Source organism: Corylus avellana, chromosome 6 (genome assembly GCF_965113065.1).
Source record: "Corylus avellana chromosome 6, dhCorAvel1.hap1.2, whole genome shotgun sequence".
Classification (NCBI taxonomy): domain Eukaryota; kingdom Viridiplantae; phylum Streptophyta; class Magnoliopsida; order Fagales; family Betulaceae; genus Corylus; species Corylus avellana.
Genome location: NC_142495.1, coordinates 18092298 through 18164386, shown reverse-complemented (window position 1 = coordinate 18164386; position 72089 = coordinate 18092298). Strand labels below are relative to the sequence as shown.

At 37.9% G+C, this 72089-nt stretch overlaps 1 protein-coding gene and 2 pseudogenes across 1 annotated transcript; 2 read left to right on the top strand and 1 right to left on the bottom strand.

Moving 5' to 3' along the window:
• Window positions 1-10721: 10721 nt before the first annotated feature.
• LOC148584966 (uncharacterized) lies at window positions 10722-17014 on the bottom strand (annotated as a pseudogene).
• A 9552-nt stretch (window positions 17015-26566) lies between these two features.
• On the top strand, window positions 26567-28787 carry LOC148584965 (uncharacterized; annotated as a pseudogene).
• Window positions 28788-38067: 9280 nt separating this feature from the next.
• Window positions 38068-52426, top strand: LOC132187804 (proline-rich receptor-like protein kinase PERK15). Its single transcript, XM_088517928.1, is given in 9 exon segments — window positions 38068-38673; window positions 46670-47200; window positions 48811-48897; window positions 48997-49067; window positions 50405-50481; window positions 50651-50798; window positions 51321-51482; window positions 51742-52000; window positions 52003-52426. Coding segments are annotated over 9 exon segments (1749 nt in total). The 5' UTR covers window positions 38068-38297; the 3' UTR covers window positions 52041-52426.
• The last annotated feature ends 19663 nt before the right edge of the window (window positions 52427-72089 follow it).

Genomic DNA, 72089 nt, shown 5'->3' with positions numbered 1-72089 from the left:
ACCGTCACCATTAATTGGTGTCGGTTTCAAAACTGTCACCTTATAGTGTAATTAGTGTCTGTTACTTAAAACGACACTATACAAGCCGTTACTAAACCTCTATTTTTTTGTAATTATGGTCAGACTTATAACATTTGTTGTCATACCATGGTAAATTACTACTTATGGGCCTAAAAGATTAAAATGATGAAAAATAATAAATTTTAATTATGTAGTTAATTTTTTTTTTTAAAAAAAAAAAAAAAAAAAAAAAGAAAAAGAAAGAATCTCAATCATTTGGCACAACATGCAAGACTTTGGTAGCCAGACTTCCTTGATGTTTGGAGTTTTGGCATGATATACAAAGTTAGAAGTTTCATAGCAGAAACCCAAGAGATACGTCAACTTCGTGGTGAGAATCTCACTCGTTGATGATCCAGTCCTGAATTTAGACGTACCCTTTGGGCAAGACTTCAATCAATGGCAGCTAGTATTCTCAAAACAGCCATCTCTGAGAGATTGCTTTGGTCCATTAACGTATCGTGCACTTGGAGGCAGAGACCCAATCAAAGCTGGGGCCCTTCACATTCTTCTTCGTCGTCGTCATCTATTAATATCTTTAATTTCTTTCACTCCTCAGCTTTAAATTTCTCACACAAACAATTAGAACCCACACCATCGATGGACAGGTTGGGTCCGATCCCAAGCAGCATTCCTTCGTGTTAGGGGTGAACACCAATTTCAGATGCTCAGCGGAATTAATCTACCCCTCTTTGTGCAAATTAAATAGTAACACAATAGCAAAATAATAATCAAGCAAACCCACAAGCAAGACATCAAGATTTTTACGTGGAAAACCCTCCAATGCGAAGGTAAAAACCACGGGACCTAATCAAGTCAAATCTTCCACTATCAACAATAATGAGTTTACAATTTGTCTTCCCTAGAGAAATATCTAGAGGTTATCACTACATCAAGAATACATGCATTCTTGGATTAAACATAAATTCATCACCCTAAAGTGGATTCCAATAAGAATAAAGAAAGATCTCACCAAGTAGGTATTAGCAACCAAACGATTGGAAAGGAATTCCAACGATCGACACCAGTCAATACGTAGCACTCGTCGTCAGGAGCAACACTCTAAAATTGCATCAAGATCAAACCACAAACGACCTTCCAATCTCTGACGGATGTGAAAAAAGGCCTAACCCTTTTTTTCTCTTCTTTTTCTTTTTCTTTCTCTCCCTGCGCCGCACTGCTTCTTTTTCTTCTCCTTGTTTTTTTTCTTCTTCTTTTCCATCTCTTATAAACACACGTATAGTGTGTTAGAGTGAGTTCTACTACAAACAAAACTCTTTGTTTTTGTTGTAGTCCATGTGGTCCCCACATAAGAGGGACCACCCAACACTTCGAGTATTAAGGATATCCCGACGCCAATATTTGAGAATAATCCTTCACCATCGCTGAACAAGGCGATGCTGGCGGGGCGGATTGTAGGGATAACGATGGGGATACTAGCAGTGTTCATTGTCATTACGAGCCTCTGCAAAATCTATTGGACGAGGAAGCAGATGAGCCGACATGATAATGTTCACTCTGTTGGTCCTCCACCAGCTCCTAAAAGTGAGCTTCTTATTTTATTTGTTTACTTCATTTTTAGTTTATATTTATTTCTTCTTCTTCTTTTTTTTTTTTATTAAACTGCATATATCTTTTAGTTTAAATTGATTCATGGGTAGAGAGGGAAATCAAAGATCGAAGCTAAGGAAGGAAGACACGTACTGATCCGGAACCATAACAAAGCATTTTAAATATTATTTTTTTTAAAAAAATTTCTTTATTCTTTCTCTAAACATTTATATTTTTCAATACTCGTCTTTTCTATTTTGAGTATTTATCTTTTTTCTTAACCGTCATATTTTATGAATATTTGTCTCTTCTTAATAGTCATTTATTTTTTATTTTTTTTTCCAAATTTTCTCTCACAAAAGACAATATATACCTTTATATTACATCAATCACTTTTTATTACTATTCGATGAAAAAACTCACTACAAAATCATTTGCCAAACGAAACCGTTTAATCAACAAAGTTGTGCATGGTTATCATCCTCAAAGGATTAGGTTTCCAGCTGACAAACTATATATAGTAGAGGTGCCAGAGAGAAGTTGCAAGAGGGTGGTGACATCTATAAAATTACCAATTGAACAATTATTTATTTGCTTGATTTAAGTATGAGTTATGCGTATGGGAACCCAACAAAGGCATGATTAGATTGAATTGTATGTATTGGCTTTTGATTTGCAATATGAATCTGACTATATATGATGGAAGATTTGGTTATTGCAAAGATCGATCACTGCCATATGTCTCTATGCCATGAAGGAATTGTATGTTGAAATCCTTTACATGCTGCATAAGGATTTGCATTCAGCTGTTCATTTTCTTTTCCCCGTTTTCATCATTGTATGTTTTGGTGGGACAATGGATCTCTCATTGAAGACATTATATTGTTATTTCAATTTTCTAGCCTGCGCTCACTTTGATTTCTTGCCAATCTTGGTTTCTCCAGAAGACTCACTAGAAGATTGAGTTGTCATGTCAAATCAAATCTGATAGCAATTCACGTAGAAGTCAAAGGAAAACACAACCCAAGATAATTAGGAGGAGTCTGAAGAGAAATGCGATCAGTTCAACCAACATATGGATTAGTGTCAATAAAGGATAGCGCCAGTGTAGCTATCATTAGCCATGTCTCTTTTATTGTTATCATTTGCTTAATTGTTTTGCTGCTTTCACATTTATCTTATTGTTACTGGTTGTTAGTATAACAAGATGCGTCAAGTAGAAGGTAGATTCATTGAGAATTGTGTTGGAATTGGTATCCAAAACTTCAATTGGTTGGATAATGTTTTGATTATATTTTGGATAATGTTGTTTATTCTCTGATTTTATTATTGAAGGGGAATATACATTTTATATTCTTACATGGTATATAGGGGTGTAAGCGAACGAAGCCGCTCGCGAGGGAACTTGAGATCAACTCCTATAAGCTCGACTTGATTATTAAATGAGCCATTCGTAAATACAAATCTTTGCTCAAATATTAAACAATGCAAGCTCGGCTCGGCTCGACTCGGTTAGACTCGTGAGCACACTCACATATATATATATATATATATATATATATATATATATAAATTTAGTAACAAATAATTAATTATAGGGAAAATTACAGTTTACCCTCCCAAAGTTGTCAGCGATTTGCAATTCCGCCTCCAAAGTTTCAATTTTTGCAATCCACCCCCCTAAAGTTTCAATTTTTTTCAATTCAGGCATTCCGTCAGTCAAAGCCGCTTTGACTGACGGAACAGTGATCACGTGCAAGTCACGTGATCACTGTTGGTTGTTTTTTTCCCAAAATGCCCCCATCCCTACCTCCTCTTCTCCGCCTACCTTGTCTTCTCCATGCCAAACCGATCGATCTGCTATTGGTCAACAAGAAATGAGAATGAGTGAGAAGGGTCTTGCAGGAAGAGGCAAAGCAAGTCTTGGGAAGAAGGCGTTTTTGTTTCTATGTTCCCCTGTTCATTTGAACGAATGATTCTTGGATTCTCCGGCAAAGGTCATTCTCCGGCAATGACAGAGAAAATTGATCCCTCTCCGGCAACGACAGAGAAGATTAATTTATCGGAATTGATGGTTGATTTATGTTAATAGATGTTAGAATCATATGTTTGATCATTCACATTGTACTGGGTTGTGATAAATTTGAGAATTTTTTTGAATTACGGTTGTTTATGCATGAAATGTAAGGACTTCGGTTCTTGGATAGTTGGATTTAATTGTTTCAATTGTTTCAATTTGGTAGTTCCATTGTCGTTTCCAAGGTGTTTCGGGATTGAATCTGGCCAAAATCCCAACAGTTTTGTGAGATTTGGGCCATTTGGCCAAGGAAAGATCAATCTTCTTCCTTTTGGAGGCAATGGCGAGGGAGAGGGGCAACAACAGTGTGGAGGCAACCCATGACATAAATTATTAAGAAACCAGATGGGTATGCTTCAAATCTTAAGAAAAACAATACCTGATGGAAAAGCAGGCAGATTCCGAAAATATTGGACGAATTTGTGAAGGAAATGATACACTAACAAAATTTGAAGACAGTAGCAACGAAACTGGCGCAAAGATTGAGAGAATCTACCGTTGAATCTCTAAAGAGTTTGCAGCGCACCAGAACATGGATGGAGAAGCATGGGAGATTTGTAATGGAAGAGATTCGGAGGTGGTTGACAGCAGAACGTGGAAAATAATATTCGGGGGGCATTTTCGGTACTAAAACGCCTTAAGTGATCACGTGCGTCGCACGTGATCACTGTTCCGCCAGTCAAAGCGGTTTTGACTGACGGAATGGCTGAATTGAAAAAAATTGAAACTTTAAGGGGGTGGATTGCAAAAATTGAAACTTTGGAGGCGGAATTGCAAATCGCTGACAACTTTAGGGAGGTAAACTGTAATTTTCCCTTAATTATAAGGATAAGTTATAGTTAAAATAAATAGAATGGCTTAAATAACAATTGGGAAAGAAAGAAATAAAGTTAGGGTAATAATGCGATTTAGAAAGTTAGAGGATTTAAAAAAAAAAAAAAATTATCCACAGCCACGTGTGCGATTGTGGATCACGTTGGGTCAAAACCCTAAGGGCCGTGCCTTTTGTTCTCAAATCTCAAATTTCCATTATTTATTTCTCATCCGTTACGCCTCCATTTTCTCTTCAACTCGGAATAGTGGAACCCACCTTCCATTCATTCTCTGTGACGTCCCACATCGCCTGAGTATAGAGATGAGGATGTGCTTAAATATATACTACACCCTTAATGACAACAACGCGTTTTAAAGCCGTGATGGTCATGATCCCATCAGAACTCCGCAGTTAAGCGTGCTTTTGCTGGAGTAGTACTAGGATGGGTGACCTCCTAGGAAGTCTAGTTTGGGGGAGACAAAAGCGGACAATATTGTGTGTCATTGAGGTGGGGCATTACAAATGGTATCAAAGTCATTGCCCAGCTTGAGATGGGGGGAGCGTGCACAAGCCCATGAAGATCACTAGCGGGCACTAGCTGGGATGGACGCCAAGAATGGGCTAATCCCATGAGGGTCGCCCGCGGGGACGCTAGGTCCTAAGAGGGGGTGATTGTGACGTCTCATATCGCCTGGGTATAGAGATGAGGATGTGCTTAAATGTATACTACACCCTTACTGACAACAACGCGTTTTAAAGCCGTGATGGTCATGATCCCATCAGAACTCTACAGTTAAGCGTGCTTTTGCTGGAGTAGTACCAGGATAGGTGACCTCCTAGGAAGTCTAGTTTGGGGGAGCCAAAAGCGGACAATATTGTGTCATTGAGGTGGGGTATTACATGCTCGTCGACACACACATGGAGCAGAGAGAGATCAAGATGCAGAGGAGAGAGAACTACCGAGAGAGAAGTAAACCCAATGAGTGGCACACACGAGCATTCATTGACCAATCCTTGAACCAGTGGGCAATATCCCAGAATGTACGCCTTAACCCGTTTATCCAACGTGTAATAGTACCCGAACGTTGGCTGACACACTGAAATGCAGTTTTAACCCATTCTCCACCTTTTCAGAGCAAGGCACGCCCCAAGCTCCTATATAAACCATGCCTTCGACCCTTAGCCTTCCCTAACCTCAGAAAAACCCTAACCCTAGTGTGAAAAGTGACTTGGAAAGAGAGAAGGAAGAAAGCTTAGTGCTTTTGCCATCTTCTAAGGTAATCTCGTTACCCATTCCCTATGCCTTTTTCTGTTGTTGATAGTATTACAAGTTTTAAAGATGTTTTGCCAAGCCCTTGCACCTATTTCCTTACAAGAACCAAGAATGTTTTGGAAGAGTTTTTAACCCTTCTCTTATTACTTTGAGTTGCATGATAGCATGATATGTTACTTTGCATATGTCTACCTAGTAGCCTAGGGTGAGATATATCAACCCTTAGCTTCAAGTAGAAGTCTCAAACTATAGTTTGGAGCTTTTAGCTGAGAGCCTGGACGTTCAATCAAGAAGCAAGTCATCCACCCTTTAGCTCCAAATGTGCAATATTAGGGTTCAACGACCCCTTTTTGTTAGATAGGACTTAGTACCATCCTCATAGGAGTTCACTAGTATTGCGCATAATGATGTGCCGTGATTCGTTATAGCAGGAATTTGTGATGTCGGAGAACTCGAGTGAGTGTGCAAGGTAAGTAAACACTTACGAACGCTTTTTCTTAAAAACATGAGATATGTCAGCTAACTGAGCACATGTATGATATGAGCATGCCTTTATTTTGTATAACTTGGTAACTGCCTTAATAACAGGTTGATATGATATGGTACATCGGTACGTGTGGTATAATATCCATGGGCTTACTATATAGACATTATTCTATGGTCAAAATGTATGGATGTGTTATATGAGCCTTGGATTCAATGGTTATTTCATGACCGGCACAGCCTTAACGAGCGGGTCACTATAGGACGTACATCATTAGTAGCGTGGGCCACCCGAGGTCGGACTCGGTCTAGCTACTAGTTTTTTGGACGATAGCATACAATGGTTGGGGCACCGGCATTTTATTACAGGTTCCTCGGGACAGCGCCAACCCTGTTGAGAATGGGTAATATCTCGGGTAGACCATATATGATAGTTATGATCTATAAAACATTAGTTTTTGCATTAAAACACCTAGGTGATTGCCGCTAGAAGTACACTCGTTTCTCTCAACAAATGAATGTTTTATGGTGTATTAACAAATACAACACCTCTTTCAACTGCTTACCAACATTGCACGTTTATTTATGCTCAATGATAACTGGCTCATGTCATGCCCAACTGTGAAGTTTACTTACTAAGTCGATAGACTTACCCAGTTATTACTCTTGTAAGAAACCTGTTTGTAGAACCAAACAGTGGCACGGTTGCCACTACAGACTTTGCTTAAGAAGGATCTCCACATTGTTTTCAGGATTGCTTGAGTTATTATTAGTTGCTCTGTGTCGTTGTCTTGAGGATTATACTTGTTCCTTTGAATACTAATAGATTCCTCAGATTATTTCACCTTCCTATGCAACAACTCTGAATTGACTTAGAAGGAGGGTTCCCCATTTAGTCACAAGTTGGCTAAGTTGGGGTAATTTCCAGTAACCCTACCAGACTAGCTAAGGCCAGATTTGGGAGCGTTAAAATTTAACCGCCATTACAAATAAGAATGCTCACTACTTATGGACGGACGTTTGTGAGGAAAGGTTCCAAGAACTAAAGAAGCGCTTGCATTGATAAGTTCTTCACTTGTACAGATAAGGGATACACCTTCTTCAAGAAGGAATGCAACTCATTTGTCAGGAACAAAGTTATAAAAAATATTCCCCTTATTTTAAATTTAATGGGAATTATTATTCTGAAGTTTGGGCTTGAGTGTCTTAGTAGGATTTACTAAAACTTATATATGTATAAGGTGAGATTAAGCCTTACAAGATAATCATATAATTAAATCAATTACTCAAGAAAATGAGGTAGAGAACAAAGTGACAGTATATGGACTTTGGTTCAACTATAGAATGATTTCTATGGAGGGGCAATATTTAATAAATAAAGTACGTCACGCAGTTTATTCATTTAAATTGAAAATAAAAATTAGAGTGCAATCAAAATTATTTAGTAGAATTAATTGTGATTAATAGTGTCGTTTTACATGTAATGGGAGATAGGATCACATGCCTATTGGAGCAAATTGTATTTTATTTTTTCCAGTAGGTCCCTCTTTGAGCTGATGTCAATTGACTATTGGTTTTGTGCCTCCGTTATGTATTTATATATTTGATTTTTTTTTATTATTATTTTAAAGCATGGGCCAAAAGATTTATTATCTAAGTGGCTTATTATTTGGAGATGAATGGGTCTATGAATTAAAAGAGCTTTGGGCTCTTAAATTTAATTCTTAAAGGCTTAAAAGGATCAAAAGAGCATTAGGCCAATGGGATAAAACCCAAGCCCAAGGCCTTGGGCAGAAAGTAGGGTTAGGAGAAGCTAACCCTAACTAGCACATGGGGAGAGAATTGGCAACAGTCACAAGTGAATTTATTTCCTTCTGGCGCATACTCCTAGTTTATAAGGGGTCAAAATCCTAGTACTAATGGGACTCTAGAATGCTCCTTTCCAACCTCTCCAAGTAATTACAAATCTATAAATAGAGGTTCATAGATAAGAAAAACAAACAATTGCAATTCTACAAGTTGAGAATTCATAAATATACTAGAGAAAAATATTTTCTCTCAAGCTTTTGCTTCTAGTTATTCTCATTGAGACCACACCCACAGTCATATTCAATCATCAAATTAAAAATCTAATGGAGGAATTAATTCCTCAAGAACTTCAAGTTCTTCAAGAACACGAAGAACGCAAATAACATGAGAAACAAGAAATCACGTTTGAATTCTTATTCAATATGGAGGAAGTTTTGCAAGCAGAATTATATAGCCTTACACCCCATGCCTAGGAGTGGCTGAATTATCAAGTAAGTAACACAGGTTTTAATTTTAATCTAGACATGTTTATCTTGAAGTTAAAAGTTTATGGGATTCGCTTCTTTCCGCTGCACGTTCCGTTGGAGGCATAGGATCCCAACAGGACGATGGCTCACTCACTCATTTTGATTAAGTGTATGTACCAGGGAGCATAGGGCTAATAAAGGAGATTATCGACAAGGCTCACCGATCTGTCTATACGGTCCACCCAAGAACTACGAAGATGTACAAGGATCTGAAGAGATCATATTTGTTGAAAAATTTGAAGTGAGACATTGCGAGGTACGTCGAGTGTAATACCCCAAAATTATACCCTAAAATAAAGGTGATCTTAATATCAAGGATAAGGAGGATATGCAATTTTATTAAGATTTATACGGAGTTAGGTAAATAGACTTAATGTGAAAGATGATGGAAATTGCTAGTTAGAAATTTAGTGGATTATTGAAAGAAAAGTCACATTGTTTTGGATGCCGAAACTTCAATGACTGACCTTAAAAAAAAAAAATTCTAAGACCTTGTATTATGATGAGAAAGGAAGATTTTAAAAGATGTTTCATGTTTTTTGGACACTTGTAGAAGGAGTTATGACTTTTAGAAGATGCAAGTGTCAAAACAGGAATTTCAGTCAAACAAAGGCACAGATATTTGAGGAACTCTTGAGGGACGAAAATGTTATGGGTTGCTATTTTTTTTGATATGTTGTGAGTCTTTGAATGAGGAAAATTTCAAGCCAAATTTCGTGTCATTTGGAGTTAAATTGAAAGATTTATGATTTTTCCGAGTTTAATAGGTCAAGCTTCAAGTAGTTAAAGTACTGGCGATTTGAGAAATTAATTGGATGGGTTAATGATGTTCATAGGCCACGATTTTTTGGCATGTGGTAGTCAAAAGGTTTAGATTCATTTAAAGAATCACATTATTGTGAAGCATCATTATCATTTTGACAAATTCATTACAACTATAGGCTTTCATTTGCAAGAGCTCGATAGTGGGTTTGGTGAAAAGACGATTGAACTTTTGACACTTAGCTCAGCTTTTTTTCCAAATGATGCTTATAAAGCCTTAAAATTGACGATATATGTAGTCTTACAGAGAAGTATTATCCTATTGATTTTTTTGAGCAAAAGAAAATTAAATGATATCAGTCACTACAAAAAATAGATTTTTTTTTTTTTTGATACGGTGTTTGTGACGTGTTAGGTAGCCTGGCACGTCACTAAACTTTATTGACGTGTGTCAGGCGTTAAAATTATGGGTGTCAAAAACGAGAATTTTTTGATGTGTCACTGTTTGACACGTTAATAATTTGTAACGTGTCAAAAAGTAGCACGTCAAAACATTTTTTTGCCATCTTGGTGCTACCATGTCAAAAAAATTATTGACGTGGCAACATTGCCACGTTAAAAAAATTATTGACATGACAATATTGCCACGTCAAAAAAATTCTTGACGTGGTAGTACTGACACGTCAAAAAAAATTCTGACGTGCCACAACTTCCACGTCAGTAATAGTCAGAAATTTTTTGACGTGTCAAACGTTATGACACATCACTAAATTGTGATGTGTCATAACTTGACACGTCAAAAAAATTGGTAATTTTTAAATTTTAATTTTTCGCCTCCCCTATATATTTTTTGAATTTTTTCGGGGTTCTGCCCAAATTTCAGATTTAACCTGATATACAATTTACATATTTACAACAAAAGAACTATCCATCGATTCATGGAAACAGGGACGGAGGAAGGGGGGGACTGGCAGGGGCCAGGGCCCCCCCAAATGACAATTTTTTTTTTTTTTTTAAGGTAAAAATAATTTTTTTATGGTTAAATTTTTTTTTTTTTGCTAATGGGCCCCTGCCCATTAAATTTTTTCAACCATGGCCCCTGCCCATTCCCAAGGTTGGCTCCGTTCCTACATGGAAATAACATAATTCATATCCATCAACGTCAATCACAAACATACAAGTTCGATGTACATCTAATAAACTATCATCAAAACCATCTTCAAGACACAATAAAACTATCTCTTTGATAACAAATAAAGACATATATATAACTATATATCTAACTACATCAAGAAAACTATCACAAATACAATTACATCAACATAAAAACTTATGTTCACCAAGTGCGAATGACCAACCATTTGCTCAATCCAAGTCATCATTGATATCAGTAGCATCCTCTCTATAGCCACTAGCTGCAAATGATAAAACAAACAATCAACAAACAATATGATAGAATCTTATCAAGTCTTAATCATTGAGCAACGTCACTATGTAAACAAAGGTCATCATACTCAACAAATTCAGGTTTATATCTACACCCCGAACATATTATCGTTATCAAATCAAATGGTCGTCACATTCTACAAGGACCATAGTGGTCCATCTCACGATGCCAAACACTACAAATGCAAAGCTCTAACCCACATCCACCACCAAACCAACCAAGATATAAACCAAATTCAACAGGATTTGCAACATCATTAATGACAATCATTACAAAATATTCAAACTCTAAATTTAGAGGTGCACATATATATATGGAGAGTTCTAAAACCACATTGACCATTAAATAATGTCATTACCTGATCCACTATCGACCGACGATCTCACAATCGCAAAGGGTGGGGAAGCTCTGTCTGGCGCTGCCTTATACTGAGTCACCTCAGGAGCGGAGCTCGACCGCATCATTTCCTCGAGCTGGCGAAAATAGGCCTCAAACATGGCAACTTTTGCTGTCATTTGAGCTTCCTTTTCCGCAAGCTACGCTGCCATGTGAGCCTCTTTTTTCAGCCAACTGCAAATCTTTCGCAGCCATCTGCGCAGCCACCTATGCTGCCACCTGCTGAGCTACCCGCGCATCTGTCTTCTCCTGCTTTGCAGCCAACAGCGCATCCATCTGTGCCTTGTGTTGCGCCCTCTCAACCTCAAGTGCTCTGCCAAGAAATTCTTATGAGACCATGGAGTACCCGGGGTTCTGTGACTATGCCTGTGACGGTGTATAGTATGAGTGTATGCTGCCCCGCAAAGGTAGAATATTCGATCCAATCTGTCAAACCCTACCAGCGTACTAAGGCTTATTTTTAATTGCCTGGGAGTACGCGTCGTTCAGCGCCCACTGTACCGTCCCCTCTGTCACGCTCGACAATGCTTCACAGTCAGTGGGTATTAGCTCCTCCATCCTCTCATGTATGTTACATTAATTATTGGTGCGTCATACATGAGCAAAACAATATATGAAAGGTGAGTAGCATAAACATCTCTCCTTGATTATGTCATTCGGATAGTTACCATCCTTCTTGTGTCTCTTGATGTATGACTGTGCTCGTGTAGGAGGAGTGCCCACAGTTACAATCTACCGAAAAAATAGAATATAAAGAGATGTATATATATAAATGTTTACATCTATAAGTATAGAGTAAATTACACACATACCTCCTCATGTGTCAGCCTGGCGAAGCTCTTCGACCTAGTGCAGTGGGGCATATTGTTCAATGCTTGCAATCTCTTCATATGCACAACATACTCCTACACAATTAACAATCTTAATATGTGAGCACAATTACAATTAATGAAACTAAGCAAAATAATAGTATAACTCACAACCTACCTGGTTCTTCATATCATTTATCCAACATGATCTCCAAGTCGAAGGGGTCGTACTCGTCGAACTTTTTTTGCCCCATTCTTGCCCGTACGGTGTTCGGAGTATCGTCCGACTGAATGGCAAGATCGTCTTTTAACTGGTGCCTCCAAGTCCTTAGCTTGACATCCATATCTCGAAACACGTCCTTTTTTAGGGCATTCATATTGCACTCGGACGAAACATAAAAGTCCACCTGCACAAGTTAAAAATTGATAAATTAAAAAAACAAAATATATATGTATATATGTTTATACATATACACACATATATATATTAACAACTTAAAGCGTATATATACATGCATTAGGAGCGTTTAACATAATAAAATACACATGCTATCATATAACATTTAGTTAAAACATACCATCAAGGCATCTCATATATCCTCCTTCGTATGCTCCGGTACCTTCGTCCAGTCGTGTCGTATTCTAACATAATTTCTGCTCCTTACAATCTTACCGGTCATCCGCCTAAACCTCAAAGCGCTAAATCCTACAGGCTGCCACGAATTATTGTACTCGAGTACGATCCTTTTCCCAGCGGGAACACTCGGCAACCTGTTCAAGTCGTTAATGGTGAACACCTCTAAACAGATGCTTCCATCTAGATTTATACCTAACACATTAATAATTACCAATGTTAATTATTTCGAATTGAATACTGACTACAAATAATAAAGACATATGGATTGGTATTCTATGCATATATACTTACTTATCGTCCATACCTGGTGAGGGCCTTACTGGGTTGGAGTAGTGTCCTCGGGTTGAGAGTCATCTGTGGCACCTGTCCACGATGCAGGTCCTCTGGGGCCTCTGTCTCACTGTCGTCCATGCCTGCGCTAGGTTGGCCGAAGAGCCGCTCCACATGGCCATGATAACACACTCCTAACTCGCTCATCGTCGGTAGGTGAGGTGGATTAAAGGATGCATTTGTGTCGTACGGAGACGGCTCATACCAATACCCCAGCTAGGTCAGGCTTGTCGGACCGTATGGATTAAAGACAGAGGTCTCCCCTTCCACATCATCTAGAAGTAATGGTCGATACCCGACCTACTGCCTTATAAGCATAGCAACGTCATGTTGCTCGCTGTCACCAGGGTGGTACAATGGAGACTCTTGCGCCGTAGACTGCTACACTGAAGATGTGGACCTTCGTACTCTTGTCTTTCCCCTAGTACTCATATCAACCTGCGAAAGACAGCACGCACCCAATTAATTACGTATATAATGTATGAAATATGCACTACCGTATGTAAATGACTCACCCAATTAATTGTATAGATGTAATAATTAGTGAACAACTACTAATCAATGTAGCAAGAAAAAACAGGAAATCAGTCAATTAATGTGAACTACACACACACACACACACACACATATACATACGCTTGGTTTGGATCTAAGTCTGGTCTGACGTATTCGATGTGATCCTACGGATCGTGATCATTATTACTAGTTAATAGGAGCGGCTCACACTCATGGTAGTTGGCACATGCATCATGAGGCCTTTCACCCTGACCAACGTTGTATACGTTTCTAGGTTTAATTCTTACAGCGTAAACCCAATCTGGGTCCCTATCATCTTGGACATAAAATACCTGGTCAACTTGTGAAGTTAGTACATACGGCTCATCAGTATTAACTCTCTCGTGTGGACAAGGTTTTTGAAGTTGACAAGCATTAGGCCATATTCGTCCACCTTGTATCCCTTGTCTCTCGTGTTGTCCGCCCAATCACACCTGAACATAATGTACTTAGCCTTGTCGTAGTACTCAATTTCAAGTATTTCTGTTAACTTACAGTAGTACGTTTTGCCATCAACAGTTGACATGCACATGCCGCTGTTCTGAGTCCTCTTTTCGGCATCATATGGAAGAGTGCGAAACAGCTTGCCGTTAACCACATATCTATTGTATCTGACTGCTAACTCCCTCGGCTCTCTACAATGCATTACCAATTTGTCACCAAATTCCTTCCTGCATCGATCAACTTGTGAGTATATTACGTACAATGGAAAAAGCAAAGTTAGTTTGTTTAGTTGATATGAACCAGAAGCAAATATACTCCGACAGTTCTTTTGTTAAACATCACATTAGTCTTACGTAGTCACGGTACCAATCGCAAAACTGCTCATAATGTTGGGTTTCTAACTGATCTTCCGTCATTCGCCCTTATTGCATGATCGCCTAAGTGTATCCATGTGCATCCTACAATTCAAAATTAATTTCATTATAATTCAAAACTAATGGTGCAAGTTGGTTGAACATACATAAGCCAATGAAGGACCTCGAGTTACGTCCGCAGTTGAAGGAACTCGTCCGAGTTAAACATATACCAGTGAATCTGTGTCAATGTGATACGGTCGAGTCCGACTCGTGTTCCATGTCCCTTTGAACCATCCGAATTTCTCTGGGTCCTATTGTGAAATGTTGGTGCATTATCTAAATACCTCGAACAGAATGTCACCAATTCAGTTGCTATGTAGCCCTCCAGAATGCAGCCCTCAGGAGCTGCTTTGTTGCGCACATTAGACTTGAACCTTCCAAGGCTCTTGCATATGAACATTGATCAGTCAACAATTCAGTTAGTAATTGTCTTGTATTGGAGTGAAAAATAAAATCATGAATATCTGTAAACAAATTTTACCTCTCTCACAGATACATCCACTAATATTGTACTAGTCCATCGAGTCGGCATTCATGGACAAGATGCACGACCACATAAACCATGCTGGTAAAAAAGTTGGGGGGAATATCGAATACCTGTTTCATCTAGCACAAAGTGATACATACGTCACCCCGTAGTCGGTCCATATCCTCTTGTGTCAATGTTATTGAACATAGGCCCGTGAAGAATGCAGACATCTCAACAAGAGGTTTAACCATATTACCTGGCAGTGATCCATGCAATGCAATAGGTAGAAGCTGTTGCATCAATATGTGATTGTCATGACTCTTTAAACCCGATATCGTACATTCCTTAAGTCGTACACAACGAGAAATGTTTGAGGCATATCCGTCGGGCACCCTTACATTTCGCAGCACTTTCAAAAAAAGTGTTTTATCATCCTTGGACCTTGTGTGGGAAACTAGGGGCATATAGGTTTTATCATCCTTGCCCGTGTAGGGATGAAGTGTATGTTTCAAACTCATTTCTTGCAAGTCTGTGCGGGCTTGGAGGTTGTCCTTCGTTTTCCCTTTAATGTCCAATATTGTGCCAAGTATGTTGTCCATCACATTTTTCTCTATGTGCATGACATCAAGGTTGTGGCACAATAAATTATCTTTCCAATACTGCAACCTAAAGAAAATACTTTTCTTCTTCCACACTACATTATTAGTACTTTTCTTCCGCTTCTTTCCTTTTTCTTTATCATCCAGCTTTGCCTCACCGGCGTTCTCATCCCCAAATACCATCCCTTCTAATTATCTCAGGATTTCATCTCCACTTGGCACATCGGGGGCACATTCTAGTTCTTAGTTGCCGTCAAATGTTCTTTTGTTCCGCCTCCATGGATGATCCATGGGCAAGTATTGCCTGTGCCCCGTAAAACACCATTTATGGCCGTGTTTTAACCATCTGGACCTTGTTGAATGCATACAATAAGGACATACCTTTTCACCCCTGGTAGGCCATCCAGACAAATCTGCGTATGCAAGGAAGTCATTAATTGTCCACATCAACTGTGCTCGCAGCACAAAATTATTTTTCTTTGAGACGTCAAATATGCATACCCCAACATTCCACAGTTCTTGTAACTCCTCAATTAAGGGTTAAGGTAGACATCTATATCTATTTCAGGTGAACTCGAGCCCGAGATAATCAGGGATAGTATGAAATATGTCTGTTTCATGCACATCTAAGGAGGCAAGTTGTGTGGTACAAGTATTACAGGCCAAGTGCTGTGGGATGTGCTCATGTTCCCAAATGGATTAAATCCATCCGAAGTTAGTCCAAGCCTTACGTTCCTGCTGTCCGCTAAAAATTCTAAATGTAAATTGTCGAATGACTTCCATGCTTCAGCGTCGGCCGGATGCCTCATTATGCCGTCCTTAGTGCGGCTGTCTGCATGCCACCTCATATAGGGCGTAGTATGCTCTGACATAAACAACCTTTGTAGTCGTGGTATGAGTGGAAACTACTGCAACACCTTCACCGGACGTTTCTTACTCGACAATATGGGTTGACCATCCTCATCTAAATGGATTGCATCCTTCCATTTAGATTTTCCACAGACGGTACATGAATCGAACTCCTTATTGCCCTTCCAGAATAACATATAGTCATTACGACACACCAGAATCTTCTCATACCCAAGACTCATGTCTTGTAGAAATTTTTTCACCTCATATGTATTAACTAGCAAAGTTTCATCACTCGTAGGCAACAACTGATTGATGAACTCAAGGAAAGACGAGAATATCGCGTTACTAAGTCCACCAACGGACTTCAAGTTGTACAGATGTACAGTTACACTTTGTTTGCTATGTTTGGTCCTAGCATGAAGTGGCTTCTCCGCCTTTTTAAGAAGGTCGTAATACTTTAGTACTTCACCTTTAGAGGTTTCTTGGTTCACAATTTCTTCACCCCTTTGCACCACGACCTGAGGCTCACAATTGTCTTCCCTGACTTCGTACATGCCGAATAAATCACACAACATAGCGTGCATGTCTCCACCCTGATCTGTGCTTGCACCCGCATTTGCGGCCGGGCGATTAGAATTAGAGCCTGTAGCAGGACCCCGTACATGCTTCTCACCGTGATAGCACCAGTGTGTGTCTGTATTCATTATTCCTTTACCCCCTGTCAAGTGGTCGAATACGAAACCAGGTGGGTGGCACTAGTTATTTCGACAAGTCTTACAAAGGCAATAGATGGATCCATCAGCAGTTTTACAATTACTAACTACAAAGTTCACCAACAATCTACACCTGTCTCTGTATTCCCTCGTACATCTAGACTTTGTCATCCAAGTCTTGTCCATATTTCTCTACGTACAATAAGGAACAAATATATAATACGTAAAAATAACAAATAAACACATACAAATTTAAATGATATATGGCATATTGGGGACTTCCAATTAAATAAATCTAGCTAGGTTTTTCTCTTTTTTTTTGAACAAGTAATTTACATGACCTAAACAAAACCAAAACTAGTCCATATTTATATGCATTTGGCATGGAGACTTCTAATTAAATTAATTAATCTAGATAGGTTTGTTAATGTTATTTTTATTTATTTTCATTTTTTTTTTTTGTTATTGTTTAAAAACAAGTATGCGCCTCTAAATTTGTAAAACCTAAACAACATAAAACTAACATTAAGTGTACAAATTGCATGCATGTTCATGTACGTACTATACCTAGCTAACATATATACAAAAAATTTAAATATAATTTAAATCAAATAATTCACACAAATATATATATGGACAAATGCATTTCTTACTTTTCAATCACTAAACATGCATATTAATTTCTTCAAACCCCAAATGTTGTTATATATATATATATATATATATATATGTGTGTGTGTGTGTGTGTGTGTGTGTGTGTGTGTGTGTGTGTGTGTGTGTGTGAAGTGCAGGACCTAGAAACAACCTAGCTAATTTCAATCTAACTCCTAATTTTGCATGCATGTCCATATATAGCAATAATCAAACAAAACAAACAAATTCACAAATACAAATCAATTATTTGCAGTCAACCGATATATATATATATATATATATCGAGCTGGCCGGAGTAGTACCGCCGGAGGGAGAAGTGATGGCCTCCGGAGGCGAGCGAGCGTGAGAGAGAGAGAGAGAGCGAGCGAGCTTGAGAGAGAGAGCAGCGGTGAGTAGTGCCAGCGGTGGAGGAAGAAAAAGCAGAGGGAGAGAAGGTTACGGCGTGGGAGGAGGAAGAAAGAGGAGGGAAAGGGAAAAAAAAAAAAAAAAAAAAAAAAAAAGAGGGGAGGCAGCTGGCTCGCGCCTCCCGATGACCTTTTTTAACGTGTCACCAGTGGCACGTCAAGAAATTTAATTTCTTAATGTGCTACATGTAACACGTCAAGAATTTTTTGACGTGTTACTTCTAGACACATCAAGAAATTCTTGACGTGTTACAAGTGACACGTCAAGAAAAATAATTGAAAATATTATTAATATATATATTTTCCTACAAACTAATTAGTATTTATATAAGAGAAAAAAATGATATGATCACTTTTTTTTTTTTAAATAATATATATTTAAGACTAAGAGAACACGTATATTTATTAATATTCTAGATTGTTAATACTAAAATACACTTCACTTCTTTAGTTTATAATAATAATAATTTTTTCAAAATAAATTAAATAGTACAAACCACAATAAATATGTACATATTTATCATTGTCTATAAACATTTAATGGCTAATGCATAAGAGTGTTACAAGCTAGATAGTGACATGTTTTGCTTCAGCTGGCCGGATTTGGGTAATTAGATGCTGTACAAAAAATTGAGGAATATTTGGTTATTAAAGAACGTACGTGTTGTAATCCAAACAAATAAACAAAAATCATATTCATTGGTTGATAACAAAAATGATCAATGAGCCGTTTTCGTATTAGCATTGCATAATAATTAATGAAGCACCTTATAATAATTATAAGCCTACGAAAATCATTTTCAATATTGGTTGATAGTAAAAATTGTCAATGTCAAGTTTTCGTATTGTGAAAGCTTTGCATTTAAATTTAATAATTAAGCACCTTATTATAATTCTAAGCATATAATTCGAACCCATTAGAATTTTATAAAATTATTGAAGTACTTCAAGAATTTTATAAAATTTTAATTAATGGGTTTGAATATATCTCTTACAGAAATGAACTAATTAATTAGTTTGTACTTAATTGAAGTTGTACAAAGTAATTACGAGTTTAAAATAGTAGCACGTTTTGTAATTTTTGACGTGTGAAAATGATACGTCAAAAATTTCTTGACATGTTATTATTATACGGCATTAATTATTGACGTGTGAAAATAACACGTCAAAAATTATTGACGTGTTAAAAAGGACACGTCAAGATATTCTTGATGCGTCATTTTGACACGTCAAGAATTACTGACGTGTCATTTTGACACATCAATAATTGTTGACGTGGCATTGTGACACGTCAATAATTACTGACGTGTCAAAAAGACACGTCAGTCATTCTTGACGTGGCACATTTTACAAGTCAATAAAATTTTTATTGACGTGGCACTTTTGCCAAGTCACTAATTACTGACGTGGCAAAAAGTGGGTTACTGTTTGCCACGTCAATTTTTTATTTTTTTTTTTGTAGTGAGTTGGGGTATTTTGAATTTGATGTTCTTAATGATCCGACATTACAAAATTTGTCTTCCATTGCACAATTATGTCAAGGATTGACAAAGATAGAAAAATTAAAGACATTATCTTATTGATAGATTGATTCGTTTTATTTTGACTCTTTCAGTGTTTACAACAACTACCGAATGAGCATTTTCAACTATAAAAGTTGTTCAAACAAGACTTCGCAACAAAATGGAGAATGATTTTCTTGCAAATACTTTAATTCTTTATATTGAAAGAGAAATTACTGAGAGCTTCAATTTAAATTCGATGCTTGATTGTTTTATTTTTTAAGAGATCGTAAAGTGCAATTCTAGACAATTTTTGTATTTATGTCTTTTTCTATTAGTGCCGACATGATACTTATATAATATATCAATTTTAGCACATATTTATGAACTTTTATAGATATCTTTTTTGTGATACATATATTGTGTGAATTACTCAATTTTTATTTTAAATTATGTTTATCATATTTTTAGTTTTGCCATTACAAAAATAATTATCTGGCTCTGCCACTAATTGCTGGACACATTTATACTGTCTATCCGGTTAACGCATGGGTTCATGGCATACTACAGTATTGTCACATTACTGTGATGATTCGTTTCATTCATGTTATGTTTTTTTAAAAAATAAAAATAAAAAATTAGTCATTCATAATAAAGCGGGTCACCACAATATTCAATGCAACTTATGAACTTGTTTAATTTTATTTAATTGAACTCACCACAGTAAATAAACAATTTTATTTAATTGAACTTGTTTCCTCATGCCTTATAATTTAACGATGATTAGGCCTACTACTACAATCTTTTATGATATGATCGTCACCCATGTGCTGGAATATAATGCGTATTCCCCCTCAATTTCATTTGCATTTCAGAAGACTATCTCTATCTACCCATTGACCTCAACCTTCAAACACGGCAATCAATCCCTCCTTCCCATAATTATTGGACCAAATAAGGATCACAAAAAATATCTCTCAGTTTGAAGATAAGAAAAATATTATATTTCAACCCCTTATGAGAAAGAATACCAAGAACACATGATGATATAGATAACTAATAATAATTATAAAAAATAAATTAACAATTAAAAATTAAAACTTCACAATATTAATATATAATAAGATCATTGACCATATCTAATAAATTAATATTTATTCAGATAAACGTTGCAATATGAAAATATCAAAACTGACTGCCTTGGTGAAACTTCAACAACAAAATGAGAATTTTTTTAATTTGGTTAGTAAAAAGAAAAACATAAATAAATTCCCAGGTTTCCAATTTTTTTTTTTTTTCCTTTTAGTTGTCTTCTCTTGAATTCGGTTGAATTTCCGTTATATATATATATATATAAAGAAGATCCACTACAAAAAACTTTCCCTTTATTGACATGGCAAACAATAACTCATGTTTGCCACGTCAATAAATTTTGACGTGTCTAAATAGACAGGTCAAAAAAAATATCTTTGACGTGTTGGGTTTTAACTCATCAAAAATTTTTGACGTGTCATATTGGCATGTCAAAAATTTTTGACGTGTTCCATTAACACGTCAAAACTTTTTTACGTGCCAGTATGATACGTCAAAAATTTTGACGTGTTAGTTAGACACGTCAAAAATTTATATATATATATATATGTGTGTGTGTGTACATGCTAATCATACTATTAATGTATAGCAATTAATATCATATATATTATCATATGTACATGCATAATCCTACTATTTTTTTTTGAATTGATAATCCTACTATTAATGTATACCAATTAATATCATATGTATGATATTATCATATGTGTACATGCATAATCATACTATTGTATATATAGCAATTAATATCATATATATGATATTGCCAAAAAAAAAAAATCATATATATGATATTTTTTTTTTTTTTTTTGAGGGGTCATATATATGATATTAATTATCATATATATGCATGCATAATCACACTATTGTATACCAATTAATATAATTATCACATGCATGCATATAAATCAACCATTTCATTAATATTAATTTGAATATGATATTATCATGCATACTATTGAGCTAACCCTCATGATATTATCATGCTAACATATTCAGTAATATTAATATGATAGCCATATTAATTTTTAGGAAAAAATATAAAAAAAGCCCCCCAAACTACCAGCCGTTTTCGATTTAGCCCCCTAATGTTCCAAAAGTCATAAAGTAGCCCCCTAAACTACCAATCAATTGCAATTTGGCCACTCCGTTAGTCAACACCGTCAAATTGGATGGAAAATGCAAAACGACGTCGTTTTGGAATGTTAAGTTACTAAAATGCCCTTTTGAAAAAAAAAATTAATTAAAAAAATGCCCACAAAACGACGTGGTTTTGAGAAAAATAAATAAAAAATTAATTAAAAAACTGTGCCCCACGAGCTCCGGCCTCGCCTAGCCTCTCCGGCGAACCGGCACCCCACGAGCACCGGCCTCACCTCGCAACCCGAACCAGCTTCCTCTCTACTTCCTCGAGTTTTCCAGAACAAGATGAAGGAGAGAGAGAGAGATTTTCGCACTTTCAAATTTGTTTCTTTGGATTTTGATTTTCACATCGATTTTCCCGGCACATTTTTGGGAAAAATCGCAGGTTTCAGTTTCCTTTGAATATTTTGTTTTTTTGGGCAGAGAAAATCTATAGAGCTAGTTGACTCCATTTTTGCTGAAGAGATATATTCTATAGCTTTGATAGGTTGTAGGTTTTTGGGTCGCAACTGGTTCTTTTCGCCGGGCCGTCGATCTTTGTGTGGTTTTCTTCAAGTGTAAGATTAATGGGTTCGATTTTTTCTTGTTTGAGACGCCATTGACTGTACGAAGAAAAAGAAAAAAAAAGTTGAAGTTCCTTTCTCTTTCTTGTGAGACTTGGAATTGTACTGTTCTTTTTCTCCCTGCGTGTGTTTTTTGCTGGGATTAGAATCGTGTAATGCTGAGGTCAAAGGTTCATAAAACTGGTTTGAAAACCTTTGTCTCTATTGGGTGTGTCTGGTTTTCGACACAGATTGCTAGGAATCAAAGTTTATGCAGATCTGAATCAATGTCAGCCTAGCCTCACAACCCCAACTCAGGGTCGCCAACCATCTACAGTTCTCGCCTCAGGGCCGTCAGCACTTCTATCTCCATTGAACCACCGTTTTTTTAATTTATTTTTTATTTTTTATTTTCTCAAAAATGATGTCGTTTTGGGGCTTTTCTAAATTGATTTTTTTTTTTTTTTCTCAAAATGGCATTTTAGTAACTTAACCTTTCAAAACGACGTCGTTTTGCATTTTCCATCCAATTTGACGGTGTTGACTAACGGAGTGGCCAAATTGTAACTGATTGGTAGTTTGTGGGGCTACTTTATGACTTTTGGAACATCAGGGGGTTAAATCGAAAACGGCTGGTAGTTTGGAGGGCTTTTTTATATTTTTCCCTAATTTTTAAATAATATATAAGACATACAGAATACATATATTTTATAAGACCCGCAAACCTCACATAAACTCGGCCAATACAAAATATGTGGTCGGTGAGTGGATTATATATTGAGCCCTCATTAAAAAATGGATTTAATTATCTGTATATCTAGAATATTAATTTATTTATTCTCTAATTAGTTAAGTATATTGTATGGATAATGTGTTATATAATAGAAAAAAAATGATATAATAGAATAAATAAATGATATAAATTAAAATTTAAAAGTTAAAAAATTTAATCTGGTATTTTTGACGTGTCAAGTATGACACGTCAAGAAGTTCTTGACGTGTCACATGTGGACACGTCAAGAAATTTTGACGTGCCACATGCTTCTTGACGTGTCTATATTGACACGTCAAGAAGCTCCTCGGGAAGGCGCAACTCCAGCTGGAGTTGCGCCTTCCCTCTCTTTTTCTCCTTTTTTTTTCATTCTTTTTCCTTCTTCCCTCTCTTTCTTTCTCTCCCCCGCGCGCGTACCAGACCTCCATCCCCGGCCTCCGCCATTTATTTTTCTCAGCTCCGGTCCCCTCTGCATTTCTCTCACCCGCGTTCTCTCTCTCACTAGTTACCTAGCTCGCCATTCTCTCTCATTTTCACGTTCTCTCTCTCAGTGGTTCTCTCTCTAACTGGCGCCCGTCACCACCACCGCTCCCTCCGACAACCACGACCTCAAACTCCGGCAGCCTCTAATAATTTATAATATTATATAAATTATTTATATAATATATTTATATATTATATAAATATGTAATTTACAGTGTATATTATTATATATTGTTGATGTAGTTATATTAGCAAATTAAGTTTACATGTTAGCTAATTAATTTATTTGCTTAAGATATATGTTTTGTATTATTTGTTTGACATATATGTTTTGTATGGTGAGAATATTGTTTAATGTATTTGCATGCATGCATGCAACATTAAGTACCCTAATATTTTGAAATTAGGTTTTTTTTGCAGATTTTTGCATTTAGATTTAGACCCATATTTTGTGTAAGTTTTGCTTTTGCACATTATCATAACAAAAAAAAAAAACAAATAACAAATGCATATCTATTTTGATCGTTAATTTATGTTTAGATTTTGAAAATTTAGAATAAGTATGTAAATGTTAAGAACAAAAAAACAAAGTAAAAAACAAAAGAAAACAAATAACATAGGTAGTTGGATTTATTTTATCTACACTCTCCATATATAACAAATGCATAAATGTTATAATAAACGAAAAAAAAAAAAAAAAAAAAAAAAAAAAAACCAACATTTAACCTAGCTAGCTATATCTAATTTATCTAGGGTCCACATATATAAAAAATTAATTTAGGTCTTACAAATTTAGATTATGTAAATGTCATAAAAACGAAAACAAAAAAATTACAACAAATAAGATAGCTACATCTATTTTATTTAGGATCCCCATGTATAACATGTATTTAAATTTGGACCTTAATTTTGTTTAGGTTTTGCAAATTTAGATTATGTAGATGTTATAATTAAAACTAAATATATGTGTTTATTTGTTAAAAATAAACAAAAAATTGAAACGATGTACTTAAAGAAATACACTAAAAAAAAATAACATCTAACTAACTAACTTAGATTTATTTTATTCAATTAGGGTTCCAGTAACTAAAGCTATGAACAAGAGTTGGATGACAAAGTCTAGAGGTACGAAGGAATATAAAGACGGGTGTAGATTATTCGTGGACTTCGCAATTAGGAACTGTACAATCCCTGATGAAAAAATTCATTGCCCCTGTAAGGCGTGTCGTAATAAGCAGCACCACCCGCCGGGTTTCGTATTTGATCACTTGACAAGGGGTAAAGGAATAATGACTGCATACAGAAACATATATTATCACGGTGAGAAGCCTGTCCGGTCTCCTGTTGCAGTCTTTACTTCGACTACCACGATCACAGATGAGGGTATAGGCACAGCACAAGGTGAAAACATGCAGTCAATGTTGCGTGATCTATTCGGCATGCACGGTGTCATGGAAGACAATTGCGAGCCTGAAGTGGTGGTGCAGGGGAATGAAGAAACTGTGAATGAAGAAGCCGACGATGGTGACATACTAAAGTACTACAACTTGCTTAAGAAGGCAGAGAAGCCACTTCATGATAAGACCAAACATATCAAGCTTAGTGCTACTGTACATCTGTACAACTTCAAGTGTGTTGGCGGACTTAGTAACGCAATATTTTCATCTTTCCTTGAGTTCATCAATCAGTTGCTACCTCCAAGTGATGAAGCTTTGCCGGTTAATACATATGAGGCGAAAAAGTTTCTAAAGGACATGGGCCTCGGGTATGAGAAGATCCCGGCGTGTCGTAATAATTGTATGTTATTCTGGAAGAACAATAAGGATTTGGATACATGTACTGTTTGTGGAGTATCTAAGTGGAAGGATAAAATTCATTTGGATGAGGATGGTCAATCCATATCATCAAGTAAGAAACGCCCGGTCAAAGTATTGCGGTGGTTTTCACTCATACCACGACTACAGAGACTGTTTATGTCAGAGCATACTGCCCCCTATATGAGGTGGCATGCAGAAGGCCAGACTAAGGACGGTGTATTGAGGCATCCGGCCGATGGTGAAGGTGGAGGGCATTCGATAATTTACATCCAAACTTCTCAGCGGACAGCAGGAACATCAGGCTTGAACTAACCTCGGATGGATTTAATCCATTCGGAAACATGAGCACATCCCACAGCACTTGGCCTGTAATGCTTATACCGTACAACTTGCCTCCTTGGACGTGCATGAAACAAACTTCATTTATACTATCCCTGATAATCCCGGGCCCAAAGTCACCTGGAATGGATATAGATGTCTACCTTTGACCCTTAATTGAGGAGTTACAGGAACTATGGACTGTAGGTGTACGCACATTTGACGTGTCTAAGAAAAAGAACTTTGCGTTGCGAGCGCAGTTGATGTGGACAATTAATGACTTTCCGGCATACGCAGATTTGTTCGGGTGGCCTAACAGGGGTGAGAAGGCATGTCCCTACTGTATGTACTCGATAAGGTCCAGGAAGTTAAAACACGGCAATAAAATTTTGTTATATGGGGCACAGGCGATACTTGCCCATGGATCATCCGTGGAGGAGGAAGAAAAGAACATTTGACGGCAAGCAAGAATTAGAGTGTGCCCCCAATGTGCCAAGTGGAGATAAAATCCTTAGACAATTAAAAGATATGGCATTTGGGGATGAGAATGCCGGTAAGTCAATGATGGATAATAAGAAAAAAGACAAGAAACGAAAGAAGAGTGGGCCTACAGAAAGAGGAGGCGAGACTGCTAACGTATTGTGGAAGAAGAAAAGTGTTTTTTTTAGGTTGCCGTATTGGAAAGATAATCTATTGCGGCACAACCTTGATGTCATGCACATTGAGAAAAATGTGATGGACAACATACTTGGCACAATACTAGACATTCCAGGGAAAACGAAGGACAACCTCTAAGCTCGCACAGACTTGCAATAAATGGGGTTAAGACATACACTTCATCCGTACACGAGCGAGGATGGTCAAACATATATGCCCGCAGCTTGCCACACAATGTCTAAGGACGAGAAAACACATTTTTTGAAAGTGCTTCGAAATGTAAGGGTGCCGGACGGATATGCCTCGAACATTTCCCGATGTGTACGACTTAGTCATCGTACGATATCCAGTTTAAAAAGCCATGATAGTCACGTCATTATGCAACAACTTCTCCCTATTGCATTGCATGGATCACTGCCAGGTAACGTGGTTAGACCACTTGTCGGGATGTCTGCATTTTTCAAGGGCTTATGTTCAATGTCATTGACACAAGAGGATATGGACCGACTAGAGCAGGACATTTGTATTACTTTGTGCCAGATGGAACAGGTCTTCCCCCCAAATTTTTTTACCGTGATGGTTCACTTGGTCGTGCATCTTGTCCGTGAATGCCGACTCGGCGGACCGATACAATATAGGTGAATATATCCGGCAGAGAGGTAAAATAACTTTACGATTACTCATTAGATTATTTTTCCTCCGTTATAAAATCATCACTAACTGTAATGAATGAATTATGTTCATATGTAGGAGCCTTGGGGGGTTTAAATCTAATGTTCGCAATAAAGCGGCTCCTGAAGGCAGTATTGCGGAGAGCTACATAGCAACTGAGTTGGTGGCGTTCTGCTCAAGGTATTTAGACAACGCACCAACATTTCACAATAAAGCTCAAAGAAACCCGGATGGTTCAAAGGTGGCAGGAACACGAGTCATCCTCGACCGTGTCACATTGACACAAATTCACCGATACATTATGTTTAACTCGGACGAGTTCCTTCAACTACGGACGTAAGTCCTGTTAGTAGTTTATGCAACTTCAGTATCACCTTGCACCCTTAGTTATGAATTATAATAGAATTTAAATTTCGTATTGTAGGGTACACATGGATACACTTAGGCGATCATGCGATAGGGGGCGAACGACTGAGAATCAGTTGGAAACCCAACATCATGCGCTATTCTACGATTGGTATCGTGACTACGTAAGACTACCGTGATGTTTAACTATTACAGTTAGATTATATTTAGTTATTGGTTCATAACAACTAACAAAACTAACTTCTTTATGGTCAATTGTACGTAATATACTCGCAGGTCGATCGATTGGACGATCGACGCAGGAAGGAAATAGGTGACAAACTCGTTATGCATTGTAGAGGGCCGAAGGAGACAGCTACCAGATATAACAGATATGTGGTTAACGGGAAGCTGTTTCGCACTCGTGCATTCGATGTCGGAAAGAGGACGTAGAACAACGGCGTGTGCGTGCCGACTGTTGATGGTGAAACGTACTATGGAAAGTTGACGAAAATAATTGAGGTGGAGTACTTCGACAGGACCAAGTATTTTTTGTTCAAGTGCAATTGGGCGGACAACACAAGGGACAGGGGGTACAAGGTAGATAAGTATGGCATGATGCTTGTCAGCTTCAAAAACCTTGTCCACAGGGGCCAGGAAATTACTAATGAGCCGTATGTGCTAATGTCACAAGTTGACCAAGTCTTTTACGTCGAAGATGAAAGAGACCCTGATTAAGCTTGTGTTGTAAGGACTAAACCTAGAAACGTATATGACGTTGGTCAAGGTGAAGGTCCTGATGATGAATGTGCCAACTACCACGAGTGTGAGCCGCTCCTATTGACCAGCAATGATGAAGTGGATCCGCAAGATGACATTAACTACGTCCGACAAGACTTAGATCCTATGTAATCGTATGTGGTTAAAAAAAAATTTGCTCTAATAATATATGTAGTTCACATTAATTAATTTGTTTTCTATTATTTTTTCTACATTGATTGGTTATTGTGGTGCATATTTTAATTATTGTATACATAATTAATTGGGTGTGTTATGTGTTTCACAGGTTCATATGAGTACCGGGGGGAAGAGTAGACGACGGAGGTCCCCGCATGTAGAGGACCAGGGGTATAGACCATTACTTCTTGAGTATGTGGAAGGGTCTCAGTCATATCAGTCTCAGCCAGTTCCGTACGACACGGAGCAACCATATGATCCACTTACTCCGTTGTCTACGATGAGCGCATTAGGGATTTGTGCACATGGCGAGGTAGAGCGGTTGTTCCCCCACGAGGAGAACACAAATATCCCATACAGTGAGCCATTGCAGCCAGATGATAGCGAGACACAGTACTATCCGTAGAACGTTGATGATGGCTCAAGTGACTTACAGCCCGATGACCCTCCAGAAGTGTTGGGCATTCGCCAGCTCCGGACAATGAGTAAGTATATATGCTTCAAATACTAATATTGAATACATATATAATTTATGTATCTACTATTTAACATACAGGAGAGGATGATGGAATTGATGCCCACTGACCCGGCATTGACGTTGACCGTGACTGAAGGGACGGTACGGTGGACAACTAATGACGCGTATGCTCAGGCGCACGGAAATAAGCCTGAGTACGCTGATAGGGCCCGACAGGTGGGTCCGAATGTTCTGCCGGTGCAGGGCAGCATACATTTGTACTATACACCGTCCCAGGCACGGTCTCAGAATCCTGGGAGCTCCTCATTCTCACAGATGACAGATAGGATTAGAGAACTTGAAGAGGAGCGGGCAGAATAAAGACGTGAGATGGATGAGATGGCCAAGCAAATTGAAGAACAAAAAGTCCAGATAGCAGAGAAAGATGCCAGCTTTGAGGCCCGTTTCCGCCAGCTTTAGGCCATGTTCGCGTCGACCTCTGGATCTGCGCCCCACAGAGGTAATGATATATTTGGTGTTGTTTTTCTAACAGTTGTTAACTGTTAGAAACCCCTAGGCTTCACAAAAGTCCCAGTTAGCAACACTTTGTTACAGTGGTCCATTTTAGAACTAAAATATATATATATATTTGCATCACTGTATAGACATATCTCGAATTTTTGTATTGATTATTATTAGTTCACAACTCATTTGCAGGTAATGCAGATTAAGCGTTGGGGGATGACTTTTTTGGAGTCGAGCTGAGCACGTCGTTTATTATCACTGTTTGTATATATTTTGTTTACTGGTTTGTATATAGTCATTTGTTGATGTATATAGTTAGATCAAACTATGTGTTTGTTGAGACTAATTGGAACTTATTTGTAGCAGATAGTCCAGAAGTGTTTGATTGTATATTTGTTTTGCCTTGTGTTGGAACGGTGTTTTCGATGTATATATCTGTTTTGTTATGTGTTGTGTTGGAACGTATTATATGTGTTGAAATTTTGTTTAATGAAGTTGTGTTGGAATTTCATATGTATTGAATGTATTGGAAATTGGATATGTATTAGATATTGGATATTGAATATGTATTACATATGTATTGGATATTGGATATATATTGGATATTGTGTATATATATATATATATATATATATATATATATATATATATATTGGATATGTATTGTATATTGGATATTGGATATTGTATATTGGATATTGTATATGGATATTGTATATTGGATATGGGATATTGTATATTGGATATTGGATATGTATTGGATGTTAAATATATATTGGATATGTATTGGATATTGGATATGTATTGGAATTGTGTTGGATATTGGAATTGTAATTGTAATTGTGTTGGACATTGGAATTGTAATTGTAATTATAATTGGATATTGGAATTGGAATTGTAATATTTAATTTTATATATATATATATATATATATATATATATATATATTTGACGTGTCTATGTTGCCAGGTCAAAAGTTTTTGATGTGGCAGCACTAGCACGTAAAAAAAAATTTTTTTGACGTGTTAGTCTCCGACACGTCCAAAATTTTTAATGTGGCACTGTAAACACGTCAAAAATCTGAAATTTTTGACACCCCCGTTTTAACCGTTGAGCAACATCAAAAGGGGTTTCTGACGTGTCAATACCATTGACACTTCAAAAACTTTTAGTCAAAATTTCACTGCATTTTTGTAGTGAGAGCGACGATGTAGGGGAAAACTTGCACCTGACGAATTCTACTAAAAAGACCATATCTAGAGTTTCAGACCTCGAATTGGAGCAATCATGGTGGCGTTGGAAAGCTAATTCAAATATCTACAAAGTCATGTTTCATAAGGTTCAGTTAATTACAATGTTTACTAGGTCAAAACGGGCTATAATTAGAAAACTAGAAAGTTGGGAAGAATTGTTCGTGTGCAATCTCGTCCGAACGAGATTGCAGCCGAGGAGCAATGGAGAGGCTCATCTGGAACGTCATCCAGAAAATATTGCAGTCAAAGGATCAATGGGAGTCACAGAGAGGCTTGTCCGCAACCGCGTCCGGACGAGTTTGCAGACTCGCCGCACAGTTTTGTTGAATCCGACTTTATTTTGTATTATTATTAGGCTTGGGGTTTGGGGGCCTATATATACATGTTTTATAGACCCTAGAACGTAGCTTTTGATTATATATGAGTTTTTATCAATAAAAAGTCTCAGAGTTGAGTTTTTTCAGTGTTTTGTTTTAAATTCTAGATAGGCTCTAGTGTTTTGAGAAGATTTCTTAGATCCTTGATGTTGATTTTTTTTTTAAAATGAGATGAATAGTATTTGAGAGTGGAATGGTATTTAACAAACCCACCCTAGATCCCCATGCATTGAACTTTCAAAGTCCAATAAATCCTTCACGCGTTCTCCATAGTCTTCCGACACAATTTGAGTTGTACAATAAGGAAAGCAAAGCAAATTTATGGGCAAAATGAATGTAATTTTTAGTCTTAGTCAACTACAAAAGTGGAGGCACATTGCTGTCAAATTGGAAATTCAGGCACTCATCTTTAATGATTTATTCATCACATATTTTCGGAGTGAGGTTCATTTGTAATTTTAGAAAACTGCATATTATACCAAGTAAGGACTAAAATTAAACCTAGTAAGCGAAGCATATTATACCGCAATCTCGACCCTATGTTTTTTTGATGTTTGGGAAGCGTCATTATTAAAACATTATTATTTGAATAGTGACCTTTTTTTGGTAAAAAAACGTCACTATTTGAGTGTTTTTTTATTTACTTATTTTTATTTTTTGTAGTGTAAGCTAGAAGCATTGACTTTTTGTTTTTTGAAAACAAAAAAAAACCCACCAACAATGGGCAGCGCAATATTTAGGGTTCTTCAAATATCTTGTCAAACAGTTTTTCATTAGAAAGAAAGGGCGGAGTCATTGTTTGGTTGTCACTTGTCATGGATGAATTAAGCTTGCAAGTTGGTTAATAAATGTCGAAAATTCACAAGCAAACCCGAACATGATGGCGATTGACAAGATCCAAATTCAAATGGTGAATTGCAATTTTTTTTTTTTTTTTTTTCTCTTGCACAATAACAAAAACAACTCCACATTGTGATGTCACCATTAATCCAAACATAACTCTATTTAGTCTGTATGCAGTTTAAAAATGTTAAAGGCTTAATTGCTTAGTAGATAGTTTACTTAGTGTTCGTAGATAATTTGTTATTATTTTCTATGGAAAAGTATATTTTAGCTCTATGAATCATTACTTATTTTGCAATTACGCCTTTAAATTTTAAAAAGTAGCATCATTAAACTTATACACATTTTCTCTTTTGACAGGGAAAAGATAGTATAATTTAACAATAACTCAAATGCTTTCTTTTTTTTCTTTTTTTTTCTTGGTTCAGTTAATGTGAAAATTTATGAAAAAGTATAACAAAGACATTAAAAAAATAAATAATATATATATATATATATATATATATATATATTATAGTTGCTGTGGATAGGCCTCTGGCCAGGGTCACAAGGAGAGGACAATTAATTTACCTTGACTTGGGTGGTGAGCAGTAGAGGCCACCAATCCATGTCAGAGTGGAAATTAAGGAGTATTGATGTTTTAATGCATTACATATTTTCCAATGACTTTAAAAGTCTTGAGTTATAAGAATTATGGACGGTTTGGATTAAATTTAGAGTGATTGGAAGGTTGAGATTAAAAGGGTTCAGTTGGAAAATGTGTGTTGGCAGGTGGGCATTAAATGCACAAGGATTTAGATTCAATATTGGCTCATGTTGAAGGGGATTAACAAATGAATGGTATTTTCAAAGGGGGATAGATGTAGATGAAAGAAAACGGTATTTTGCAAGCAAGTTTATGGGAAACTTACAACCCTTTGCAAATTCTAGATTCTCTCAGATCAACAAGCTTCCCGCATGTCTCCTAACTCGACAATATTCTTGTAGTGTACCTCTTTAACCGGAACCTCCGATTTGTCGTATTTTGAGTTAACTTTCCAATGTCACTAGTTTCAATACTTGGGTTAAAAGTTGTGGCCAAGATACATAGACATGTACAGAATACAAAATTAAAAGATGTGATATAAAATGTCAATAAAGTTATATAAAAAGTTAATAATGTGAGAATGACTTGATGTTTATTTTTATGGGAAAAAGTGGTGTGAACGGTAAAAAAAATGACAAAATGATTTGCTGACATTCTGTCCATTTTTTTTTAACGAAGATTCACGTCAATGCGGTTGAACGTGATACATGTACTAGATGAATTTTTAATATTTATTAAAACATAAAAAAATAAAAATAATTTTTTTTAAAAAAAAAAACAACATTAAGACGTTTTTTTCTTTTCATTTCTATGGCCTTTTTCCCAATCGTTACTTTCTTTCTATGAACCACATAATTTCCCCTTAAATCCTACCAAATGGAGAGGATTCTTCTCGTTCATTCTCTTCCCTCAACATTAAATGCCAAATACCATTCTCTTTCAACTACATCGATTGCTGAAATGGATCTTCGATCTCCATTTTAAATGAATTGGAGAGTAGCCATTTAGGCAAAATGGTGTAAAAATGGAGATAAAAAAATATTCTTATTTTTTAATAGAATGAGAATTATGTCTCAATATTTTGCCTAAATGGCTTCTCTCCATTTCATCCATTTCCATCTATTGCCCCTTTGAAAATACCATTCATCTGTCGCCGTTGATTAATCGGAATGGGATCCTCTCCGGTCTATTTTGGACTGGAAGGGATCCAGTTCATGGTCAGGATCTCTTTAAAGAGATCCAACAACCACAAAAATGTCACGTGTTTCACTTATTAAAAATAATAAAATATTATTTAATCTTAAAAAAAAAAATAATAATATAATTTTTTTTTTGTTGTTTTTTGATATGGCCCTTGGGAGTGGCCCGGCCACTCCCAAGGGCCACTATTTGGCCTGAGGGTGGCTTAGTTTGCGGTGGCCGAAGTCACCCCATGGCCTTTTGGGGTTATTCGGCCACCCCTAAGGGCCAAACAATTTTTTTTTTTTTTAAAAAAAAAAAAATTGATTTAGCCCTTGGGGTGGTTGAAGTCACCCCCAAGAGTGGAGTGGGGGTGGCCCACCTGCCAACACACATTTTCCAACTCAATGCTTTTAATCTCAACCTTCAATTCCAATCGCTCCTAATTTAATCCAAGCCGTCCATAATTTCCAAAAAGAAATCTCCCTACTCCAGACTTTCAAATTTGATCCAAACCGTCCATAATTCTTACAACTCCAGACTTTCAGAGTCTGATATACCAAGGGTCCACCTAACCGACTCTCACAATCCCAATTTTAAGGATAAGAAAAAACAGTAAATTCAACTCAGATAGAGGAGCTTGGAGAATGGATCAGAATGTAAATTACTAATAAGATGAATAATTTGTTTTAACAAAAACAAAAACTGTAATGGAAAGTTGAACCAAATTCAAGAGAAGAAAACAAAAAGAAAAACAAACCCTTAGTTGTTGAAGTGTAAACATATGCCCGTTAGTTTTGATATTTTCATATATATTGCAATGTTCATTTCAATAAATATTAATTCATTAGATATGATAAGTGATATTATATATTAATCTTGTGAAGTTATTATTATTAGCTATCTATATCCTCGTGTGTTGGTGGTATTCTTTCTTATAAGTTGTTGAAATCTAATATTTTTCCTATCTTGAAATTGAGAGCTCTTCTTTGTGGTTCAATAATTATGATATGGTATGGAGGGATTGATTGCCGTGTTTGAAGGTTGGAGTCAATGGCTAGAGTCAGTCTTCTAAACTAGAGACCCTTCCCCTTAGTTTCCACTCTCACATGAATTGGTGGTCCATTTTGTTACAGTGATGTGCCTCCATTTATTCCAGCACCTCCAGACTTTTTTTTTTTTCCAAATCCCTGTCGCCTTAAATGTAAATTAATTGTCCCCTACTTGTCTGTGACCTTGTCCAGAGGCCTATCCACAACAATTATTGCACGGAGGGATTGATTGCCGTGTTAGAAGGTTGAGGTCAATGGCTAGTCACAGTCTTCGGACTGGGGACCCTTCGTAATAAGAGCCTAACTGAGAAAGATTAGGCATTATTGGTGACATTCCATGTTATTATTTATCATTGGTCACATTAGCATAGATAAATATTAGATTTCAACGACTTATGAGAAAGAACACCACAAAAACACGAGAATATATATAAAAGAGAAATGTTTCAATGTAATATAATGTTTATATTTGGCCTATTTTTAATGACGTGATAGATAGACAATCACATAAAAGATGAGAATTAAAATTTGAAATTTCAATTTCAATTCTCTCTCCCTCACTCTATATATATATAGGGTAAATATACCCCCCTCAAACTACCACCCAATTGACAATGTCATCCCCAAACTTTTAATTGTGACAATGTCTCCTTCAAACTACCAAAACATTGTCAATGTCCCCTCCAAGACTAGCAATAAGACAAAAATGCCCCTATAGATTTCTCAATAAGACAAAAATACCCCTATAAATTCAAAAGAAAATTTTGATTTTTTTAAAAAACAAAAAATTTTAATTTAAAAATAATATTTTTTAAAAAACCAATTTTTTTAAAACAAAAATTTTTAATTTTTTTTTAAAACGGAAATTTTTATTTTAAAAATAAAAAACTATTTTTTTTATTTAGTTTTAAAAAACAAAAAAATTCATTTTATTAAACGAAAATTTTATTTTTTTTAAACATAAATTTTTATTTAAACAAAATTATAAAACAAAAATAAAAATAAAAATAAACGAAAATTTTCAATTTTTATAAAAAAAAATCGAAATTTTTTTCTTATAAAATTGATTTTAAAAAAAAAATTGGCCAAACGTTTGGATTTTTATTTTTGGTTAGTTTTAGGTGTTTTTAAGAAGTTTTAGTTTTTTTTTTTATTAATTTTACTAAGGGTAATTTCGTCAATGAGGGAAACATTGACAATTTTTGGTAGTTTGGGGAGGACATTGTCACAATTGAAAGTTTAGGGGGTACATTGTCAATTGAGTGGTAGTTTGAGGGGGTTATGTGGACTTTCCCCATATATATATAACACACGTGTTACGTTCATCCAAATAAAAAACGCTAAATTTCATTAGTAGATTAAAGACATGAATGTGTATTTACCTTGAATGTAGAGATAAAAGGTCCGTTTGACAAACAATTTTGCCAATTTTTATCATTTGACATTTTTCACCTTTTATAGTTATTAAAATAAAATAAAAAATAAAAAATTTACAAAACAAAATTTTTTCACTTATTAATAAAAAAACATTCAAAACTTTATTACACCACTCTCCATCTGCTTGTCCCATACCATGTGCTGGATTTAATGCATTAGCCTTGTGTAATCAGTCCTTGTCGACGTGGATTTAATGCATTCAAAACTTTATTACACCACTCTCCATGTGCTTGTCCCATACCATGTGCACTCTCCATGTGCTTGTCCCATACCATGTGCTGGATTTAATGCATTAGCCTTGTGTAATCAGTCCTTCTTGTCGACGTGGATTTAATGCATTCAAAACTTTATTACACCACTCTCCATGTGCTTGTCCCATACCATGTGCTGGATTTAATGCATTAGCCATGTGCTTGTTGGTCATGCGGGACAAGGATCCTCTCCAATTCAAAATGAACTGGAAAGGATCCAGTTGATGGCTAGGATCTCTTCTTACAAATCTTAAAGCCATCTACTTGTCACGTGGCGTATTGAAAAAATAATATTATTTTATTATTTTATTTTTAAAAATAAATAAAAAATAAAATAATTAAAAATTAAAAATAAATTTTTTTTTTTTAAAAAAAAGGGTGGCTGGCCACCCCATGTTGGCCACAGGGGGTGGCCGGCCACCATGTTTTTGGGCATGGGGGTGGCGGCGCCACCCCCATGGGTTGGTTGGGGGTGGCCGAAGCCACCCCCATGGCCCTTGGGGGTGGTTTGGCCACCCCCAAAGGCAAAAAAAAAAAAAAAAAAAAAGGGAAAATTTCAGAAAGCCCCCCTGAACTTCCAGCCAATTTGAAAAACCTCCCCTGAATTTCCAAAACTCTCATTTAGGCCCTCACTTTAGACCCTTTTAACCTTAAACTACGTCGTTTTGTGTCATAAAATTAAACACCTACCCAGCCAAAAACGACGTAGTTTAATGTTAAAATAGTCCAAAGTGAGAGAAAACCAAAGTTCAGGGAGCCTAAATGAAAGTTTTAAAAATTCAGGGAGGGTTTTTCAAATTGGCTGAAAATTCAGGGGAGCTTTCTGAAGTTTTCCCAAAAAAAAAAAAAAAAAAAAAAATTGATTTGGCACTTGGGGGTCCACCCCCAAGGGCCATGGGGGTGGCCGAAGCCACCCCAACTGGCCTATAGGGGTGGCCGACGCCACCCCTAAAGGCCCTTGGGGGTGGCCGATCCACCCCGTTGGGGGTGGCCGAAGCCACCCCCATGGCCCTTGGGGGTGGATCGGCCACCCCCAAGGGCCACCGCTTGGCCTTTGGGAGTGGCTTCGGCCACCCCCATGGGCCAGTTGGGGGTGGTCGAAGCCACCCCCATGGCCCTTGGCGGTGGTTCGGCCACCCCCAAGGGCCAAATCAATTTTTTTTTTTTTTTTTTTTTTTTTGATTTGGCCTTTGGGGGTGGCTTCGGCCACCCCCATGCCCCAAAATGTGGTGGCTGGCCACAGGGTGTGGCCAGCCACCTTTTTTTTTTTTTTTTTTTTTTTAATTTTTAATTTTTTTTTAATTTTATTTATTTTTAAAAGTAAAATAATAAAATAATATTATTTTTTTAATATGCCACTTGGCATGTTGATGGCTTTAGGATTTGTAAGGAGAGATCTCAACCATCAACTGAATCCTCTCCAATTCATTTTAGACTGAGAGGATCCTTGTGGCCATCATGCAATCCAAACTTTGAAAGTCATGCTTTTTCATTTATGGTCTTCCGAAACATTTCAGTTGTACAAGCGAATTTATGGGTAAAAATAAATGAATGTAAATTTTAGTCTTTGTCAACTACAAACGTGGAGGCACATTGCTGTCAAATTGAAAATTCAGGCACTCATCTTTAATGCATTATTCATCACATATTTTTGGAGTGAGGTTTATTGGATTACATGTTATACCTGGTGAGGATTAAAATTAAAATTAAAATTAAAAATTAAAAATAAATTGAGGAATGTCCTGGAACACTATCAAGTTGTTTTAGGGTAGCTAAACCATATCAAACTGTGCTCTTTTCTTCTATTCTTCTATTCTTCGACCCCAACTATTCTTCTATCTTTTCTTTCATTGCTCTGCTTTTTCACACACACGCACAGAGCAAAGACACACGTGTGTACACACAAGAACCTCGGCCAAATCGAAACACTAAACATCGCCGGATATCTCTCCGGCGATGTCGTCTCCAGAGATTGCTCCGCCGACCGGCGCCACCTCTGATTCTCCGCCTCCGCCACCGGAGTCTTCTCCTCCTACTCCTCCTCCAGATTTTGCTCCGCCGACCGGCGCCACCTCTGATTCTCCGCCTCCGCCACCGGAGTCTTCTCCTCCTACTCCTCCTCCAGAGATTGCTCCGCCGCCCGACGCCCCCTCTGGTTCAAGTTCTCCTCCTCCGCCGCTGACTATTGGGCCGATAGTGGGGATAGGGATAGGAGGGTTAATTGTGCTTGTGGGCGTGTGCATTTTCGTCATTTTTATTAGGAGGAGGAATCGGAGGAGCCGACGTGATAATGTTCACTCCGCTGGTCCTCCACAACCACAACATCCTAAAAGTGAGGTTCTTGTTTTATTTGTATGTTTAATTTTGTCGTAATTTTTAGTTTATATTTATTTGTTGTCGTTTTGCCTACTTTTTTATTTTATCTTATTTTTATAATTGCAAGGCTTTGGCTTATTTTATGGACTAATATAGTTCCATAGTGAAAATTCTATATATGACACCAAACGACACCTATTTTGAATGTATAGGTGTTTCACACAATTTATGCGGAAATAGATCTAACCTAATAATTAATAAACAACCAAAAATATATGAAACAATAAACAACATAGATATTTTGGTTACGAAGATGAAACTAATTAGAGAACTCTCTAAAAGTAAAACCTCTCTGGGGCAGCCAAACTCAAGAAATCAACTAACTCAGCAAAAGAATAAAGGATTACACGACGTTCACACTTACAAAACCTTTGCAATTGACATGATCTTGTATAAGACAAGAGGCCCACTTGCCTTCTACCGCAGTAGCCCTTTTTAGAAACAGCTGACACAATCCTTCTACGTGATCTACCTTCACCGGAACTCCGGTTGACTTCACTTCAACAATCAACAAGTAAAAACAAATGATCACTCTAAGAGAGAGAACATATTCTCTATATCACAGACTCTCTTAGCACAAGACGGCGAATTCTAGATGCAGAAATTCGTACCTCTCTCTTCCTATTGAGATGTATTTATAATAGTCCCATCATTCCTAGACCTAGGAAATAGTTTATATTCATTTAAAACTGTTACAGGTACTCGGCATCCGGACGAGACAACAAAATACAGCCAAAACATGTTTTTAACACATGGTCGTCTGCAATCTCGTCCGGACGAGATTGCACACGAGCCATTCCGCCCAGCTTCGTAGTCTTCTCTTTATGGCCCGTTTTGACCCAGTAAACATTGGAATTAGCTAAACCTTGTGAAACATGACTTTGTAGATCATTGAGTTAGCTTTCCAACGCTACAAAGATTGCTCCAATCAGAGGCCTAAAACTCAAGATATGACCTTTTTAGTAAAAGTCGTCCGGACGGGATTCAGACGAGACTGCAGACGAGGCTCTCGGGAATTCTTGTTTATCGAGCTTGTCCGGACGGGATTGCAAACGAGATTGCAGACGAGGCTCTCAGGGAAAATAGAATTCTTCGAGCGTCCAAACGGCACTTCTTCTCTTCCAAACGGTAATTGAATGGATGATGAATCTTGGCACTTTTGGTCACCATTTTGCTTACCGAATTAAGCCAACAAGAACTTACAAACTCCCCCTTTGGCAATTCGGTGACAAAATCAATCGGACGAGTCACCATCATCTCCCCAATTTTATACTCCCCCTTTTTGTCACAAATTGACAAAAGGTAGCATGTTTCCTGAAACACTCAACACAAAAACATCAAGGCATATGTGGAACAGGAAAAACAATAATCAAGCATTCATGATCACATATAGGAAAATGCATGAAGATAATGCAAGATCATGAATAATAGAAACTCCCCCTCAATATAAGACTTAATAATCAACAAGAAATTTTTTTTAAAAAAAAAAATTTCTCCGCCTCAAAAGTCAAATGAACACACATGATATACACATCAACAACTCATGTATTTTAGCAATGAATATCCCAAACATACTCCAAATATGTAAAATATACATGAAACTAGAAATGGCAAGAAACTCATATTGTTTAACCCATGCCAAGAAAAATGTTCAATTTTAACCAATGCTTGTGTGCTGTGTGTGTAAGCCATTCAATGAGAAAAAGAATACCAATTTACACAAAGAGGAGAAAGTTTCACCAACACGAGGTTTTGACAAGTAAATTCAATCAAAAGTCAAACCTTATCATACTAGGGCCTAGCCACTCTCATCCAATACAATCCTCTTTTGAAAAAATAGCACAAGTTTGACACAGTGAAAATACATTCCATAAGGAACATGTTCTTTTAATTTTGTTTCACTATTTCGATTCTTTTTCTCTTTGAGAGAGTGTCCTTAAACAATTGGTGCTTTATACGAAAAGAAAGAATGTAGGAATTTTTAAGCCCTAGGTTCAACTAGCATATGGTCAATTTGAAAAAAATACGACTAGTCAAAAACACCTCATGTAGTTACCTAACGTACCTCACTTTTAAAAAATTTCCTCAAATTAAGCTTAAGTGTGCATAAGAATTAATCATAGGTAAAACATACCACATACGTTCAAGCTTTAGGTAACCACAAAAACAAGTCCATTGAAACAATTTTTTATCTCATGCATATTTAGAATATTCAAAGACGCAAGAAATAAAATCCAGGAAAACAACATGAGAGATTAATGGACTATCTGGGTACATAAGACAAAAAAGAGAAAAGAAAAACAACCAAATTAAAATATTTTTGTCTTTTTGAATTTTTTTTTTTTTTTTTTTTTTTAAAATGCACACAAAACAAAACATGTTAAAAGAAACAAAACACAAACAACAACAAAAATTTAAACAAAACAAAACAAACACCCAACAAACTATGACGCTAGGACACAAAAGTATATATATATATAAGCAAAGTTTGTCCTAGGCATACAATGTGCCCACCTAAACTAGGTGAGTCCAATACCACTCCCCCTCAATGGGTGAACGGTATCAACCTTCTTAACCCAAACTTTCTTCATTTTGGGAACAGGAGTGCGACTCTTGTCCAAGTCATTTAACTGGGTGATAACACCCCTTAGCATGTTGAATAATTCCTCATGACTAGCCCTAGAACGAAAGTAGTCTCTTTTTAAATCATGATTATTCAACTGAAAACAATTAGGGCGAATATGCCCAATCTTACTACAATGATGACATGTAGGAATGAACCTTTGAGAATGTTGGTTCCTTGGCATATGAGCACGTCTCAGTGTAGAACGAGACACATAGGAATCAGTTAGAATTCCCTTACCTTTCTCACCTCTTGAAACTGGAGGATACATTTCCTTCTTCTTAGTCAAGCTTTCTTCTTTACAAACTGGCTTCACAAAAATTAACTTTGAAGGAGAAGCAACATTAGTAGAAGAAACAGCAGATTTATCAAAGCCCAATCCAGTTCTATAAAACGAATGTTTCTGGTTATGCAACATGTGATTTAGCTTTTCACTAGAGAAGGTTTTCAGATGATTTCTTGACTTATTAAGATCATTCTCTAAGGATTTCACTTTGGCAATTAACATGTGATTTTCAGACATCAAAGTATTATGAATAGCATGTGAATCAGTTAAGGTAATAGAAAGTTGATCATTTTCAAGATTAACTTCTTTGAGTTTCTGCAAGTGCTGCTTATTCAACTTCTTCAATTTAATGCATTCCACATATAGATCATTATAAGCATTTTGCAGAGTTAGACTCACTCAGTTAAATGCCATGTTCACTATCTAGAGATTTAGACTCACTAGCCTCATGTTCACTATCATAAGAAATCCCAAAAGCTACATAATTAGCAACATTTTTAGCTTTTTCCCCATTATCTGACTCATCACTTTGAGTCACATTAAAGGCCTTGCCTTTTGCAGTTATCAAATTTTCACAATCAGCACGAATATGACCAATACCACTACATTCATGACACTTACGACCACGAGATAATTTATTTTTCTGATTTTCATCATTTTTGCCTTCATAATTATCTCTAACCTCATGACTAGGATTCACAGAATTTTTTGATTCCCTACTTCTAAAATTTCCATTGTTTTTGAAAATTTTTTTAAACTTCCTAGCAATAATAGCTATTTATTTATCGTCTCCAGAATCCTCATCAGAATGAACTACAGATTTACCTTTAGCAGCCTTGATCTTAAGAGCAAGATTTTTTGAGCTTTTGGGCTTAGGTAACATGAGTTCAAATGTCTGAAGAGAACCAACAAGTTCCTCTACTCTCATTGTCTCTAGATCTTTGCTCTGTTGTATAGCAGTAATCTGAGGTATAAACCTCGCAGGTAGAGATCTTAAGATTTTCTTTATTATCTTAGCATCAGTCATTTTCTTTCCAAGATTAATAGTAGAGTTTCTAATAGTGCTAAGCTTAGAATAAAAATCATCAAATGTCTCTTCCTCTTCCATCCTAATCTCTTCAAATTGAGAAACTAACATCTGAATTTTTGAAGCTCTCACAATTTTAGTTCTTCGTGAGTAATTTCCAATGTTTCCCATGCTTCTTTAGCTATTACACATCGAGAAATTCTTGAGAATTCTTCGATGGAGATAGATGTGAAGATGGCATTTAACGCTTTGTCATTCGCAGAAGAAGCACTCTTTTCATCCTTTGAAAATTCAGCAATTGCCTTATCAGGATTAGTCCATCTAGATTCAACAATATGCCAAACGTCCACGGATTTGAGATATGCTTTCATACGAATTTTCCAAAACGTATAATTGGATCCGTCAAAGACGGGAAGTGAGTTAGGTGCAACTGTGTGAGACATATTATGTGGAGTCTAGGATCACACTCAGGAAATTAATCCAAACAGAGTGAACCCGCTTTGATACCAATTGAAAATTCTATATATGACACCAAACGATACCTATTTTGAATGTATAGGTGTTTCACACAATTTATGCGGAAATAAATCTAACCTAACAATTAATAAACAACAAAAAATATATGAAACAATAAACAATAAGCAACATAGATATTTTGGTTACGAAGAGGAAACCAATTAGAGAACTCTCTAAAAGTAAAACCTCTCCGGGGCAACCAAACCCAGGAAATCAACTAACTCAGCAAAAGAATAAAGGATTACAAGACGTTCACACTTACAAAACCTTTGCAATTGACACGATCTTGTATAAGACAAGAGACCCACTTGCCTTCTACCGCAGTAGCCCTTTCCAGAGACAGCTGGCACAATCATTCTACGTGATCTCCCTTCACCGGAACTCCGGTTGACTTCACTTCAACAATCAACAAGTAAAAACAAATGATCACTCTAAGAGAGAGAACATATTCTCTATATCACAGACTCTCTTAGCACACGACGGCGAATTCTAGATGCAGAAATTCGTACCTCTCTTTTCCTATTGAGATGTATTTATAATAGTCCCATCATTCCTACACTTAGGAAAGAGTTTATATTCATTTAAAACTGTTACAGGTACGCGGCGTCCGGACGGGACAACAAAATACAGCCAAAACATGTTTTTAACACATGGCCGTCTGCAATCTCGTCCGGCCAGCTTCATAGTCTTCTCTTTATGGCCCGTTTTGACCCAGTAAACATTGGAATTTGTTAAACCTAGCGAAATATGACTTTGTAGATCTTTGAGTTAGCTTTCCAACGCCACAAAGATTGCTCCAATCAGAGGCCTGAAACTCAAGATATGACCTTTTTAGTAAAAGTCGTCCAGACGGGATTTAGACGAGACTGCAGACGAGGCTCTCGGGAATTCTTGTTTATCGAGCTCGTCTGGACGGGATTGCAAACGAGATTGCAGACGAGGCTCTTGGGGAAAATAGAATTCTTCGAGCGTCTGAACGGCACTTCTTCTCGTCCGAACGGTAATTGAATGGATGATGAATCTTGGCACTTTTGGTCACCATTTTGCTTACCGAATTAAGCCAACAAGAACTTACACATAGATATAGGTATTTGGTCTTTATGCAAAACGCTATCTTGTTTTGAGAAAAAACGATGGGGTGGTATTTAAGTTTTCCAGGGAAATTAATTGTGTTTTTGATTTGGTTAGAACTTGAGCAATCTTTTTTATTTTTTTTTATTTTTTTTATTTTAAATACAGTATATTGAGATCTACCGATTTAGAACTAATTTTTGATGATTATGGCAATGCTCCATGTTGCTTTGATAACTTGGTGTTGAAACGCCACATGAAAGGGAATAAACCTTTGGCATTTTAATAGAATTTTCTGGGTTTCGTACGACCCTCTTAGATTGTCTTTCATATTGAAGTAGAGATTTGGGATCTGGATTTTGTCATGGAAATGCGCATTTGGTGATAGAGTAAAGGTCTTTGTTTTTTGTTAGAGCTTAATTATGGAACTTACTTATGTATTCTGACTAGAAGAGGATTATTGTTGTTGGATAATGCAAATTTGACTTGGTTTTGTGTTTGTGACATGCAAGTGCCCCTTTCGTAACTACTAGGGTTGACAACATTACTCCAAAAATTGGCCAATTCAGCTTCTCAAAAGTCATCACTTTATGACACTTACAGACTTACAGTTCTCTTCATAGTTCTACTGATTTCATGTTTTACTTTTGATGGTGGCCTTCTAGCACCTCTTTCGGTTCTAAGGATTTTTATTTTCTACTTCCTACTTGTAAAGTTTGAATATGCCAAGGGCCACATTTTTTAATTTTTCATTAAAAACACATAAGTTTATCTAGAAAAATCATATATGAATAATGTAATAAAATATCTCCTGCCTGCTCTAGTCAACATACCATCTAATTCACGTATGTCAGAATATTCGGAGACTTCAATGTATGGCTTGGATTCATATGTATATGGTAATTTGATGATATATTTGGATTTTGGAGACATCACTTCATCATTCTTGTCTTGCATTTTACTTTCATCCTTTCTCTTAATTAACAAAATTGTATTATCAGTATGAGTAATGCTACATACTACACCCCCATCTCACCCTCATTCCATTGGGTGATGTAACAGTGGCCATCAGCCCCTATTAAAAAATAAAAAATCTAATGGCTAATGTGTATTGTCACATCAGCCCAGTGAGATGGGGTAGGATGAGAGTGGAGTATGTTGAATTACTCTATCAGTACATAAGTAACGACTCACGTCAAGGAACACCTTTTTGGATATACACATACAAAATTTAGAGATGAGCAAAAAGCATAGTGTCACATACACACTTAGATATAGACAATAAGTTTTCCAAGTATTTTCTCCTTGATTGTCCTGAACCCACCATATTAACCATGTAGGGATTCCGCCCCAATTTTACTTACTAAATGTGCGTGAGTATGTGTTTTTTAAGTATTACTCCCTCTGTCCCACAGGCAACTATCACTGAAGCTTAATTAGGGATTGAATTCAGGGAAGATGTGTGTATAAGGTAACCAGAAAACTATACGAATGGCAGTCTACAAAATTGTGCTATACTGTGTTAGGCCTAGTGGTCATATACCTCGGAGTTTTGAAGTGAAGATGATCATGAAAGAGAAAATTTTCAGCCCAGTATTTAACAATCTCTGGATATATTTATTAAACTGTATACCATTTAGTGAAGGCCACAATTATATTTTGAACCTTATGGAAAAAACTAAAAATTGATACGCTAGAGTTGAAGTTAGTATTATGAGTCAACTTTGCTACATAACATGATTGACAAAGTTGTGGTTATCATCCTCAAAGGATTAGGTTTCCAGTAAATTGACCAGCTGACAAACTATGGTAGAGGTGCCTGAGAGAAGTTTCAGGTGGGTGACATCTATAAAATTGCCAATTGAACAGTCATGAAAGTTTAATGGGGGTAAGAGCCTCTTTATAATGCCTTGAAACTGCAGATTATGGAGGAATAAATTTCCTATGATGGTTGTTAGGGGTAGAGTGTCAAGCTATGATTCACAGTAATTTGGTTGCTTGGTCTAAGAATGAGTTATAAAAATCCAACAAAGGCAAGGTTGGTGACTCCTTTGTGGATTTACGAAGTGAAGGCATGATTAGATGGAACTGTGTATATTGGTTTTTGATTTGCAGTATGAAACTGACTATGATGGAAGATCACACTGCTATATGTCTCTCTGCCATGAAGGAATTGTATGTTGAAAGCCTTTACATGCCTCATAAGGATTTGCATTCAATTGTTCATTTTCTTTTCCCCTTTTTTATCATTATGTTTTGGTTGGACAATGGATCTCATTGAAGACATTATATTGTTATTTCAATTTTATAGGAGATGCCAATCTACTTGAATTTTATGATGTAGTTGTTATGTATTTTGTGACTGCCACTTTTTGTGGTATCTTACCATGCCTGCTCATTCAGCTTCTTGCTGATCTTGGTTTCTGCAGATGACCCTTTTGGTGGCGCACCTCAGCATTGGCAACAAAATGCTTCACCACCAAAAGATGGTAAAGTAACATCTTTTCCCAAGCCAACTTCTCCCCCTGGAGTTGCATCAAGTCTTCCACTGTTACAAGACTCCACTCCTCCTGCACATTCTTCGGCAAGTAGTAGTTTGAGCTATGAGAAACCAATCCCACCACCTTCCCCTGGCTATGCCTTAGGTCTTTCACAAAGTACATTTTCGGCTGAGGAATTAGCCATGGCAACAAATGGTTTCTCCACTTCCAACCTTCTTGGTCAAGGTGGTTTCGGTTATGTTCATAAAGGAGTCCTTCCTAATGGGAAAGTGGTTGCAATTAAGCAGCTGAAATCTGGCAGTGCACAGGGAGAGCGTGAATTTAGTGCAGAGATTGAGGTCATTGGTCGTGTCCATCACAAGCACCTTGTTTCACTGGTTGGATACTGCATTTCTGGGGCACAGAGAATGCTTGTTTATGAGTTTGTTCCAAACTCCACCTTGGATTTTCATCTACATGGTAAGTCCTTTGACTGACCATATTTTGTGTCTCATCTATAACTTGGAGTTTTCTTTTGGGAATTTCCTTTCCTTGAGATAGGTTGTGATGCATGTCCTTTGAACGATTAGAAGTACTATGGGAGTTAAAATAGGATTAACCTCCCACCCCCCAATTTATATTGGTAGTTCTTGGGTATCAAATATATCTGCCTCTTATGTTCTTACAAACATAATTTTTCTCTTTGCTAAAAGGATAGAGCAAAAAGTTATGCTTTCCCCAATATAATTCTTTGTTGGTTCCAATCTTTACTATTGTTTTGATTGGAATATGGGAACAGGATATTTGTTGATGCAAAGAGACAGCTTAACATTCTTCATTAGTAAGCCAGTCAATCATTATAAGATTTCTTGAGATAGAAAGAATGACAATGAAAAAAAAAATTTACATAATAAATCTTCATAAACTTATAAAAAAGCTAAACTGAGAATATCTAGAGAGAAGAATTAAGAATTTACTAGTAGCAGTAGTAGATGCAATTAAAAAAATTATTTTTAATAGTATACTTTTGAAATAGATGTTAAATAACAAACTTTCATTGAGTTAATGTACAAATCTCTATGAACACATTTTTTTTTTTTTTTTTTCAAATATAGTCAAAATATAAGCAAATTTAGCAGATTATATATCCGATATATTGTCAAGGAAATAAAGAAGAAATGAAAAATCTTATGCAATTTGAAATATCATTTGTTGATTTAGTTTTTCAAGTGTTTGTTAGTGGTACAAGTCTCTAAATGAGTATTGGCTTAAATGTGAATTGATTGAAACTATTGGTATGGGAGACAAAGAGCTCTTTTAATTCGAGAAGTGTTTTTTTTTACATCTCTTGTACATATGTTGTTCATCTACGATATTATGTCAATGCTGCAGTTGTTATTGATCAAGAAGGAAATCCCAAACGAACTAGAATTTTTGGTGCAATCGCACCGGAATTGAGGCAATTAAATTTCACTAAAATAGTTTCATTAGCGCCTGAAGTACTATAAGTATAATAAAGATGAGACTATAATATAGTTATAACATTTGAATAAAATAGATAAAATTAGTTAGTAGATTTGTCTTAGGCATATATCTTTAACAATTCATAAAAAAATATATATAGAAAGAAAAAAAAAAAAAAAAAAAAACCTGGTGATTATATCCAAAATTTGGGGGCAACAATAATTTTAATTTATCATGGGTAAAGACACCATTGCTGATATAATAACTTCTATACACAATGCTGACATGTAGGTCCCACAACAATGGTTGATTTGCAAAAAAGATGGACCTCATATATATGTACAATAGATGTATGTGTAGCATCTCTTTTAATTAACCTATGTAAGAAAGACATTGTAAAAATAGCCTATTTGGTTATTCAAAGTCACATGCATGTCATATCCTCTGGTTGTCATTTCAATTAGGATTCAAATAGCGATCCTCTACTCTAGAGTTTAATGGTTAGTTGGATCACAAAGTAATGTTAGGATTGAGATCGAGGTTTCTACAATTTGATTTGGGAGTAACTTTATTTGTACTTCACAAACTACTATACACCATTTTATTGTAGAAAAATGACATTGCAGGAAAGGAGAGACCAACTATGAACTGGCCAACCAGAATGAAAATAGCTCTAGGCTCTGCAAAAGGATTGACATATCTGCATGAGGACTGTGAGTTTCCTTTCTGTAGAATCTTTACATTGCAAACCTTAATAATTTTTTTTTTCTGGTTTTAGGTTCACTCTCCTTTTGAGCTAATTTTAACTTCAGGTCAGCCCAAGATTATTCACCGTGACATCAAGGCAGCTAATATTCTTCTTGATTTTAACTTTGATGCAAAGGTAGGGTTTATTAATTTTTTAATATGATTCTTGGTTAAGTTCCAAATATGTATATGCATGTCAGTGTCTGCAAGGGAGACTCAAGAAGGAAAACATCACAGATGAAAATTCAGTCCAGCAGCCCTTAATAATTGCAGATAAAAAAATAAGAATGAGTCAAGAATGGGAAAAGATTTGTTGCATCTTATTCTATATGTTCGATTTGCTTAGAAATTAGAGGAATAGAAAAGAGGGAAACATTGGACTTTTTTAGGTTTTTAGTAAATATGGATCACTAAAAAATGTTATTTTTTGTCTAATTGTGTGTATTTTCTTGAATGTTGTGCATGTGTTGATTAAAATTTGCTTGAATTTTTTGTACTTCTGAATTCTGTAAAATGTCTCTCCTTTAAGCTTCAATCTTCTTTTTTTTTTTTTCCTACCTGCATTTGTTAATTAAATTTGAGCTTTTATATATATATATATATATTTTAAAATTTATGATTGATATTCATATTCTATTACCTCTTTTAGTAGGATTGGACACAAATTCAAAGAACTTGCAAATGTGAAGTAGTTGCAAAAGCTTTAAATTATTAAATATATACCTTGTATATTTGTAAAAATATTTGAATAATATTACTTATCAAAAACTATTTATATAATATTACTCTTGTGGAATATTGGAAGTTGATTGAGTAAGCATTGAGCATTTCTTTTGAGTTATGATGATTGATTAACTGATTATGTGAAATAATATTATTTTTATTTGCTAGAAGATCATTGAGTACAATTAACATTATTGATATTAATTTTCTTCTTTTTGTACATTTGAATTTTAAAGTTGAGTAGATGTATTTTTGTACGTACTAATTCAGTTATATTACAACTTTTCGACTTCGATGGTGCTATAAAAAACATGTTTCTGTAAGAACTTGAAGATTAATTCATAAATCAATAGTTAGACGATACATTTTTTTTAGATTTTAATTAGATTTTAATTCAACCTAATTTCCTCCCCTAAATAAACTCTTGTCTTCACCTAGGGTGTGCGCGCATTTACTTGTGACTTTTTGCTACTCCATCTATATCTGCAATTGAGTTTCTGAAGTTCTAGATTTAAATCCGTGGGGATTGATCATGGCTCAAAATACTTCCAGAACAAGCTGCCATGACCATTAAAATTATTGATTCTCTTTTGCCTCCTCTACCCACAAAAAATATAAGGTTTTGCTTGTCATTTAATTGCCTAGTTGCTTTTTGCATATGATGAGTTATATGGAAAAACTTCAATTTTGTCTGGTCTTGTCTAAAATTAAATTCTATGATATGATAATGGAACTGGATCTTTTGTTCAGGTTGCAGATTTTGGGCTTGCCAAGTTTTCATTAGATACTGATACTCATGTCTCCACCCGGGTAATGGGAAGCTTTGGGTAAGATCCATTTCTGTGTTGTTTAGACAAAGCTATGGTGCTGCCATGAAGTCTAGTTTTGAAACAGTCTAAATGCTTAAAAGCAATGATGGTTTGGTTGCTTCATTTTCTTATAATTTTAAAATCAATTGTTTATATCTTGAATGAATCTCGTATTCACCAAATGCAGTTACTTGGCTCCGGAGTATGCTGCAAGCGGAAAGCTCACTTATAAGTCAGATGTCTTCTCCTTTGGGGTTGTACTTTTGGAGTTGATTACCGGATGCCAACCTCTTGATAAAACTCAATCCTTCACTGATGATAGCATGGTTGAGTGGGTGTGTATGCTATTTCATAAGCACTTTTTAATAATTTCTCATATTTATGGGTGTAATCAGATGGTCATGGGATATGTTTGCGTCATCTTTTGGTTCTTGAAATATTGAGGAACAACCCTCTGTGTTAAGAATTTGGAAAATCTTTGACGGCTTTGGGGGAAAAGCAGAAGTTCTTCCATTATTCTTTCACGGTGTTCTATTGGGTGTGTTTGTGTGTATAGGTGCATGTGTGTGTCTGTCTTATTGATTTCAGGTCTCTTTTCTTTTTTTCCCACATTATACATCCTTGTGAGAATATACACTGGCCTGTACTTTAACAGCAAATGTTGCTCTTTTAAACGAACGGACAGTGGGAAAGAGTATGGGTACCTACTAGAAATAGTTGGCATTATAACTTGGGGTATTAAATTTTTTTAATTTTTTTTGTATGGAATTGTTGATATCCTTTCCCATACGTTCATTATGCCCTCCAGCACCTGCGGACACGAGGATAATTCTAAAGTGCATTTTCCTGTCTTTTAGGCAAGGCCTTTGCTCGCACAAGCTTTAAAAAATGGAAAGTTTGATGCTCTTGTTGATCCGAGGTTGCAGAATGATTACAATTCTAGTGAAATGGCACGAATGGTTGATTGTGCTGCTGCTTGCGTGCGCCATTCAGCTCGGCATCGGCCAAGAATGAGCCAGGTAAAGTCTATCAAGGTCTAATTTTGAAATAATAGATCTCTTTGTCTAATCAATCAAAAACCAAAATTATAGATGAAGCTCCTTGGCCCTGTGTCTGTGAACTGTATATCCAATATTTGTTTGTGAACCTTAAGGAATATAGGTTTGTTCAAATTCACCAGCACATTTATGGAATTGAGATATTCCAATTTGAAAATTCTTAAGCCAAATTATTCTATATGATGGCATATGACCCTAATACCATTCTTGATAAAAGCAGATAGTTCGAGCTTTGGAAGGCAGCCTTTCTCTAGATGATCAAAGTGAGGGAGTGAAACCTGGGCACAGCAGAGCATTCGGTTCGTTTGAGAGCACGGATTATGAGATTAGCCAGTATAAGGAGAACTTGAAGAAATTTAGAAAGATGGCACTAGAAAGCCAAGAACAAGGCACTAGTGAGTACAGTGGACCTAGCAGCGAGTCTGCTATGCTCCATTCTGTCTCAAGTAGCGAAGGCCAACAAACTACCCAAGAGATGGAATTGGGAAACTCAAGAATGATGCCCAAGATTTTGGTTAAATCTATTGCTTGATGCTTCCAGTTTTCTTGTAAATCCGCCCGCCTTTCTCCCCATTATTAATGTTGCCTATTTTGCAGATTATTATGCCACCACGAGAAACAAGAGTAGAACCGATTTAACTGTAGTTTTAATTAATTTTTGACAAAAAATAAAAAAATAAATAAAACCCTGCTTGATTTGTTGTAGCTGTTCAAGTAGCATACTTTGTTCTTCAAAATGTCTTCTGTAATTGAATGGTTGAAACCTTGCAAACAAGATAATGTCTTTACGGTTGATCCTCTACACTGAAGCAACCGAATTTGAGTTGTGTAGATTTTTTGGCTCAACTGATTAGAGTTGGCAAGATGTTGCATCAACTGCTTAATTGGCAGAATATTATCTGTATGTGCTGTCATTTCTTTCTTTCCTTTTTTCCTGATATAGTTAGTTAATCTTTAAATAGAATGTTTTTTATTTTTTTTATTTTTTAATGGTTGGACAGCTCTATTGAGAGGACGATTAGGACAGAGTTGAATCTAGGCTGTATAATTCTTATGTTTAATGTGATCCAGGTTGTCATGTTCACTGTTTTTATGACGTGGCAGTCATGCAAGGAGACTGTCTTCTACCGTTCAAATCACGCCTCATTCCTTCTACTTAATGAAGCAAAGTTGTTAATATTTTTAGACTGAGTTGGCAAGTGGCAAGTTCCCCACACTACTTGGGTTTGATAAAAAAATGGATAGCATTCAATTAAATGCTTGAGATTTAAAGTTGGTGCATTGATATTAAATAATGTGTATCGTTAGATTCACTAACTTTAAATTCTGATAATAAAATATATATTTTTTATTTTATTTAAAATAGAGAGAATCCAGCCTATATGTGGTTCTATGTAGGTGGCTCTTCTAGTAGCCGTAGAAGAAAAAAAACCCCTCGGCCCACTTTTTACTCACTTTAGATTCTTCTAATATGCATAAAATGGTTGTTCATTGTTGATGCACAGTTTTCCAAATGATGACGTTGCACGCCTACCGAGCTTGAGTTGACCAAGGCACAAACTATTTGACTGCACAACAAAGAAGAAAGAAGGATCGAAGTGACCGAGGGGTGAGCCGGCGGAAACACTCCGATGCCTAAGTCAAAATGGGAAAGAGAAAGGATATTGTCAACAACTATGGAGCTCAGATAGCGAGAGTTGTGATTACCTTTGGTTTGATAATAGGACTTGTATTTATAGGCAGGGAGGGGATTTGATTTCCCACATATTCAGGAATTTTATTCCTTGATATTAGCTGAACAAACATTTGAATGTAGGATCATGTTTGTTAGTTGTTCCATGATTTTAATATCCTGAGATCAGGGGCCCGAGTGGGACTTGGTCGCCTTGGCGACCTTAGATGCTAACTGACATATCTTCATTGATATATAGAAGATTTGGATTGTAAATAAAAATGATATCTTAATAAACAACAAGATTGCTTATTTACTAACAACATCTTTTAAGATATCTGAGTTATTCCCTTTGCCGAGACCTGTTCATCCTGAGTTAGTCTCGGACTTTACGGTCTCGACTTAAGGGGTCTCGGATGTAGGTCTCGGATGCAAGGGACTCGGCTTACTGGGTCTCGGCTGTAGGTCTCGGATGCAAGAGACTCAGGTCCAGGTCTTGGGCCTTCTCAGATTGGGCCTGAAGACTGTTGAATATTTAAATGGGCTGATCCATGACCTAACAGTTACCCCCCAATTTCGAAGTTTGCAGAACTAAAGAAATTTCATGTCTTGACGGAATGGGTCTACCTACTGAGACTAGCTTTCTTGAGAGAAGTTCCGAGACAGATAATGACTCTCTGACTCTGTCTCGGATAACTAAGGCGGCAAAATTCAAATTTTAAATTCCAGAAGGAAACTCAAATTTCAAATTTCAGAGGGAAAAAATTTTAAATTCAAATTTCAAAGTGGCGTCAGTTGGTATTCCGAGACCTTGTCGCGTCATTAACCCTGGCGTTTGAGTATTCTGCATGCGTCATCTGCAGGCGGCGTCGGTTGGTATTCCGAGACCCTGTCGCATCTGACGTAGTTAATACCCCTGTTACCGAGGTGAGCCCCTTTTTAAATAAGTTGTTGTCTTCTTTGTTTCTATCCATTTTCTATTCTCTGGCGATAAGATCCTGGTCTTTCTTCTTCAATCCTCGAACGCCTGTTTCTCTTTTCTTTCTTTTCCTCTATCATTATGTCCGGTGGCGAGGGATCCGGCTCCGATGGTCTTTGTGGCAACACTTGTCCAGCCTGCTGGCGGTCTGAACTGACTAAAGCTGACGAGGGCAAAATCCGAGAGGAATGTTTCATTCCCAGATCAGTGAAGCTTTGGTTTGACGAGGAGCAAGTAGGTGCCATCGTGCGTGCCGACGCACACGAGGTCTGCTTATACGAAACCATGTTTCGTTCTGGTTTCCGACTGCCATTCCCGAGGGTAGTACGAGAGCTGTTGAGTCTCATAAATCTGGCCCCGCACCAGATTGTGCCTAACGGATGGAGGGTCTTCTATGCATGTACTTTGCTCTGGCCAATGGCCCTTGGGCCAGGCCATTACCTCTCCGCCCGAGAGTTTTTATGGTTCTATCGGCTCCAGAAGAACCCGAAGTGTGAGGGCTTATACAACTTCCAGTCTCGACGGGGGAAGTTTATACACATGGATGGCAAGTATTCCAGCAATCACGGGTGGAAAGCTAAATATTTCTTCGCCACTGGTCAGTGGGAGTTTCACCCCACCGAACCTGCTGAAGGTCCAAGGGTGCCACGGGAGACAAGTGTCCCTGCTAGAAATGCTTCCAAGGAACCAACTCTTAAGGAAGACGAACTGAAGCGTGTGGATGATATTGCATCATGGGCTCGGAGACATGAAAACCTGATGTACTAAACTGAACTGATGGAGACATTCTCCGAAGGAAGGGGTATCGAAAACATTGATGGAGGCGCTGGCGGAAAAAAGAAAAGGCTTGCCTCCGTGGTCGTCCGAGACCCAAACCTTGTCACCTCAGGTCCTCCAGCTGCAAACACTCGGGGAGCTACCCCCCGAAAATCTCGACTTGATAAGGGCAAAGGCAAAATGGTTGAGCAGCCTAAGCTAAAAAATATTCCTCTTCGAACTGGCGGGTCTTTAAAAATACGTAAGGGTCCAGCCCCACCTGTGGTCCCTCAGTTTCGGACTACTGGCCCCCTAAAAATGGATGCCAAGGCTAAAAAGCCTAGCACTCCTCCTCGGGCAGCCAGAGTTTTGAGGTTGGTTGACGAGCCTGAGGACCTCGAGGTCCCCCAACCGGAAAAAAAGAAATCGAAGAGGGTGGTTGAAGTAAAAGCGCAAGACCAACTTGCTAACTTTCTGGCTGCTAGGAGAAAGGCGGGTCCTGAGCCCATGGTGAGATCAGCTACGGAAGTCGAGGCCTTCCTTGCCAACGAGCCCATCTCGGCTCGGCCGCTGAATGCTACACCTCTGGGCTCTACGGGAGCTGCTGTAGACAATGCTATCCCCATTGGGTCCCTGTCGTTCCAACCTCTTGGTTCGAACATCCAACATATTTTGGATGACATAGAGCTAGAAGAGAATTCCGAGGCCTCAGTAGGGATGGTATAGGAGGGAACCAAGGGGCATACTGTGGCCATAGAGGAAGGGGTAGGAATCGCGGCCGAGAAGGCTTCTAATGCCGAGAAGGCCTCCGCAACCGAGAAGGCTTCTGAGGCCGAGAGGGCCTCCGTAACCGAGAAGGCTTCTGAGGCCGAGAGGGCCCCTGATATCGAGACTTCTTCTTCTGAGACTCTTATAAGACCTGAAGGAGTGGACTGGACCGTTGGCGGACCCCTTGCTACCTTTGGTGGCGATCTGAAGGGCAACCCTTTTCAAGCATTGGTGGATTTAATTCCTCATGAGATTCTCGTTATGGAACGTGACACATCCGCTCGGGGAATGGCGGAGCAAATGCTTTTCTGCCAACTTGTCGTAAGTTTTCTGATCTTTGCTTTGGTTCGCTTTTCTTTCTCTACACATGTTAACTGGATTTTTGTTGCAGAGCACTGTGAAGTCGTTGATACTGTACTGTTATTTTCAGAAGACGACACAGGGCTCGGCTACTGAGACAAGTCGCCTTAAAGACAAGGTCATTGAACTGGAAACAAAGAATGCAGAACTGACGAAAGTTATTGTGGCGCAAGACGAGGAGCTGCTAATCTCGGGCCAGGAGCAGTCTAAATTGCGGGTCGAGACCTCCGAGGCCGCCGCGGCTCGGGCGAAGGCTGAATCAAAGGTTAATGATCTGCTGACTGAAATTGAAGGCCTCCGAGCTGAAGTGAACCGCCTGCAAGAGGATAACTCTATTATTAAGGAGGACTTCAATCAGCTGGAAGAAACACATGCAGGGGTCTCGGGCCAGCTGAAATTGTCTCAAGATGAGGTCTCGGATTTGAAGGCTTTGGTGACCAAGACAAATGAAGCCAAAGTGGTAGCCGAGGAGAAGCTCAAATTCTTTAAGGGAAAGTACGCCCAAGGAAAGGCTCAGCTGAAGGAGGTTAAAACTCGAGCTGCCGATTATTTACGTCAGCTGTCCTTTGCCTCATGGGTTCGGAATTCTGCTTGGGCCGACGGGCTCATCCTTGGCTTTGAAACTTTTCGAGCATGGGCTAAGGACTCGACTCGGAGGATAGATCTTGACAAGGTGAAGGTCGTGGACATTCCTTGTTCGGATGCAACCATGGCGCAACTAGTAAACTTAAGCCAAGAACAAATGCCTGATGCAGCAGGAATAAAAGAATGTTTCTACGATCCTTTTTTGGATTGACAGCACCAAGGCACCGAGTCTGTTCCTGATAATGCCCGCTCTACTGAGGCCGACACTGCCGAGTCCGCATCTACCGATGCCCCTGACGTTACTCTTGTTTTTGCTCCCAAGGCAAAATGATGTATCATTTTTTAATGGTTCTTTGTATATATTTCGAGTTTCTTTTTAATGAAATGAGTTTTCGTGTCTATACGAATCTTGAGATAATAACTTTTTTATTGCTTAAGGTAGTCAGAAAATTTATAATTATATTTCTCCGAGTTAGGTCTCGGAGATTTCGACTTAACCTTTAGCTGTACTACCCCGAGTTTGGTCTCGGAGATTTTGATTGCTACCCCGACTTAGGCCTCGGGGAATTTAATTGCTACCTCGAGTTAAGTCTCAGGGAGTTTAATTGCTACCTCGAGTTAAGTCTCGGGGAGTTTAATTGTTACCCCGAGTTTGGTCTCGGGGAGTTTGGTTAGGTTTTTTGATCTATCCCCAGACTTGCCCATAGTTATGCTATTCCGAGTTAGGTCTCGGTTAGTTTTATTAGGTTTTTCGAGTTTGGGTTATGTTATGTTAAGAGAATGCTCCTTTCGGTTGCATCATTTTAGGGCTCGGAATAGCCTTTTCAGCCGTCTTCTCTAAGACTAATAATTTAATTTGCACATATGTACTTTATATGCTGCATAACTCCGAGATACTTTTATTCATTGAATGGAAATAATGAAAATGACAAACAAATCACATATCACTGCATTTAGACATAATACTTTTTAAGGTGCTCAGCGTTCCAAGGCCTCGGAAGAGCCTTACCTTTGGAATCTTCCAAGTGGTATGCTCTTGTTCGTTTGCACTCAACCACCTTATAAGGTCCTTCCCAATTAGGAGCCAGCTTTTCCTCAGCTGGTCCTTGGTTGCGAGAGTAGCTTTACGTAGGACCATATCTCCAACTTTGAAACTTCGAGGCTTGACCTTTTAGTTGAAATACTGAGTCACTCTTGCTTGATATGCTGCCATAGCCACCTGGGCTTGATCCAGCTTCTCTTGTAGCAAGTCCAAGTGCAGTTGTAAACCCTCGTTATTAGTCTCGGATTGGAAGGTCTCTACATGATAGCTGCCTGAGCCTACCTCGGCTGGAATGACTGCCTCAGTTCCGAATGCTAAGGCATATGGTGTCTCTTCGGTTGGAATTCTTTTGGTTGTTCGGTATGCCCATAATACTTCTGGAAGTTCTTCTGCCCAGTTTCCTTTCCGATCATCCAGCTTCTTCTTCAAGATCTTAAAAATTGTTTTGTTGGTGGCCTCTACCTGCCCATTTGCCTGGGGGTGCCCTGGAGATGAGTAATAGTTCCTTATTCGCAGCTAGGCACACCAGGCTCGGAATGAGTCGCAGTCAAACTGCTTGCCATTATCTGTGATAAAAGCATGGGGAATGCCATACCGACATATTATGTTCTTCCATAAAAATCGCTGTATTGCATTAGCTGTGATATTCGCTAAGGTTTCAACCTCTGCCCACTTGGTGAAATAATCCACAGCAACAACGGCAAACCGTAGACCTCCCCTGCTCCGAGGCAATGGTCCCACTATATCTACCCCCCATTGAAAGAAGGGCCAAGGCGAAGAGATTGCACTCAGGTCTTCAGGAGGTTGATGAGTTATATTAGCGAACCGCTGGCATTTGTCACAATTTCTGACTAATCCTGCCGAGTCCCGATTCATGTTGGGCCAATAGAAACCCACTCGGACTGCTTTATGTGCCAGCATTCTAGCTCCAGCATGGCTTCCGCAAATCCCTTCATGGATTTCTCTAAGAATATAGTTCCCTTCTTCTTTTGAAACGCACTTTAAGAGTGGCAACATGAAACCCCTCTTGTAAAGGATTCCATTTACCATTGTAAATTTTTCTGCTCTTATCTTCAACCCGGTAGCAAGCTTTTTATCGAAGGGGAGTACTCCTCTTTCCAGGTATTCCACGATTTCTAGTTGCCAATCAGGTATAATCTCGGCTGTCGAGACCGACACCGTCTCGGTAACTGACGACTGTGGAAGAATTTGTATAGGAGTCTCGGCTTCAATCTCTCCACTGGCTGTTGAGGCTATTCGGGCCAATTGGTCTGCTCTCACATTTTCTGGCCTCGGAATTTTCACAATGCTGAACTTATTGAATAAAGCTTGCAAATCTTGCACTTTAGATAAGTATAACTTCATCTTGTCTCCCTTGGCTTCAAATTCACCTCGAATGTGCCCAACGACGACCTGGGAGTCACTCCGTATTTCCACAAATTTGGCTCCCATTTCAAGAGCTAAATCGAGTCCTGCCAAGACTGCCTTGTACTCGGCCTCGTTATTCGTGGTCTTGAACTTCAACTTCAATGAACTACACAATTCTTTCCCATCGGGAGTAATCATTACTATCCCAGCTCCACCATGCTTCTTTGTAGATGATCCATCTACGTAAATTACCCATGTCTAATCATTTGGCCAGCTGGTGACGTCTGGCAAATTAGTGAATTCTGTAAGAAAATCGGCCAGTGCCTGGCCCTTAAGAGAATTCTGAGGGAGAAACTCAATGTCGAATTCTCCCAGCTCAATAGCCCAGTTAGCTAATCTTCCCGACAGATCTAGCTTTCTTAGTACTTTCTTTAAAGGGTATTCAGTCAACACCCTGATAGTATGAGCTTGGAAGTAAGGTCGGAGCTTCCTGGATGCTATGACCAAGGCGAAAGCCAGTTTCTCCATCTGGGGATATCTTTCTTCAGTGCCTCTCAAAGCTCTACTTATAAAGTATACAGGCTTTTGAACTCTTTCTTCTCGGATTAATGCAGCACTGACAGCCGTTTGAAACACGGCTAAATACAAATATAGTACCTCCCCAGGTATTGTCTGGCTCAGCAAAGGCGGGTTCACCAGATACTCTTTTAGCTGTCGGAAGGCTTCTTCACATTCGTGCGTCTATTCAAAAGCCTTTCGCAAGACCTTAAAAAATGGAAGACATTTATCGGTTGATCGTGAAATAAATCGATTTAGTGCCGCTATTCTTCCTGTCAATTTTTGAAGCTGCTTCAGGTTTCTTGGAAACTGCATATCCAAGACAGCTTGTATCTTCTCAGGATTAGCTTCTATTCCTCGGCTTGATACCATGTAACCGGGAAACTTTCCTGATGAGACTCCAAATGCACACTTTGAGGGATTCAACTTCATCCTGTATTTCTTCAAGGTTGCAAACGTCTCTTGCAAGTCGAGTACATGGTCCTGTGGCAGCATACTCTTGACTAGCATGTCATCGACGTATACCTCCATATTGCGTCTGATCTTGTCTCGGAACATCTTGTTTACCAGCCTCTGGTATGTTGCCTCTGCATTCTTCAAACCGAAGGGCATGACTTTATAACAGTACAGGCCTCGGTCAGTTATGAACGCAGTCTTCTCACGATCTTCTGGGTGCATGTATATCTGGTTGTAACCAGAGAAGGCCTCCATGAAGCTGAGTAAGCCATACCCAGCTGTTGAGTCCACCAATGCATCGATGCGAGGTAACGAAAAACTGTCTTTTGGGTAAGCTTTATTGAGGTCAGTGAAATCCATGCACATCCTCCATTTCCCATTGGATTTTTTGACCAATACTACATTGGCTAACCAATCGGGATAATACACCTCTTCGATGAAACGAGCCTTGAGAAGCTTCTCCACTTCTTCGGCTATAGCCATATTCCGTTCTGGAGTAAGTTTTCTTCTCTTTTGCTTCACCGGCTTCACACTCGGATCCACATTTAGCTGGTGGAGGATGTCTTTAGGATCAATTCCTGGCATATCTTCATGGGTCCATGCGAAAACTTCTAAATTCCCTCGTAGGAATGTGATGAGGCCATCTTGGAATCTGGGACTGAGCTGTGTCCCAATCTTCAAAACCTTGCCTCCACTTACTACCACATCTTCCAGAGGTTCAGCTGGCTCTCCCTTTGGCTCATTCCTGCTATTACCACCTACTGTACCAATGACAATAGGAGTAAGATCCGAGACCCTCTTGAGAGACGCATTGTAACATCTTCTCGCCTGGGTCTGATCCCCTTTCACTTCTCCGACTCCTTCTTCCGTCTGGAACTTCATCATCAAGTGGTATGTTGAAGTTACGGCCTTCAACTTATTCAAAGCAGGTCTACCGATAATGGCATTGTAGGCACCTGGTCGGTCAATAACCAGGAAATCTACCATTACAGTTTTCTGCTTAGGTGCTGTCCCTGCCGTTACAGGGAGTGAAATAAGACCAATCGGCTGGACTTGCTCTCCTGCAAATCCAACCAGGGGAGAGCTAAATGGTGTGATCCTATCACGATCGATACCCATTTTTTAAAAAACTGGCCAGTATAGCACATCAGCTGAGCTTCCATTGTCCACCAAAATTCTGTGGATCATATGGTTGGCCACTGTCACTGTTACGACTAGCGGATCATCATGCGGCTCCATTACCCCCCTAGCATCTTCTTCAGAAAAAGAAAGGATCATTGAATCATTTCTTGCAACTTTGGACGGTCTCTGTACAGTAAAGACTTCCTCGGTCTGTGTCTTCCTAGCGTGGGCTTTCTTGGCCGAATTAGACTGTCCTCCACCAGCTACTCCTCCAGCGATGGTGTGGATTTCACCTACCACTCCTTGATCCCGAGGGGGTCTCGGATCCTCTCTGGGACCATCATCTCGATCACGTCTCGGCTCTCGTCCCCCTTCAGCTCGGTTTGCATCCAACAGGAGGGGCTGCTGGTGCACCGCGTCCCGGTTCCTTTCTCCTGCTAGGAATCTTACTAGCCTTCCATTTCTAATGAAAGTTTCGATTTCCTGTCGCAAGGTTATACAGTCTTCCGTCAAATGCCCGTCATCATTATGGTACTCACAGAACTTCGTCCGATCTTGCTTCCTCGGATCACCCCGCAACCTACTCGGCCACCTGAAAGCTGGGTCTCTTCTGATCTCCATGAACACTTCGTTGACCCTGGTATTCAAAGGTGTGAACCTTCGATCTTCACGTCGCCAGGGTTCTGTCTTTGGGAATGATGGTATAGCCTTCTTTACTACTCTCTTCTGAAACAGGTCAGTGTTATCCATAAACCCCGCAGCAGGGGTTTTTTCATCCTTTGCAGCCAACTTACGAGTTAGCTCTTCGTACTTCTTCTTCAAATCTTCCATGTCAGCACTCATCTGGGTCTCATTTCGCCCTTGAAATTGCTCCCTTCGAGGCCTAGTATGCTGAGACCTTTTTGGGTTCTGCTGCTCACGATGCTCCTCATTCTGGACAGTAGTATGATGGCTAGCTTGGACTGAACTTGCTTCCTCATCGCGATGCGAACCTGTAGTTCGCTTCCCATCGCGAATTTCCCTTCGTCTTTCCCTCTCACGCCATTCTTCGCGCCTTCTTGCTCGCTCTTGGTCCCTCTGGCTATTACAGCCCTCAGCGGCTGTGAGCCTTACAGCCAGGTCTTCATTCTGCTTCCTTAGAGCCTTCATGGATTCAGACATCTGCTTCATGAATTCGGCTAGATTGAACGGTGGTGGTGCGTTGGAGGCTGCAGCAGTGGAACGGGTAGTCACCATCTTGGATTAGTAGAGAACTGATGAAAATCGAAGTTCCCATAGACGACGCCAAATTGTTGATGCACAGTTTTCCAGATGATGACATGGCACGCGTGCCGAGCTTGAGTTGACCAACGCACGAACTATTTGACTGTACAACAAAGAAGAAAGAAGGATCGAAGTGACCGAGGGTGAGCTGGCGGGAACACTCCGATGCCTAAGTCAGAATGGGAAAGAGAAAGGATATTGTCAATAACTATGGAGCTCAGATAGCGAGAGTTGTGATTACCTTTGCTTTGATAATAGGACTTGTATTTATAGGCAGGGAGAGGATTTGATTTCCCACATATTCAGGAATTTTATCCCTTGATATCAACTGAACAAACATTTGAATGTAGGATCATGTTTGTTAGTTGTTCCATGATTTTAATATCCTGAGATCAGGGGCCCGAGTGGGACTTGGTCGCCTTGGCGACCTTAGATGCTAACTGACATATCTTCATTGATATATAGAAGATTTGGATTGTAAATAAAAATGATATCTTAATAAACAACAGGATTGCTTATTTACTAACAACATCTTTTAAGATATCTGAGTTATTCCCTTTGCCGAGTCCTGTCGTCCTGAGTTAGTCTCGGACTTTACGATCTCGGCTTAAGGGGTCTCGGATGTAGGTCTCGGATGCAAGGGACTCGGCTTACTGGGTCTCGGATGCAAGAGACTCACGTCCAGGTCTTGGGCCTTCGCAGATTGGGCCTAAAGACTGTTGAATATTTAAATGGGCTGATCCATGACCTAACATCCATAAAGGGTAATTCAATTAGGTGGGGACCACGTCTTATGAAGCGGAGGTCATTAGGGTAGTGTTTGGCAAACATGGCTTTTCCACGGCACTATTCACAATAAAAAAAATTTAAAAAGAAAATAATATGATATAAAAAGTAAATGATGTGATTTAAAAGTGAGAATGTTTTAATGTTAATTTTTTGGGGAATGAAATAAATAGTATTTGGGAAGGGGGGTATTGTTTAACAAATAACCCCCTAGTTTGTATCCTCCCTCCAGTCTTTTCCCCTTGTGTGGAAATGTCAATATTTTTTTTTTTTTTGGCATAAAATGGCAAGAAAACAATCATCATATCCATAGGCGTAGCCCATTTATTTGTTGTGGGTGCAATATATGACTTACCTTATAAGTATAATCATGCCAAACTACAAAGAGTAATTAAACAGTCACCATGCTTTACATTTACTTGACTTTGGAACTACTACTAAATATACTTCAAAGCATATGGTGAGACTGTTAAATCATTCTCCACCATGTCTCCATCACCTCTTAAAAGGTATCCATCACTTAAAAACACCACAAAAAAGAAAAAAAGTCTTCCAATTTTTTAAAAGCAACTTTGGAATTGTAACCGTGTTTGGAAAAGCTTTTTCTTAATTTTATTTATTTTATATAAATAGTAATAAAATTCGATTGATGTAATATAAAAGTGAAATGAATTTTGTGGGAGAAAAGTAAAAATAGTTGTTTAATAGTGTAACGAAGATAATTTAGTTTTCTTTCAAAGAATTGAAAAGAGAGAGAAGACAACAGTTCTGTTTTTATTTTTTTAACATGTCTGCTCAAGAGGGGGAGGGAGATTCGAATTAGGGGAAGGGGATTCGAATTAGTGACTTCTATTTCATTAGACACTAGCTCTTAAGGAATATTTTTAAAAATGTTGAGATATGAAGAGAGATATTTGAAAATATTTAATTTTAGTTTTAAAAATATTTTCAAAATCGCCGACGAAGCCTATCTGTTAAGGAATATTTTAACCCGTTAATTAGGCACAAAATTTTTGCCGTGGTTCAAAAGGTAAATTTGCTGCAAAAACAATGGCATACTCGGGACCTCCGAATCTCCGAAACCGCATCTCTCGCTGGCGTTCCATGATTGGCTCTCGTCCCAACCATAGTAAAACCCACAGAAACAAGAACTGTCGGATTGAATTCAAATCACATATACAGGATTTCCTAAATTTCCCTAATTCTTTTGTCTAAGAAACCCTAAATCTCAAATTATTACTCTCATCCATGGCTTCTCGTCGCCGCATGCTTCTAAAGGTCATAATCCTAGGTGACAGCGGGTAAACGGTTTTTTTTTAAAAAAAATTTATTTTCCTTTTTTTGTTTAATTTCGTTTGTTTGGTGAGAAAATGGAGGAAATTGATATATTTTAATTTAAGATTTTGTGATTTTTATTTTTTGTTTAACTAGTTGTATAGAATTTGGAGTAATGTGCAATTTGCTTGATTATTTGGCAGGGTGGGGAAGACGTCTCTGATGAATTAGTACCCTCTAAAACTCGAATCTTGAATGTGTTTTCTGAATTTCTAAATTTGTTTTATCTTTTCAATTTTGTCATTTAATTTTTGTTGGGTTTTGTAATGACTGGATTGGTGTTTGATTGTTGTTAATTTGTTGTGGTTAGGTATGTGAATCGTAAGTTTAGTAATCAGTATGAGGCGACTATAGGAGCAGATTTTCTGACCAAGGAAGTTCAGTTTGAAGATAGGTTGTTCACATTGCAGGTGAGAGCAATGAACACACATTTTGCTTCTTGAATTTCTAAATTTTGTTTCATAAATGTTTATAGCTTGTGAATTTCTGAAACAAAATTTAGAAATTTTCTAAATTTTGTTAAAATATATATATATATATATATATATATATATATATATATATATGTGTGTGTGTGTGTGTGTGTGTGTGTGTGTGTGTGTGTGTATACATGCATTAGAAATACACATGCTATCATATAACATCTAGTTAAAACATACCATCAAGGCGTCTCATATATCCTCCTTCGTATGCTCTGGTACCTTCGTCCAGTCGTCCCGTATTCTAACATAATTTCTACTTATTATAATCTTACCGGTCATCCAGCTAAACCTTAGAGCGCTAAATCCTACAGGCTGCCACCAATTATTGTACTCGAGTACGATCCTTTTTCCAGCGGGGACCCCGGCAACCTGTTCAAGTCGTTCATGGTGAACACCTCTAAACAGGTGCTTCCATCTGGATTGATACCTAACACATTAATAATTACCGATGTTAGTTATTTCAAATTAAATACTAACTACAAATAATAAAGACGTATAGATTGGTATTCTTTGCATATATACTTATCGTCCGGACCTAGCGAGGGCCTAACTGGGCTGGAGCAATGTCCTCGGGCTATGAGTCATCCGTGACACTTGTCCCACCAGGCAGGTCCTCCGGGGCCTCTGTCTCACTGTTGTCCATACCAGCACTAGGTTGGCCGTAGAGCACTCCACATGGCCATGATAACACACCCCTAAATCGCTTATCGTCGGTAGGTGAGGTGGATGAAAGGATGCATTTGTGTCGTACAAAGACGGCTCATACCGATACCCCAGCTGGGTCTAGCCTGTTGGACCATATGGATTAGGGACAGAGGTCTCCCCTTCCACATCATCTGGAAGTAATGGTCGATACCCAACCTGCTGCCTCATAAGCATAGCATCGTCCTGTTGCTCGCTGTCACCAGGGTGGTACAATGGAGACCCTTGCGCCGTAGACTGCTGCACTAAAGATGTGGACCTTCGTGCTCTTGTCTTCCCCCTAGTGCTCATATCAACCTACGAAAGACAGAACGCACCCAATTAATTACGTATACAATGTATGAAATATGCACTACCATATGTAAATGACTCACCCAATTAATTGTGTTGATGTAATAATTAGTGAACAACTACCAATCAATGTAGCAAGAAACAACAGGAAACCAGTCAATTAATGTGAATTACACACACACACACACACACACAGATATATATATATATATATACAACTTTTATTCAATCACATATGCTTGGTTTGGATCTAAGTCCAGTCTGACGTATTCGATGTGATCTTACGGATCGTGATCATTATTACTGGTCAATAGGAGCGGCTCACACTCGTGGTAGTTGGCACATGTATCATGAGGCCTTTCACCTTGACCAATGTCGTATACGTTTCTAGGTTTAGTCCTTACAACGCAAGCCCAATCTGGGTCCCCATCATCTTGGACGTAAAATACCTGATCAACTTGTGAAGTTAGCACATACGACTCATCAGTAATCAGCTCTCCCGTGTGGACAAGGTTTTCAAAGTTGACAAGCATTAGGCCATATTCGTCAACCTTGTATCCCTTAAATGTCATCAGGAGGCGCGAGCCAGCTGCCTCCCCTCTTTTTTTTCCTTTCCCTCCTCTTTCTTCCTCCTCTCGTGCCGTAACCTTTTCTCCCTCTGCTTTTTCTTCCTCGACCGCCGGCACTACTCGCCGCCGCTCTCTCTCTCAAGCTCGCTCGCTCTCTCTCTCTCTCTCACGCTCGCTCGACTCCGGCGGCAGTCACTTCTCCCTCCGGCGATACTACTCTGGCCAGCTCGATCTCTCTATCAGTCTCATCACATCATCAGGTATATATACCTGATGATGTGATGAGACAGACATATATATATATATATATTGGTGTTTAATTTGTTAGAAATAACAACATTTGGGGTTTGAAGAAATTAATATGCATGTTTAATGATTGAAAAGTAAGAAATTCATTTGTCCATATATATATTTGTGTGAATTATTTGATTTAAATTATATTTAAATTTTTTTTTATATATGGTAGCTAGGTATAGTACATACATGAACATGCATGCAATTTGTATACTTAATGTTAGTTTTATGTTGTTTCGGTTTTACAAATTTAGAGGCGCATACATGTTTTTAAACAATAACAAAAAAAAAAAAAAAAAAAAAAAACTAACATTAACAAACCTATCTAGATTAATTAATTTAATTAGAAGTCCCCATGCCAAATGCATATAAATATGGACTAGTTTTGGTTTTGTTTAGGTCTTGTAATTTACATCATGTAAATTACTTGTTCAAAAAAAAAAGGAAAAACCTAGTTGGATTTATTTAATTGGAAGTCCCCAATATGCCATATATCATTTAAATATGTATGTGTTTATTTGTTATTTTTACGTATTATATATTTGTTCGTTATTGTACGTAGAGAAAAATGGACAAGACTTGGATGACAAAATCTAGGGGTACGAGGGAATACAGAGACGAGTGTAGATTGTTTGTGGACTTTGCAATTAGTAACTGTATAACCCCTAATGGATTCATCTATTGCCCTTGTAAGACTTGTCGAAATAACCAGCGCCACCCGCCCGGTTTCGTATTTGACCACTTGACAGGGGGTAAAGGAATAATGAGTACATACACACATTGGTACTAGCATGGTGAGAAGCATGTATGGGGTCCTGTTACAAGCTCTAATTCGAATCGCCCGGCCGCAGATGCGGGTGCAAGCACAGATCAGGTTGGAGACATGCACACTATGTTGCGTGATTTATTCGACATGCACGAAGTTAGGGAAGACAATTGTGAGCCTTAGGACGTGGTGTAAAGGGGTGAAAAAATTGTGAACCAAGAAGCCGCTAAAGGTGAAGTACTAAAGTATTACGACCTTCTTAAAAAGGCGGAGAACCCACTTCATGCTGGGACCAAATATAGCAAACTGAATGCAACTGTACATCTGTACAACTTGAAGTGCGTTGGTGGACTTAGTAATGTGATATTCTCGTCCTTCCTTGAGTTCATAAATCAGTTGCTGCCTGCGAGCGACGAAACTTTGCCAGTTAATACATATGAGGTGAAAAAATTTCTATGGGACATGAGACTTGGGTATGAGAAGATTTTGGTGTGTCGTAATGACTATATGTTATTTTGGAAGGGTAATAAGGAGTTGGATTCATGTACCGTCTGTGAAAAATCTAAATGGAAGGATGCAATCCATTTAGATGAGGATGGTCAACCCATATCGTCGAGTAAGAAACGTCCGGTGAAGGTGTTGCAGTGGTTTCTACTCATACAATGACCACAAAGGCTGTTTATGTCAGAGCATATTGTGCCCTATATGAGGTGGCATGCAGACGACCACACTATGGACGGCGTATTGAGGCATCCGGCCGACGCTGAAGCATGGAAGTCATTCGACAATTTACATCTGAGATTTTCAGCGGACAGTAGGAATGTAAGGCTTGGACTAACCTCGGATGGATTTAATCCATTTGGGAACATGAGCACATCTCATAGCACTTGACTTGTAATGCTTGTACCGTACAACTTGTCTCCTTGGATGTGCATGAAACAGACGTCTTTCATACTATCCCTGATTATCTCAGGCCCAAGTTTACCTGAAATGGATATAGATGTCTACCTTCAACCCTTAATTGAGGAGTTACAGGAACTATGGAATGTAAGGCTAAGCACATTTGACGTCTCAAAGAAAAAGAATTTTGTGTTGCGAGCGTAGTTGATGTGGACAATTAATGACTTCCCCGCATACGCAGATTTGTCTGGATGGCCTACCAAGGGTGAGAAGGCATGTCCTTGCTGTATGCATTTGACAAGGTCTAGACGGTTAAAACACGGTTATAAATGGTGTTTTACAGGGCACAAGTGATACTTGCCCATGGATCATCCTTGGTGGTGGAACAAAAGAACATTTGACGGCAACTAATAATTAGAATATGCCCCCGATGTGTCAAGTGGAGATGAAATCCTGAGATAATTAGAAGGGATGGTATTTGGGGATGAGAACGCCGGTAAGGCAAAGCCAAATGATAAAGAAAAAGGAAAGAAGTGGAAGAAAAGTACTAATAATGTAGTGTGAAAGAAGAAAAGTATTTTCTTTAGGTTGCCGTATTAAAAAGATAATTTATTGCAGCACAACCTTGATGTCATGCACATAGAGAAAAATGTGATGGACAACAAACTTGGCACAATATTGGACATTCCAGGGAAAACGAAGGACAGCCTCCAATCCCACACAGACTTGCAAGAAAAGGGTTTGAGACATACACTTTATTCCTACACGGGAAAGGATGGTAAAACCTATATGCCCCTAGTTTCCCACACAATGTCCAAGGATGATAAAACACATTTTTTTGAAAGTGCTACGAAATGTAAGGGTAGTCGACGGATATGCCTCAAACATTTCCCGTTGTATACGACTTAAGAAATGTACGATATTGGGTTTAAAGAGTCATGACAATCACGTACTGATGCAACTGCTTCTAGCTATTGCTTTGCGTGGATCACTGCCAGGTAATGTGGTTAAACGTTTTGTTGAGATGTCTGCATTCTTCAGGGGCCTATGTTCAATAACATTGACACAAGAGGATATGGACCGACTATAGGGTGACGGCTGTATCACTTTGTGCAAGATGGAACAGGTATTCCTAGGACTGGCAATTTTGACACTACCCGACAACCTGACACAAACACGATACGAAATTAGCGGGTTTGAGTTTACCTTAAATGGGTTTGGGTCATAAACGGGTCGACCTGTTTATCACCCGTTTATGAGGTGTCTGGCTGGTCGTGTCACGAGTCACCTGTGGGTGACCCGCCAGACACTTATTTATTTATTTATTTTTTAAACCTAAAGGAAAAACGTTTATGATTTTTTCCAGCTCTGCAGACCCTCTCCTCACACTGCGCCGCCCCTCTTTCTTTCTCCATTGATTTTCCTCTCCTAGTCTCTTTCTCGGTTTCTCCGTCTCACAAACGCACTCTCTCCTGCTCGCCATTCTCTCTCTTTCCACTCTCTGCTCGCTGCCGCTCTCCCCCTCTCTTTGCTGCGCCACCGACGTCGCACTACCGCTCTCTCTCTTCCGCCAATGTCGCATCTGGTATGTATCTCTCTCTTCAGTCTCTTGCTCTCTCAAGTCTCATGCTCTGATTTTGTGGGGTTGCTTGGTAGGCTGTTCGGTTGTTGCAGTGATTGTTGTTTGCACATGAGATGGTGTCAGTGTGTTGGTGTGGCCTGTGTGGGTGTTGGCATGCATGAATCATTGAATTAACCACTCTGATAGGTTGATTATAAGAAAAACATGTATATATCCCTGTTCTTGAAATGGGCATTTGACAATTTGTTAGAATTGAAAGTTTGTTGTGTTTGTTGATAAATAAAAATCCATAATTGTTATTCTAGACTCTGATTCTAAGAAAAACATGTATATAATCCAATTGCTGTTCTTTAAATGGGTATTTATTAGAATTGAAATTTGTTGTTTTTGTTGATAAATAAATGCCTACAATGTGTTTGATGAATGGTCTACTTACTGTTATTCTAAGTTGTCAACAACCAAACGGAAATGCTTACTTAATTAATGACAACAAACAATGTGTTTGATGAATGACAAAGAATTAATGCATACTTAATTCTAGTTTTGTGGTAGCATTACTAAATCTGGTTTAATTCTTACTTGAAGCCTTGAACTTATCTTTAACTAACTTACTAACAATTATGTGTGTAGGTGATTAACGAAGATTCGATTGTATTCGATGACGATGTGGTTGAAATAAATACAATAGAAGATCCTTCTGTTCATACGAATCCGATGATGAAAAAAAGGGTCCAGAAGAAGCGTAAGAAGACCTCAACAGTTTGGAGCCATTTTGATGAACTTCCTTCTACAGATCCAAATGACCCAAGGATATGGGCAAAATGCAAGTTTTGTGAGCATAAATATATAGCTAACAGTTCACATGGAACTGGAAATCTATAGAAGTATATGAAGGTTTGTGGGGGGAAAAATGGTCATAATATTCAGCAATTGCTCCTATCTAGAGGTCAAGGAACTCGGTCAGTAAGTGCCTCAAAATTTTGTCCTAAAAGGATAGAGAATTGTTGGTTGCTACAATTATTAAGCATGACTTGCCTTTTTCATATGTTGAATATGATGGTATAAGAGAAATGCGTAGATACTTGTGTAGTGATATACCATTAATCTCTAGAAATACTGCTAAGGTTGAATTGGTTAAGATGCATATGTTGGAGAAACAAAAGGTTAAGTCTTTGTTCAATGTTTGTCCTGGGAGGATTAGTTTCACATTTGATTTGTGGACTTTTTTGACAATTGATGGGTATATTTGCCTTACTGCACATTTTGTTGACAAAAATTGGGTATTATCTAAAAGGGTGTTAAGCTTTTCATTTATGCCCCCACCACATAATGGTGCATCTTTGGCTGACAAGATAGATATTTTGCTACAAGAGTGGGGGATTGATAGAAAGGTTTTCTCTATAACATTAAATAATGCTTCTACTAATGATACTTGTGTTGAGTAACTAAAACAAACATTAAACATGAGGAAAGCCCTTCTTTGTGAATGTGAGTTGTTTCATATGCGTTGTTGTGCCCATATTCTTAATTTGATAGTGCAAGATGGATTGAAAGAGATCACTTATGTTATCCAAAATATTCGAGATAGTGTTAAGTATTTTAGAGGATCACAAGTGAGAAAACAAAGTTTTATTCAGGCTGTCAATCAAATGTCATTGGACAGTAACAAGGGGTTAAGACAAGATGTGCCAACCAGATGGAATTCAACATATCTTATGCTTGAGAGTGCTATTCACTATAAGCGTGTTTTTGTTTATTTAGAGATGACTGATAAAAACTATAAGTTTTGTCCTAGTTCACTTGAGTGGGAAAAGGTGATTGATATCAGTAGTTTCTTAGGTTGCTTTTATCATGCTACATGTGCTTTTTTTGGTACCAAATATCCCACAACCAATTTATACTTTCTCATAGTTGCATTGATTTATGTGAACT